Source organism: Trifolium pratense, linkage group LG4 (genome assembly GCF_020283565.1).
Source record: "Trifolium pratense cultivar HEN17-A07 linkage group LG4, ARS_RC_1.1, whole genome shotgun sequence".
NCBI classification, from domain to species: domain Eukaryota; kingdom Viridiplantae; phylum Streptophyta; class Magnoliopsida; order Fabales; family Fabaceae; genus Trifolium; species Trifolium pratense.
In genome coordinates, this window is record NC_060062.1 from 12,805,226 (window position 1) to 12,858,890 (window position 53,665).

The 53,665-nt window shown below is 35.0% G+C and overlaps 3 protein-coding genes across 4 annotated transcripts; 2 read left to right on the plus strand and 1 right to left on the minus strand.

Annotated features, from left to right (window-relative positions):
• The first annotated feature begins 2,671 nt into the window (after positions 1-2,671).
• Positions 2,672-12,355, plus strand: LOC123921400 ((R,S)-reticuline 7-O-methyltransferase-like). Its single transcript, XM_045973918.1, has 5 exons — positions 2,672-2,871; positions 3,000-3,953; positions 4,212-6,315; positions 10,458-11,222; positions 11,753-12,355. The coding sequence occupies exons 3-5, from the start codon at positions 6,271-6,273 to the stop codon at positions 12,050-12,052; spliced, it is 1,110 nt and encodes a 369-aa protein (XP_045829874.1). The 5' UTR covers positions 2,672-2,871; positions 3,000-3,953; positions 4,212-6,270; the 3' UTR covers positions 12,053-12,355.
• A 10,641-nt stretch (positions 12,356-22,996) lies between these two features.
• On the plus strand, positions 22,997-27,459 carry LOC123924054 (ELMO domain-containing protein A). 2 transcript variants are annotated; one of them, XM_045976819.1, is made up of 10 exons: positions 22,997-23,525; positions 24,179-24,281; positions 24,519-24,622; positions 24,865-24,933; positions 25,079-25,194; positions 25,566-25,620; positions 25,767-25,887; positions 26,401-26,451; positions 26,529-26,623; positions 26,788-27,459. In XM_045976819.1, exons 3-10 carry the CDS (start codon positions 24,527-24,529, stop codon positions 26,887-26,889), a joined length of 705 nt encoding a protein of 234 aa, XP_045832775.1. In that variant the 5' UTR covers positions 22,997-23,525; positions 24,179-24,281; positions 24,519-24,526; the 3' UTR covers positions 26,890-27,459. The 2 variants fall into 2 exon arrangements, with proteins under 2 accessions (XP_045832775.1, XP_045832774.1); XM_045976818.1 differs by lacking the exon at positions 22,997-23,525 and adding an exon at positions 23,542-23,675.
• Positions 27,460-30,783: 3,324 nt separating this feature from the next.
• Positions 30,784-35,358, minus strand: LOC123923737. The gene is made up of 6 exons (XM_045976460.1): positions 34,413-35,358; positions 34,108-34,319; positions 33,378-33,588; positions 32,483-32,568; positions 32,182-32,273; positions 30,784-31,518 (listed from the first exon to the last, which is right to left on the minus strand). Exons 1-6 carry the CDS (start codon positions 34,506-34,508, stop codon positions 31,277-31,279), a joined length of 939 nt encoding a protein of 312 aa, XP_045832416.1. The 5' UTR covers positions 34,509-35,358; the 3' UTR covers positions 30,784-31,276.
• Positions 35,359-53,665: the final 18,307 nt, after the last annotated feature.

Sequence of the window (53,665 nt, forward strand, 5' to 3'; positions counted from 1 at the left end):
AGACTGCACATCAGATTTTAGTTTCATGGGATATAGCCATATATAGCGAGTATAATGATCAACAAACAAACAATAGTAACGAAGACCATCAGTAGATAAAACAGGGGAAGTCCATACATCAGAAAAAATTATTTCTAATGGATAAGTAGATGTAAGAGTAGATTCATGAAAAGGAAGTTTATGACTTTTATTAATTTGGCATGAATTACAATCTGATTGCGGAAATTTATTTGAACCTAAAGAAAAATGATGTTGAATAAATTTGAAGATGGAAGTTGAAGGGTGTCCAAGCTTGTGATGCCAGGAAGCAGAGGATTCCACTTGGACGGTGTGGGCGGAAGGTGAGGTCGTGGGCAATAGATAAAGTCCATTCACACATGAGCCTTTATGGGTTGTTTGGCGTGTCTGCAAGTCCATGACATAAAAAGAGTTTGGTAAGAAAACAACGGCAGAGTTAGTTTGTTTGGTGAGTTGAGAAACAGAAATGATTTGTTGTTTCATGGAGGGAACATAAAGAGCATTAGACAAGGATAAATCATTAATTAAAAGTGTTCCAGAGTGAGAGATGTTTAAACCTGAACCATTCCCCATGAAGAGGGAGTCGGGGCCAGTGTATGGATGGTGAAGTGCCAGATTTGTAAGGTCGTTGGTCACATGATGTGTTGCTCCACTGTCGAGCAGAAAACCAGGCGAGGATGTGCCAGCAGTAGCGGTGTGGGCCTGGGCCTGGCCAGTGGTGCTCGGAGAAGAACGAGGAGGTGCGGGGACGCTGGGGTGTTGGGTCCGAAAGAGTTGGCAGTCAGCGAGGACGTGTCCCTTGGTGTTGCACCATTGACATCGACCAAGGAATGGTTTGCGATCACCTGGGCGTTGGTTGGTCGGTGCAGGTGCCTGACTTGGTCGAGGCTTGTTGTTGGTCGACCTTGCCTGAGCGTGCAGCGCAGTAACAGGAGCAGGTGATTGGCGTTGAGCAGCAGCAAGAGAGAGTTCCTGGATGAGGAGCTTTTCGAGGAGATCATCAAAGGTGATTGGAGTGTCCCTTGCGTTGACCCCATCAATGACTGCTCGGTAACCGTCATCAAGGCCGCGCAAGACATGGTCGGTCATGTCCTCGACAGAGACAGCAGAGCCGAGAGAGGCGAGGAGATCAGCAGTTTGCTTCAGAGAGTGCATGTAGGTCGTGATGGATTGAGTACCTTTCGAGGCCATCCGAAGACGTTCCTTGAGTTGTTTAAGGTGACTGCGGGAGGCTTTGGCATAGGTGTTCTTGAGAAGCTCCCAGAGGTCGTGCGAGGTCTTCGTCTGGGACACCAAGGAGGCCACCTCGTCGGAAAGAGTGGTGAGGATGGCACCATAGATGAGGCGATCCTGGCGACGCCATGTTTGAAAAGCAGGGTTTGGTGATGTTACCGGAGGCGTTGCGGTGGTGGTGATCGTTGCTGTCGGCGCAGGGAACGATCCATCAGTGTATTTGAGTAGATCAAAACCATCAAGGAAGGCTTCTACCTGGAGTTTCCAATTGAGATAATTGGTAGGGAGAAGCTTGGTGACACCGCTGAGGGTGATACACGCAAAGGGTTTGGAGGGTTCATAGGGGTTAGCTATGGAGCGAGAGCCATCGGAAGCCATGGGAGGCAAAGTGTGACGGCAAACGGAGAAAAAACGGCGTTTTCTGGTTTAACAGGGTAGGGCTGGAACGTTACCAACTGATACCATATAAAGGAATGAATAAAGTTGTATATTGCATTACTTTTGAGAGTTTACAAGAGGTGTATATATACACAAGTATAGTAACCTAATTGGAGTAAATTAAGGAACAAATATCTCCAATAATTAAGGAACAAATATCTCCAATAATTAAGGTGATTGACTCTATAGACTTTATACAAATCCTAAAATAATAATGATAATAATTAAATACTAATTATGCTTGATACATTTTACTTTACATTAGGAGCGAATATCAAACACGACATAGATACTGATACATCAAATTAAATAATATTTGATGAAAAAATAACATAATTTAATAGAATTATATATATATATATATATATATCGGTGTCTGACATCAAGACACCAATGCATATCTGATACTGAAACACGTCTAATTTGATAAATATATTGGTAACATTCCTTTTGAAGGTAAAGATAATTTAAAATGAATGAGTGAAAAAGCCCCGACAGAGGTACATTTCATCGATCCAATCGCAAAAAAAGTCCAACAAGAGAAGATGGGGTAGTAGTAGATACTTATCCTGGACGCAAAAACTACTACACTTGACAACGCATGCTTGCGTGGATCCTAAAATGAAAGTCTCTAATTCTATGCAACTTGACAACTACCCAACTTACATTACAGCTGTCTACTGCTGGTTTCATCTATTCATTTTTCAACACATTCTATGCTGATAGGGGTTTAGTGCAGTCAGGAATTCACTGACTGCACTGCAGTCAGTCACATCTAGACCGTCTGATCAAGATCAGATGGTCCAGATTTTAAGATCAGATTTTAATTAAAATCTGATCTTAAAGTATGAACCGTCTGATCTTGATCAGACGGTCCAGATTTACTGACTGCATGCAGTCAACTTCACTGAATCCAAATCCCATTCTATGCTCCTAGTCCCAATTCAAATATAGGACCCTTTATTTCTAGAGAGAAAATATATAATCACACTTTAGTGCCATTTCATGCATTATGTGCCTCCAAAACTAGCATGGATGAATATATATACTATACTAACATCAAATGTGTGTCAAAATATGAAGAAGACTCATGGCACTTTCTGTGCTCCTTCCTAACAACTATGCATGGAAGAAATGAGAAGATATGTTCGATGTGAAGCGCCTAATCAATAACTTATGAAGGTAAAAGAAATTAACAAGCTCTAGCTTCAATTTTTTTCTCTTACTTTCTATATATTCTTTGAATTCTACTTTTATTGCATTTTACATACATGAATCTATACTGGACTATATATGATTATATATTGCAGTTTTATGGAGTAGTTCTCTGCTCAATTGGTCATGCTATTGTTGAATTAAGAAATGAAGGAGTGGAGTGAAGGGAATTTAACAACGGTACATGAACTTTACTGGATACTTTTGTTTTTCTTTGCCTACGGTTTCTAGGAGAATGAATTATGATAATCTAAAGTTTAGTGAATCTAAGAGAAATGTTGAACAGTGTTCCGAGCCACTAGTTAAGCATGTTAACATAGAAATTTCATCTTAAAATTTGTACCTTCGATACTTTAAAAATATAAAAAGTTATATTTTCAACATTTTAAGTTTTAATTTTTTTTTATAGTATGCTTAACAAATATTTCTGGCCACTGTTTAGCATTATCGTAAATCTAAAAATTAATTATTTCTTAATTCCTTGTAGTTAATCGTCTATTATAATTTTCTCTTCAATATTATTAATTTTTTGGTTTCTTAAAAGTGTTATTTTGTCCATGGGAAAAGTGTTAATCTGTCCTTGTAGTTCATTCTATGATATTATTTTCCTTGGCATGTTTAGTTCATAATATGACGTTAATAGTGTATACTAGAAACACTTAAAAACTTAAATTGGTGAAAAAATGGAGATTAAAATACAAAATCTGTTTCTAGTAGTCATAATATGTAGCAAGACTTTTCGAGTTGCGAGAGAGGTCCATTTAATATATGTTTGATATTAAGATGAGTATGCAAGAATTATGGTGGGTCACTGATTCCGATGTATGTAGTGTAATACTAAACATAAGTTTAGTGTTCGACAATGACCTAAATATAATATAGGATTACATCCGGGGGAACTGAACCTATGAAAAAAATGTAATAGGACTTGAGGATATCAATCATCTTATTTTTTAAGCCATGAAAGATATTGTCTTTATATATAAAGATATTTTATTTTCCATTTATGAAGTTTCTCAATAGATTCTAATCCCAAAGAAAGAGAATAGGTGTAAAGCCAGATGTAAGGAAAATTTTTCATCCCACCTACCCACTTTTTCATCCACCCCCGGCAAATTCTATTTTTGCCCTTGGTCAAAAAATTCGGAACGCATTTTCCGAATTTTTTTTGCCTTTAAAAACAACTTCGAAATGTGTTTTCCGAATTTTTTCCAAATTTAAACTAAAAAAATTCGGAAAACGCGTTCCGAATTTTTTGATCAAGGGCAAAAATGGAATTTATAGAGGGTGGGTGAAAAAATGGGTAGGTGGGATAAGAAATTTTCAGATGTAAGAGCAAATGAGTGAAAAATATAGGATCCAAAACCATACGAAGATTCTAAAGCCCTGTTAGTAACAGGCCCTGTGTCAAATCAAACCTGTTGTTTCAAATGGATTTTTTTTATGTATAAGAAATGGGCTGGGCCATGATAATTTTAATGGGCTTTGCATGTCCAATCTATGAACTGACTTCAGGTACATTTTGATAGGATTCCAACTTTTCGCACCCCCTGAATATACTCGATAACCCCATGAAATTACCAAACTAACCCTCTCACTTTCTAGGATGCGAGCACTTTTTCGCACTCTAAGTAGCGAGTATCAATATTTTTGCATTCTAGGAAGCGAACTCAGCTGCAGTTTGCATTCTAGAAAGCGAACTCTTTCCCCCCGATTTTTGCTATTTACACACTCTCTTTTCTAAGTAGTGAGAGGGGTAAAATGGGATTTTCAGGGGGTGACCATAACTGTCGGGGGCGCCAGAAGTAACTTTCTTTTGATAGAAGTTGTAGACTTTTAGTCCAAATATTTACACATCGTAGGGAGTCTATGGGAGTTCGAGAGAAATATCGGGTCAAATACTTTAGGATCACAAGAGAGACGTCATATCTTTATCCAAAATCTTGTTTCGGGTTAATGAGTCACATTTCTTATAAATATAACATTCTTCTCATTCATAGTCGATGTGAGATTTAACCACTCACACTTGATAGCCAACAATCTCCCACAAAGTGAGTTCTCACATCGTATAATTGATCAAATACTAGGATTGATTCCCACTCCACACCAAGCCGAACCATGATCTAATACCACTTGTTGGGGAGTCCGAGGAAGCTTACGAGAAACATCGGGTCAAATATTTTAGGACCACAAGATAGGGTGACCTCACATCTCCCCTCAAAACCTTAAAGCTTTAGGTTAATTAATCATCTCTTATAGATGCAACACATGCACATTAGATAATATGCTTTGTTCCTTGTATTGCAATCCATACCACTCTTCTTTGAGAACAAAAAAACCTACTATCGACGAATTAAATTATCCTCATCTTGCCAATTTATGTGTTGGGCCGGTCTATACTCTATACTAGCTTCCATTGAACCCTTGTTAGTGAACGACTGGAAGGTGAAATAAGTTCTCCGAATTAATTGAGTCTTAAGTCGAATATCAAGTTTTATTGAAAATAAATTAGAGGAAATGGAATAATTAACACTGCACATTTCTACCAAAAAAAGAAAAACACTGCACACAAGATTTGATTCCTTCTTCCATTGGAGCATGAATGAATATTGTTAATAGCATAGCATAGCATAGCATAGCATAGCTTAGCTTAGCTTGGTCACAATTCACTACTATTTTTTACATACCGACATACCAATCACTATTTTGTATTGCAATTATTGTAGTCCTATGGTACACATGTGCAACGTGTCAATCTTCAAACGGTGAAGAAAATTGAGATGTGACCACAAGTTTTGTCATTACATATATATGTTGTATAGTTAGTTATGCACTATGCTAATGATCTTCTTGTTTACTTCAACAAATCATAAAGTTACCTAAAATTAACTATAATTACTTATGAAAATGAACTTGTCGACACCAATATTGTTTATTAATGGAGTAACATTAAATTAAGCCACTTTCTAAAATCTTAAAATAATGAAATGAAATCATGTTGAATATTCATGAAAAATGTACTAAATGGTAGTGCAGTACCAAACTGTAGCTATAAAGCAAAACATATTCTTTAATGGTTTTTCATATACACCACACACTGATCAATCACATTATGATATTATTTCAATAATGCAATAGTGGAATCAATGGAAAATGTAAATTGTCAATCTCAACCACACATTACTTGCCACGTTATTAAACTTTATCAATCAGTCACGTTTTCACCTTACCATATCTTCTTTATTTAACCACTGAATTTTCTACTTGCAAACCAATTCAGCACACACTGAACTCACTCATTGAAACCAAAACAAAGGTTTTCTTCACTTGAGGAAATCTCATTCTTTGTATACAATTCCTAAGAACATGGAGACTGTTCTTTCCAAACACTCCCCACCTTCAGCCTTCAAGGTGCGTAGATATATAGATATAGATACATATATAATTAATGATTAACACTTAAATAATTAATGTTATTAAATCGGACTTGATACTAAGTTTATTGCATCTATGTTTGCCTTACTTAGTCCTGTTGAAATTAATTTTCATATATTTATCATTTTATTATTTTATATTAGCTATCTCAACTAAAGAGGCTGCCAAATAACTATATAGCTCCTAAATTTTGTTATTTCAATTGCTTAGTAAACTAATTATAAAGTACCAAATGAAAACAATTATTATTTTGGTTTCAAGAGTTCCTAATAGTTGATTGTGCCTATTAAGCTGGTTTTGGTTTGAGCTAAGGTTAAATAAATGGGAGGTCCAAAATTCAAATATAGTAAAGGAGAAAAAAATGTTAATCTAACAACTAATTATAAACTTTGTCCGTTTGATAAAAACAATATTAGTCAAAAGAATTCACAAATTGACTAACAGTAATACTCACATTTCAAGCCAGTTTTGTTGGATTTGGTATAGATACGTGATATTCGAGGCCAAAAATATGTTTGGGTGTGTTTGACTAAATATATTGTCAAATTTGTCCTTATAAGGCTTAGGATGTTCAAATGAATTAGTCTCCATGACTACTATATGAAACTTTAAAAAGTCAAGAGACATATTTATACATTCATTGTTGCCAAAGTAACTTTTTATTGAGGAAACAAGTTATTGTTCTAATTTCGGAAATGAATTCCCTGCAGTCACTATTTGGCTTCATGTGAATCTTATACATTCATTTTTAAAACTGGACCTATCAAAATTTAATATAAAGGCATGCAAGACATGACTGTATGTACTTTTTGACTGCATAGAATCCTGGTCCTCTAATTTGCGATTGATTTTTAGGAATAATGCAATGTACTTGGGCAGTTTTAAATTTAATTTTTTTATTTAATGGCATCTTACAAGAACTTTGTTATTTAAGTGATGTTCCAGTTTGGCTTTTGTGGCCATTGGACCAATACTAACCCTACCTTTCCATGTTCAGTTTGGATTGGACTAAGGAGTTTGGGAAACTATTGAGGAAATGGAATAATTTTTTTTCCATCCATGGCTGTAATTAATGCATTCAATTAGTGTTTAATTATTTTGATGATTATGTACACTTCATGCAAGGGTTTACTTAGTGTTGATATTTAGATGATTTATGTATTTAACTAGAACTGTTGACATCTTCATGTAAATTTCATGTGTAAGGTACTCAACACATTACTAATGGCTCCACTTATGTGGTTTGGACTTTTGAGACACTAACGGGATTATATGGACATCACTATAAACATATCTCACATTTTTCTGTTCATTGATTTATGAAACTCCATGATTCAAGAAATGGTCAACTTTTTTCAAAAAAAAAAAAAGAGGTCAAATTGATGTGTGAAACTCCATGATTCAAGAAATGGTCAACTTTTTTTTTTTTAAAAAAAAAAGAGGTCAAATTGATGTGTGAAACTTCATGATTCAAGAAATGGTCAACTTTTTCAAAAAGAAAAAAAATGGTCAACTCTATGCATAAATGTCAATCCACAAGTGTTATTTACATTGTTAAGGTTGGGATGAAACTGCAATCGAACTACTCTAACAATTAAACCAGTCTTAGTTTATAATTTTCAATCAAACTATTATTACATGCGTCTCAAAGTATAAGATCTCTTTGACAAAAACACAATTATTAATAATGTATATTTTTGTCAAAAAAAAAGGTATATTCTTTTTTCAAAATTTCTCTTTAATTATTAGAGGTATTTTTATGAAAATTTAATTAATGGACTTTAAACTTTGAAAATTGTCTTATCAAAGGAGGCAACACAATTTTGGATAAAGGTAGTGCTATTTTCTTTAATTTTCACAAACATGGCAAAATGGAGCAGCGTGAGATTTTCACTTAGATTTTTTTTGTTTGTAGAGTAGTTTAGTACATAGTAGATAGGAGTAAAATTTTACCATTGAAATAAAGGTAAATTCTAATATGGACCACTTTATCAAGTGGTCTATGGTGGACCAGTCATGAATAACATTATAACGAATACGAATTTTACAAAATTTACTGTTGGATTCAAAGTTTATATCATATAGATCATCCATAGAAAAATTTAGAAAAATTGAAAATCATTTGATATGTTATTGAGACACATCAAGATTAACGGTTTATTAAATAACATAAATCTTGATGGGTTTCAATAACATATCAAATGATTTTCAAAAAATTTAAAAAATTTATGGTTGATCTATACGATATAAACTTTCAATCCAACAGTGAATTTCGTAAAATTCATATTCGGTAGATCACTTGTCCACGGTGGACCACTTGTGAAGGTGGTCCACCGTAGCATTAACCTTGAAATAAATGGTGTTCGAAATTCGAATCCAAATTTTTATATATAAAATATAATGTTTATATATATCAACTAAATTTATTTTTACAAACCATACCAACTAAATTAAACTTACAAGATCACTTATTAGATTTTTAAACATTTTTTATTTACTTATTGAATTATTTACTTTTTATGACATTATTCATAACATATTCAACCAACAGATGCAGTGTTAAATTGGCTTCGTGTTATTAATTTCGATTCTTACTCATGAATAAATATGGGCACATTCAAAATGAAGTGTGTGCCAAAAGATTGCTAGTTTAGTGTGTACATTCATATTTCAACCAATTCCAATAAACCAAAGACCTCACAAACCATATTTTACTGAAAAAAATGTGTTTATTTGAACAATAATTTTAGGACAACTTTGAGACAACTTTCATTTCTTTTATTTTTATTGGACAAAAACATCAAAGGGAGAAAGAGAATAAGAAAATAATATGATTATAAGAGAGAAAGTTGTCAAAAATTAATTGTTCAAATAATATTACTCTTTATTGAATCTCTTTACACATCCTTTTGTAAAAAATGATAGCATCATATTAGACTCCAAGTTATCTCTTTGAAACCAAATCAAATGGAATCCAGGAGTATATATATATAATTTTTTTATGGTATAAATCGGATATCTTGATTAGACTAATTTGTATTATCTCATCTGAGTCCTCTTAGATATAAATGAAAATGAAATTGATGCTAACTATATGTATAATTTTGTAGAGATATGACTAAAACTGTATGCATAATAGTTTTGTAGAGATGAAAACATGCCGCTTTTATTATAACGATGAAAAAGAAAAATTGTTAATTTTTTAGGGAGCAAAAACTTATTAAACCTTTTCTAGATGGACTAAAAAAATTAGGAAGGAGCAAAAGCAATTTTTTTATGGAAGAACTACAATAAAAAAATATTTTTTATGGGGACCAAAAGAAAATAAATATTCCGATAATTTATTTAAGGATGACATGGAGTGAGTAGCTTTACCGATATCCGCGAAAAAAATAAACTGATATTTTAAGCACCCGTTACTTAATGAAAATGGAAAATGGAAAATGGAAAATGGAAAATGGAAAATGGATGTGGTTTTAATTTTATTGTTGCCCGCAAGTTTCCGTATCCATTAATAAAATAACAAGTTGCCCATGGAAAAAATTATTTGGTTAGAGTTTTGTAACATTTGATGAAAACTATTTCTATTATTATTGTTTTAATGAATTTGGAACAATTATTATGTGGTAATAAAAAGAAGGAAATGAATGCGATGAACTTTGTTTTGGTCAGGGAAAAAATGTATGGACATTATTATGTTTTAATAAAAGAAGAAAATAAGTGTGAAGAATCATTAGTTTTAAATTGATAGTGAAATGTACGAATATTAATATTAATGTATTAGTATTTTTTATGTCTTTAAAAGACCAGAAGAAGTCTTAGGTAATTATATAATCTTTCAAAAATCAATTTTTTATAAAAAAAAATTATCCATAAATGACCGTAAATATTCATGGATATCATATCATATTTATCTAATAGGACGGATGCAAATATCATACTATTTGTGTTCATGGATACCTATTTACATCGTTTAGACTCATAATGGGTTGAGCTGGAAAAAAGAAGTTAATTACAATATTAGAAACAAATATTATATTTACATTTTTTAAATTCATATTTAATTTATTTTTTTAGTCCATCCCATTAATTAATCAAATTTTGTATATACTGATCAGGGTGTTAGCAAGGAAGAGGAAGAATCATTGCTTGGACAAATTGAAATATGGAAATACATGACACAATTCACAGACTCTTTTGCTCTAAAAGCTGTTGTTGAGCTACGCATAGCGGACATAATAGACCGCTATGGTAAGCCACTATCCTTAACTCAAATCGTGCAAAATCTTGACGATGCCCCTTCCCCTGATTCGGCTCTTCTCTTAAGAGTATTGAGAGTGATGGTTCGTCGAAAGATTTTCAGCGCAGAAAAATCTGAAACCGGAGAGATTCTCTACGGTTTAACACGCGCATCAAAATGGATTCTACAAGACACAAAATTGACATTGGCACCAATGTTGTTGCTAGAGAATCACCCTTTTCATTTGAACCCTGCTAACTATATAAGTGAAATTGTAAGAGAAGGAACCAAAAATGGCACTGCTTTCTTTAGGTGTCATGGTCATGAACAATTTGAAATGACAGGTTTGGATGCAAAATACAATGATTTGTTTAATCAAGGTATGGTTTGCACTGCTAGGATTGTGTCTAGAGCTGTTATTGCTGGATACAAAGATGGGTTTAATCAAATTCAATCTTTGGTTGATGTTGGTGGTGGTATTGGAGGATCTCTTTCTGAGATTGTTAGAGCTTATCCTCACATTCAAGCTATTAACTTTGATTTGCCTCATGTTGTTTCAACTGCACCTAACTTTGATGGTATCACTCATGTTGGAGGAGACATGTTTGTTTCTGTTCCTAGTGCTGATGCTATCTACATGAAGGTATAGCTCTCCACATATATAATGTTTCTTTTAAGGTTTAATTGCATGCTTAGTCTCTTACGTTTATTTTAAATTTTAAATTGATCCTCTATGTTTAAAAAGTTTCAAGTTGGTTGCTTAGGTTACTGATGTCGTATATGTTTGTCATTTCTGTCAAACTTTGAGTTAATTCTCCCTAAGTTATCCATGTGTGTGACTATGTTGGCCACATGGATGATTTCAACGGAAATTTGACTAAAATGACTAACTAATAGTAATTTTAGTAACGTAAGGGACCAAATTAAAAACAAAATGGACCAAACATGCAATTTAACACTCTTTTAAATGGGTCTTTAAAATTGGTCTGGACTTCGGTATCCTAGAATTCAGTATAGTACCGACATCAAATTGTTTGGTATCGAATAATTTTCCTTCAAAATTTCATATATACTCTTCCATATGTTTTCAACCTTATAGTTTGTAGCTAAAAAATTAGCCGATCAAAATCGAAGTGTTTACTAAAATTAACGGTTGAATTGACTGAATGACAGTGGATTCTTCATGACTGGAGTGACGACCATTGCATAAAGATATTGAAGAATTGTAGGAAAGCAATACCAGAGAAAACTGGAAAAGTGATCATTGTAGATCATGTATTGGACCCAGAAGGAAGTGAACCATTTACTGACACTGGCATAGCATTTGACATGATGTTGCTTGCACACAATGCTGGTGGTAAAGAAAGGACTGAAGAGAACTGGAAATACCTATTCAAGGAGACAGGATTCCCTCGTTACAACATCATCAAAATCAATGCTCTTCCATCAATCATTGAAGCATTCCCAATCTAAATTCATGAATCATAATGAATGTGTTTGGTTTATGATAATGATGATTTCATATGTGTTGTGTTTTGTGGCTTTAGTTGGAGTTTTGTTAGTAAAGGCAAATACTCCTTTGTGTAACATAATTTGAATAAAAAGGCTGCTATGCTCACCACCTAGAGCTAGCTATGATTCATGCAAATATGGGACACTTTTGGTTCCATTTGCAAGGTCAGATAGCAAGAGTGTTGTGTTGTGTGAGTGTTGAAAATCTATTGTTCACTTGTTATTCAGTTTGATCAATTATTAATGTGCAACATTTTCTTATAACTTTTTTTTTTTTTTCGCTACCAGTTTAATTTGGTTCGGGGGACAGTTCTAGCATCAAGTAGTTCCAGCCCCCTCCTGATCGCAGTTGCGGGGGATAACTTTTTCTTTCATTGATTTTTTTTAAATCCCCAATAATAATCATAGAATAAAGGGGAAATAGTCATTTTAGTCTTTGAATGTACAACTCGCTGTCATTCTGGTCCCTAACTGAAGAAAAAATACAAAATAGTCTCTGACTCTACAATCCGTTAGTCACTTTAGTCTCTGACGTTTAAAATGACGGTTAACCTTACAAAAAAAAACTGATGTGACATTTTTTGGGAACACATGGCACGTTGACTAGGCATTAGTTGGACATGTGGTATGATGATATGGCAAGGGACCAAAACGACAATACGAGGGACGAAAATAACAATATTTTTTTCTTCTTCATTTCTTCATCTTTTCTTCCTTTCATCCTTCTTCATCTTCTTCACATTTTCATCTTCATACATTCATCAATAAAACACAGAATTTTAAATCCAACTTTATTAAAAAAATCATCAATAAAAAAATTACAAAATCTTCAAACAAAATCCCTAAATCTCAAAAAATTTAAAGCGACTTTGTCCCCAAAAAATGTCACATCAGTTTTTTTGTAAAGTTAACGGTTATTTTTAACGTCAGGGACTAAAGTGACTAACAAATTGTAGAGTCAGAGACTATTTTGTATTTTTTCTTTAGTCGGAGACCAGAATGACAGCGAGTTGCACATTGAGAAGCTAAAATGACTTTTGATGACGGATCGTCACACTCTCTAATCCATGCCTATTTTAGCAACATTAAATGCATTTTAGTAGGTTTTAAGCAATAAATGTAAGAGAAATCTAATCATAAGCTTGATTACTTGTTTTGCAAGAAAACAGGAAGAATTGCAGGAAATTGCTGATTTTCACTACGCTGGGGGCGTAGCCCATCACGCGCCGCGTGATGGAGATCACAGGGAGCCAAGTTTTCACTTTGATCACGCGCGGCGTGATACCTGACCACGCGCGGCGTGAAGCTTTGTTGAGGAACTGGATTGCTCTCTGACTTGATCACGCGCCGCGTGATACCGTTATCACGTGCGGCGTAGTTGATGGATTTGCAACCACGCGCGGCGTGATAGATCTGGCGCGCGGCGTGGTTGCGTTCATTATATAAGGATTCTGCATAATTATGTTGAGGGGTTGGAAAATTCTGCAATATTCATCTATTCTCTGATTTTGGAAGCATCAAGATCCAGATCAAGGACTTCAAAGGATAGCTCCAAGCACCTCAATAGCATGGATTCTCAAGCCATGAAGTTGAAGCGAGGACGCGAACAAAGCAACATGAGGAGCTAAGCTTCTTTTGGAGGTAGGATCTAGGATAGTCTAGGATGTAGATGAATTATTTGTAATCTGCTATATGTAAGAATCTACTCTGTTCATAGTGTTGATTTAATGCAATTCGATTCTTAATGCTTTATAATCCTTCATTAGTGTTGTAATGATTTCGAGTTAAGTCACGTGCGAGAGTATTGATTTAATTTCTGAACTGAATTGCATTGAGCACTCGAGTGTTTCCGGTCGAGAGATTGAGACATAGAGTGTAGCGAACGATTGACGCGCTTTCATATCATTCGTTGTAGGTAGCTTCCGCCCGAGAGATCGGGGGAGTATCGACATCGAATAGAGTGGATTTTGACAAGAGATTGCGATTCACTAATTTGTCGATCTAGTTGTGAACACTTGAGTAGATTCCTATGATATAGTAGATTGCATGTGGTTTAGCTATAGACTAGGTGATTCCGATGATTCTACCTCGCTTTTCCATTATATCAAAGCGCATTTTCTAACAATTCATCACTCAACATACCCCCAATTTATGTGTATTTCTTGCATAATGTTTATGAACACTATTAGACTAGTTTAATCACACAATCCCTGTGGATCGATATTTTTATTACTACGTGGTAATTCGTTCACTTGCGAAAATTATCCATCAAGTTTTTGGCGCCGTTGCCGGGGAATGTGATTGATTCAACAAGGCAATAGTGTTCATATTTTCTGTGTTTTCCTTATTTTTCTGTTTTATATTTTTCTACCGGAGCGTTCTACTTGTGTGTTTCCTTGTGCATGCGGAGGACAGGTCCCATTGAGCTGCAGTTCGATCCAGAAATTGAAAAGACAGCTCGCGCAATTCGGAAGGCAACAAGGGAAGCTCAAGCTTCAAGAGGAAAAGCTTTGCTAGGTGGTACACCGGACTGTCAAGGACAGAGTTCAGCTACAATGGAAGAAGAGCAGGATCCACCGGTCCACGTTCCACCGATTCCTCAACCACAAAGACGTACTCTTGGTGATTATGGGCGGAGAGATAATGACGCCCTAGCCAATCAGGGTTTTCAACCGGCAAACCCGGTTTCTTTTGACATTAAGAAAACTGTCGTATCCGCACTCAAAGAGAACCCCTACTCCGGATCGGAATCCCAATGTCCCAACCTACATTTATCACATTTCTATGAGGCTTGCGATTATACCGACCCACCGGGGGTAAGTGAATCGGATAAGAAACTTAGGTTGTTCAAGCACTCTCTCACCGGCCGTGCTAAGGATTGGTTGGACACAATACCTGCCGGAACTATTGAGACATGGAGACAACTTGAGCGGAAGTTCTTAGACCGCTACTTCCCTATTCATAAGTTTTTGGAAAGAAGGGCTGAAATTAGCAACTTCGAGCAAGCAGATGGGGAGACGCTCTATGATGCTTGGGAAAGGTTCAAAGTTTGTCTTAAAAGGTGCCCGAATCATGGTTTCGACGGCCACAATCAGATGCAAATGTTCACCCAAGGCTTGAGGGCGCAAACGCGCATGATACTTGACGCATCAGCCGGTGGTTCGCTGAAAAATCGGGACGAGGCTGAAGCAAGAGAGTTGGTGGAAAGTATGGCTCAAAACGAGTATAGAGCTACTAATGATAGAGGAGCCAAAAAGAGAGGCGGAGTGTTGGAATTGGATACTCAAACAGCCCTATTAGCACAGCAAAAGCTAATGACTAGCCAAATGGAAGCAATGATGAAGCTGTTGTCCAATCCGCAAGTTCAAACTTCTCCAATAGGTAAAATTGACAATGTGCGTTGTGATTTTTGTTTGCAGGACCACCCAAATGGCGGATGTTTCCCGGAGGGTTCAGAGGAGGCTCGCTACTTAGCCAACTTCCGGAAGCCGTACAACAACAATAACAACGGGTCCGGGTGGGGGAGTAATATGCAAGGTCAAGGTGCACCGCAACAGCAGCAAAGGCCTCCATCAAGGATGGAAGAGACTCTAAATCAGTTCATGCTCATGACCCAAAGCAACTTTGAAGCGATGAAATCGAGTCAAGCAACCTCTAACAAGAATCATGAAGCTTCTATAAAGAATCTTGAGGTGCAAATGGGTCAACTCTCAAGACAGTTTTCAATGTTGCAAAACCAAGGAGGTTTCGGTGGAAACACTCATGATAATCCGAAAAATGAAACTTGCAATGGAATCACTTTGAGGAGTAGAGAGATACCGGAAAGGCCAACTGTGGAGAAGCCTTTGAAAAAGAAGGTCATTGAGGGAGAGGTTGAAAATAAGCAAGAGGTTGTAGTTGAAAATGAGAGACATGAGGGAGAAGTGGAAAATGAAAATATGTCTAAGGAAGTGGAGATTAGTGAGGATGAGGAAGAAGAAGTTGAAAAACAGAGGGAGATAAAAGAAAAAGAGAGCAAGAAGGTTGAGAAAGGTAAGGGAGTTGATGAATCGCCATATGCTAGGATGCCTTATCCTAGGAGAAAGAAAGTTAAGAATCTTGAGCGAGAGAAGGAGTTCAAGAAGTTCATGAAGGTTTTGAACAACCTTGAGATGGCTATACCATTAGTTGAGGCATTGGAGCAAATGCCAAGTTATGCAAAGTTTTTGAAGGAGCTGCTTACAAAGAAAAGAAAACCACTAGATGATGAAATGGTAAGTATGACGGAAGAGTGCAGCGCCCTCATCCAACGGAAGCTACCTCAGAAAAAGAAAGATCCGGGGAGCTTTACAATTACATGCTCTATTGGAAATCTCACTATTGAAAAGGCTTTGTGTGATTTGGGTGCTAGCATTAATCTGATGCCGTTATCAATGATGAAGAAGATACCGGGAGCGGTAGCAAAGCCGACAAAGATGAGTCTCTCTTTGGCGGATAGATCGATTGTGCATCCGGAAGGTATTCTCCATGATGTGTTGGTTAGAGTTGCTGAATTTGTGTTTCCCGCAGATTTTGTGGTTTTGGACATAGAAGAAACTAGGGAGTGGGAACCTTTGCTACTTGGTAGACCCTTCTTAGCAACTAGCCGAGCCTTAATCGATGTGGAGATGGGTGAACTCATGCTAAGGACCGATGATCAGCAGGTTACATTCAATGTCTTTGATAAGATGACATGTGATGATGGAGACCCACAATGCTTTAAAATCCAGGTTTATGATCATATTGTTAAAGATGCCCTTAAGTTACCTTGGAATGCACACTACTTGCCACATGGTGGCACTACTTTTCCTTAACCCTTAGGGGCATGGAACGTCAAGCATCGGGACGTTAAACAAGCGCTGGTTGGGAGGCAACCCAACGGGTTCTAATGATTTAGTTTGCTGTGTTTTTGAAGTATGTAGGTAGGTATGCAGCAGAAGCAAGGACTGAAGCAAAACAGGGCAAAACAGAGCTTAACTACGCCGGGGGCGCAGCACAATCACGCGCGGCGTGCTCTTTCAGTACAGAGGAAGGAGTTTTCAGAATATACTACGCGCGGCGTGGGGGCGCATCACGCGCTGCGTGAAACCTGGAGAAAGATGGACTCTCTAACTAGCGATTACGCGCCGCGTGATGTGCATTACGCGCGGCGTGGCCTTTATGAAAGAAGTTCTTGACCGTTACAAGTTTCACTACGCGCGGCGTAGCAAGGGTCACGCGCGGCGTGGCTACACAGGAAAGCGTGTAAAATTTGAATTTCTTCATCTTCCCAACCACTCCATCAGTCTCATCATCAATCCACACGCCCTCTCACGCGAAAAACTCCATTGTTAACCCATTTTCATCCTTCAAACCTCTCCAATTTCATTTCTAATCACCTTCAATCATCCCATTCCTTCACATTCACATACCACCATATCAACCACTCCAATTCCACTTCCAATTCCTCATTTCACCACTTTCCCAAATCAACCCATTTCAACCTCTACACTCTCAACATGTTGACACGGTTAACAGGGAAAGGGAAGAAGAAGAGTGACGCCAATCCGGCACAAGAGCCACCAAAGAAAGCAAGAACCAAGATGAGTGCAAGCAAGGGCCAATCTTCTCGGTCCGCTGAAGCATCTCCTCCTCGCCGGAGCAATGTGACTCAACCACAGGTCCACCCCCACTTCATCAGTGCAGTTCATGAGAAAAGGTACACAAAAATCCAAACCTTCACTATTAATCAAGAAAAAGGTTTTGGAGAGGACTTGTTAAAGGGTGTTGCTGAGATAGGAAATGAGATTAAGTCTAGAAAATGGGGGAAGTTTAATAAGTTGATGATTAAAGATGAAGCTAATCCTAGTAATCAGATGTGGGTTAGGGAATTTCTCGCGAATGCTTACTTACCTGACCAGTCGTCGGTTCCGGAGTTTTATTCGACAGTTAGGGGAATAAGAGTGTACTATTCCGCAGCTCACATTAATACATTATTGGGTTGTCGTGTGAGAGGTGCTTGTGAGTTGGTATCCGAGAAGGAACGAATTACTAATGGTGGCCTTGAGGTGAGAGAAGAGTTAAAGGCGATTGTTTGTAGGCCTGGAGCTAGATGGCTGTCACACTCGCCCACGTCTCTTCCTACTAGGTTGAGTTTGACAAGTTTTAACCCTATTCACCGTGCTTGGGGTGAGTTTTGGCTGAAGAATGTGAGAGTGGTTGGTAATAACTCTGAAATCCAGCTTGACAATGTGGCTGCTGTTCGACTGTTAGCTGAGGGTCGTTATGTCGATCTTGGTCATTGGTTACAAAAGGATTTACATGAAATGGCAAATAATAATAATCCGACTTTTACTTTGGGGCATTGCAACCTAATTGCTGCGTTGTGTAGGGCAAGCAATGTCCCAATGTGTGTGCAAGAAGGTGACTTACATCCTATCCGTCCACTATCATTATCTTACTTCATCAAAAAGTTTGAGAGAGGTCATATCGTGCCCCGGGGAGAGGGGAATGCTGCAAGGGAAGAAGCTTTGAGGGAAGAGGAAGAGATTAATCGGTTTGAAGAGGGTAACCATCCGGATCAACAAGGGGATCCGGTGCATGAGTCTCAAGATATACCAGCTCAGGCTCCTCCTCTTTATTCTCATGATATTAATCAGCTTGCTTCTATGTTACATCAGATGGAGATCTCTCAATACTCCGGGCTTCCTAATCTTTATTTTGATACATCCTCTTCCATGTACACCGAGGCGATGACTTATCGATCTACTTTCCCTCCTCCTACTTTTGGGACTTTGTATCCAGTTGATGCTGATTGGGAGGCACATCAAGCGAGGGAGCTGACATCTTTTCAGGCCAGACAAGTTTACAATTCTGGTTTGAGAACTTCTGAGTTGGCTGAGATCGAGAGGCGCCGCCGGGTTGAGCAGGATGAGGCAGCTGCTATGGAGAGGGAGATGCTGGATGTGGATGGTCTGAATCTGAACTTAAATAGCCCGTTCACAAATTACTTCACTGGCCAGCCGGATGACACCCTTTGACGTCTTTGGTTATGATTTTCTGCTGCTGCTACTCTACTACTCTATCTTTACTTTTACTTTCGTCTACTTACTTTTGTTGGTTTGTAATAATAATTTGATGTTGCTTGGATTTGGCTGGATTGTACTATTTTAAACTTTGAATTTGAACTTTGTCTTGTTTGATTGTGGAATGGTTTTTACTTTTAGAGTTTGTTTCAATACGTTGGCATGTTCCTTCTAGTTACTTGAGTATCAATTGCTTGATTGTTTCCGTGTGTGATGTGTGAAACTTGCAGTGCAATAGCTTGTTGCACTCATGTGATCAAGAGGCAAAGGAAGGGAACGCACACTTTTTGACCGGTTCTTTGATTCGACCCAACCGAGAGGTATTGAGCCAAACACTCCTTTTTCTTCTATGTGTGATATCCACTCATGTATTGTCTCTCGATTTTGCTTGTCGTCTTTTTATTTGATTGGTACTTTTGTAGCACACACGAGGCATGTTCCTTGGTCCCTTTGAGCCTTTCTATCCACCCTTACATCTAATTATCCTTTGCCTAACTAATTTGAGCTGAAAAAGAAAATGTTATTTTGCACAACCTTAAGAATTTTTGATGAAAAAAAAAAAGGAATGACTTTCTTGGAGGTTAGGCACCTAATTAGTGGTTGATGCGCATTGCTCACCACTACGTTTGGGGTTGCTCTTTGGAATTAGCAAACAATAAAGTTTGGGGTGATGGTACTAGAGAACTTGCAAAAGTTTGATTTGAAAATTAAGAAAAAAATTTCAAAAGTTACAAGGCTTTATGTGGAAGAAAAGAAAAGAAAGATTAAAAAAAAAAAAAAAGAAAATGAATGTTGAAAAAGGGAAAAGAAATGCAAAAAGAAGTGATAGCCTTGAGTTACAAAAAGAATTGCAAACTTGTGTGTTGAAATGAAAATGTTCTCTAGTCCACTATGTTTCAAAAGAATAAGGGTTTGGTTTATGAAAATTTTCTTTGACTAATAGGGGGATCTAACTCCAAGTTTTTCTACTACTTATCCAAAATGTCACCATCCACCCTAGCCAAGCCACGTTATAACCCTAAAAGACCTCCAATGTGTGTGCGCAAAGTGAACCGAATGAATTCTTAGACTACTTGCAAAATTATTGTTGACTTGCATTGATGTGTTGATTTGAGTGAATTACCAAAACTGAAGAGTGTATGTGAGTAGTGTGATGGGATCATAGAGCCTTGGTCGAAAAGTGTGAACTACTTGAAAATGTCTTGCGGGAACGATTGTGCAATTGAGCATTGTTTGCAGGTGGATCATTGATCATCAGGTGATTCTCACGTATGTATGATTCGAGTGAATTTAAGGAAAATGCCAAGGTCTTGACACAAAAGCTTGAGGTAAAAGTTGTTTCCTTGAGGACAAGGAAAGGTTTAAGTTTGGGGTTGTGATGACGGATCGTCACACTCTCTAATCCATGCCTATTTTAGCAACATTAAATGCATTTTAGTAGGTTTTAAGCAATAAATGTAAGAGAAATCTAATCATAAGCTTGATTACTTGTTTTGCAAGAAAACAGGAAGAATTGCAGGAAATTGCTGATTTTCACTACGCTGGGGGCGTAGCCCATCACGCGCCGCGTGATGGAGATCATAGGGAGCCAAGTTTTCACTTTGATCACGCGCGGCGTGATACCTGACCACGCGCGGCGTGAAGCTTTGTTCAGGAATTGGATTGCTCTCTGACTTGATCACGCGCCGCGTGATACCGTTATCACGCGCGGCGTAGTTGATGGATTTGCAACCACGCGCGGCGTGATAGATCTGGCGCGCGGCGTGGTTGCGTTCATTATATAAGGATTCTGCATAATTCTGTTGAGGGGTTGGAAAATTCTGCAATATTCATCTATTCTCTGATTTTGGAAGCATCAAGATCCAGATCAAGGACTTCAAAGGATAGCTCCAAGCACCTCAATAGCATGGATTCTCAAGCCATGAAGTTGAAGCGAGGACGCGAACAAAGCAACATGAGGAGCTAAGCTTCTTTTGGAGGTAGGATCTAGGATAGTCTAGGATGTAGATGAATTATTTGTAATCTGCTATATGTAAGAATCTACTCTGTTCATAGTGTTGATTTAATGCAATTCGATTCTTAATGCTTTATAATCCTTCATTAGTGTTGTAATGATTTCGAGTTAAGTCACGTGCGAGAGTATTGATTTAATTTCTGAACTGAATTGCATTGAGCACTCGAGTGTTTCCGGTCGAGAGATTGAGACATAGAGTGTAGCGAACGATTGACGCGCTTTCATATCATTCGTTGTAGGTAGCTTCCGCCCGAGAGATCGGGGGAGTATCGACAACGAATAGAGTGGATTTTGACAAGAGATTGCGATTCACTAATTTGTCGATCTAGTTGTGAACACTTGAGTAGATTCCTATGATATAGTAGATTGCATGTGGTTTAGCTATAGACTAGGTGATTCCGATGATTCTACCTCGCTTTTCCATTATATCAAAGCGCATTTTCTAACAATTCATCACTCAACATACCCCCAATTTATGTGTATTTCTTGCATAATGTTTATGAACACTATTAGACTAGTTTAATCACACAATCCCTGTGGATCGATATTTTTATTACTACGTGGTAATTCGTTCACTTGCGAAAATTATCGATCAACTTTTTCCGCTAGAATAAATAATAGTAGAGCCAAAAAAGCCATTGTACCAAAACAAACAAAAAATTCCAGAGAAGGCAAATAAATGGGGCAGCACCCACCCACCCGAGAACTACGGTATAGGCTAGCATTGGGGAAAATGTATGGCTTCCAAATGCACTTAAACATCAGACACACAAACCAAAACCATCACACAACAATCAATCATCTTTCTTCCCTCTCTTCCTCATTGCAAAACAAAACTCAATCTTAAACAAAATGCCATTAAAATATATTTCTTCATCTTCTTTCTGGCCCCACCACCACTTCCCTCTACTGTCCGGCCAGCCAGCAAGTTGCTCCTTTCCAGACAATATTATTGACATACTTCCAAGTACAAACGTCACCACCACTACTCACCTGTCATCATCTTATATGTCCTAACATATCAGGTATTTATCATTATCATATAATATACTCCTCATAATAAAATATAAGAAAAATTCACCTTATAATTTTGACGTATTACAATTTCAATGATCAATTTGTCTATTCACTCTATACTGGAGTCAAGGTTTTAAATAGCGGTCGCATTTAGGATTTTGCGATTTTGGAATTTTATGAATGTTGTGTTATGAATTGTGGTTGTCGTGGTGTAATAACTTAAATTAGAGATTAGAGATAGATATGAAGCTCTAAACTAGAGAAAGAGCTAAAAGAATATAACCACCGTGTAATTAATGTTCAGTTTTGTACTAAAAATGTGATTTTTATCCGTTTCAATTGAAAAAAAAAAAACAGAATTATCTGTCTATTTGCATTTTGTCGCGGCTCTAATGGAGTTTTGTCGCGGCTTTCTATACCTTTTTGTTGCGGCCGTTTTCTTGATATCAGACTGTTTTTTAAAACCTTGATCATAGTTGTGAACCACGGTCCGCAATCACAGTTGCATTTATTTGCATTTTACTGCAATGCAATGCAAAGGTTTATAACATAACCACAACCCGCCACAATTTAAAACTGTTAAGAAGTCCTACATCGGTTGCGAGATGACCTGAATATGTTTTTATAAAGTAGAGACAATTCTCTCCTTACAAGCCGGTTTTGTAAGGACGAGTTAGACCCAACTCCCAATTCTAACAAAAACCATGCTTCACCTGCTTTTTGCTTGATAAATTGGGTAGTATATGGCTTATGAGCTTAAACATAGTTGTGCTCTCGAGACTCATATTAAAACTTAGGACCTTTAATTAAACTAGAAGAAATTATGCTCATTTGATATGAGCACTCTAGAGTCACCATTGCATTAACTTTACCTGTTTTCTATCTCCACATTTGATTGGACAAAAGGATATCATATTTGTCTTGCATGTAAAGTTGGTGGGCAAGATAAAGCAAAAAACAATGCTAAGCAGAGCAGGAACACCAACTCCACTTCTCACCCAACTTGTCATTTCATCTTTTGCATCATTATAACTTTTTTACACCATAAAGTTGCAAAAAAGAAAAGAAAAGATGCCTTTGATTGATTATTTGATTATTCTGTTATATATTTGTCTTCTATTTCAAGTTGCTATTATGTCTTATATTATATATTATATAACATTTCAGGTTAATTTGGCCATAATTATATATTGGCAGTACTTTGATTCCTTTATCTCTCTCTAGTAATTTCTATAGAGAAAATCAGCTCAAAAACACAGTAGAAATGATGAAGTGGTTGAATTTGTTGCAAGGAATGAATTGAGTGCAATCATTGCCATAGGTGACCCCATTTCCTTCAAAAATGTCTTTGTTTTTTCTTTCTGATTTCTGTTAAAAAGGATGAAATGAAAGACCCTTCGTCTCTGATTGCATCCTCATGAGATTAAGAAAGCGAAAACGATTTTTTCCTTCTTGCTCCTCTCTTCACAAAGTAAATTCAACGTTTTTTTGTCAAATAAACTCAATGTGTCTGAAAATTCTCCTTAATAGTATAGGAGTCTCACATGAAATTACCAAATAATCATATCCTAGTTTTAAATAGTGGTCACGGTAACGGTTACTGTCACATCATGATCCTTGATATTGCAGATAATCGCAGTCAGATGTGATCTCAATCACAGTTGGCTTGCGGATTCTGCAACATCAAAAACTGTTATGTCACAGATCAGATTGCGATGACTGGCCTTTATTTAAAACTCTGATCATATCCTTTAGAAAATGTCCGGCGTTTTCTAGGCGTTTTTTATGTTCCATTTAGTTCATTCTTCTTTCACTCTAGTTGTTTCACATTCTCAATGTATAGCATGTTATAATTTTGAACTAACTAATGCATGAAATTGAAATCTGTCTCTAGTTTCGGAAGATTGACAATTTTTTAATATTTTATTTATGCTACAGTCTTTGCCTAAGAATGCTTTCAAAATTGAACTGCAGGTTGATGAGGATGAGATTTATTGGAGACACAGAAAGGAAGATGGAAAGTTGGAATGGTCACACAATTCCACTCACTTAATATCTCAGTTAACTCAATGTTTTTGTGAGTACATTCTCTCTTGATATTTACCCTACTCGACTTAGATTATGACGCTCTTGACTTATCGCAAAAATAAGTTTAAAGAAATGCAACTTTTGCATTCCATTTCATATATTAGCAAACATATCATGGATAATCTGTAGAGTGTATTAGAAGAACATATTTCTGTTCTGAATTTTAATGTGCCAAAGTCTTTAACGATACCAACTGCAGTTTGATCATGTATTGTGTTGTGTGTAGCTACTGCTATGGTTGGATCACGATCATGGATAGGAGGACTCTTTCACCGCGTAAATATTAGACAAAATGATAAGTTTGTTGACTATCCTCTGACTCCTCTTGAGGTAAAGGGAAATGATTTATGTTATAAATTTATAATTAAGTTTGAAGTAAAATGATTTATGTTTAGATGTTTTTATGAGCTAAAACCAGTTTTCTTCTGTAACTGAACATTTAAATTTTTGCTAAGTGAGCTTAATTTGGTTCATGTTTCTTGATAGGAATTAGAATTTGCAGTTTTCTGTCTTAGTAAGTTCCTTACTTCATTAAACTCAATAAGCTTAACTTGTTTTCATGTTTCGGTCAGGAAGAAAGACTACAACGGCTTCAAGAAAGGCTGCAAGTTCCTTACGATGAAACTAACCCCGATCATCAAGTACTTCTGCTTTTCATGAAGCCATCTTTATCTATTTTCTATTTCAAAACACATGCTAATGGTTTCTGTAGTTTAGGTATACATGTGAGTTGAGTTGTTATATTCATGCTATGTTTGGCTGAAATGTATCATTAACATTCAACAGGAATCATTGAAAGCTTTGTGGAAATGTTCCTTTCCTAATGTTTGTCTGAAAGGCTTGATATCTGACCAATGGAAAGAGATGGGATGGCAAGGTGCTAATCCGTCGACTGACTTTAGGTATACAAAACGTTGTGAAATCTGTGCGAATGTAGTGCTATTGATATTGATTATTACAGTAGCATTAGCAGAAACTTTCCGACTATTTCCCTGATATTTAAGGATTTGGATCATCTCCTACCGTACATAATGCAACAAATTTTCTTTCGTGTGTAAGAGTGTACTAGATGCGGTGGAATGTTATTCCAGTTAAAAAAGAATATTTGTTGCATCGCTGCATTGTGAGAGAGGATCCAAGTCTCATATTTGATGATTTTTTAATTTACGAATGCATAATTAAACCAAACTGTTTTATTAGGCTTAAACTTGATATTCATATTACAAACTTATTAGACAACTTATTAGATATTCACTTAAACTGATTTCTTCAGGGGATGTGGCATCATTTCCCTTGAAAATCTGCTGTTTTTCGCGAGGAAATATCCGGTATGCATTTGTTTTTTTCTATTCTGCACACACGATAGAACAGGATAAATCTGCCTTTATTTACTCTCTCATTTTATTTCTCTTGATATTTATGCTGGCAGAAAAGATGAGTTATTATTACTAATTTTATAGAAATTCAAATGAAGGCATCTTTTCACAAGCTGATGTTGAAGAAAGACGGAGTGCGAGCTACATGGGAATATCCATTTGCTGTTGCTGGCATTAATATATCTTTTATGTTGATACAGATGTTGGATTTATGCTCAGGTGTGTATACAATATGATGCTTATAAAACATAATGATTAATGATATAATTTATGTTAAAGAGTCTCACATTAGATGAGAGATGGCCTGATGATATGTTTATAAGTGAGGGCAATCCTCAACTTACAAGCTGGTTTCGTAGGGTTGAGTTAGGCCCAACCCAAAATTCTAAGATGATATCAGAGTCTTCTCTAAAGATCGGTTGGGCCACCTGCTATATTAGGTTTCTGCTATCGGGCCATCCACCATTTATATATATATATATATATATATTCACGCACCAAGCCCAACAGTGTTGGGCGTGAGGGTTTGTTAAGAGTCCCACATCAATGGCCTAAAAATATGTTTACAAGATAGCTAGAAAAATGTTCAGTTGACATTGCTTCCTTTTAAAAAAGTTTTATCTACGGAACATTTGGTTGAGATGACCATTTGGAATTGAAATTTTTTCCCTTTAACAGAAAGTGATAAAAGCAAATTACATTTCCTAATTACTTTTTCACTGAATGTTTTAGAAGGAAAGCCTCGATGTCTTCCTGGCATGAACTTTGTCAAGTTTTTAGGAGGTAATATCTTAATCTATCCTTCTTTTTTATGTTTTAGCCTTTCAAATGCTTATAAGTTTTGTTGCATGACACTGCAGAAGATGAAGATGCATTTGATATTTTATTCTGTATAGCTTTTGAGATGATGGATGCACAATGGCTGGCTATGCATGCTTCCTACATGAATTTTAACGTATTTTTGCTTTCCTTCTTCCAACATGATCTTCTATCGTAAACCATTTCTATTGACACACCATTCAAATCCAAATTCTTCTAAACAATATAGCATATAGTTTTTCATTATTAGTCCTATAATGCACTGCAACTTATTGACTTACAATTATTCTATGCCATCAGGAGGTGCTACAAACAACGCGGATGCAATTGGAAAGAGAGCTATCGTTAGAAGACCTAAACAGAATACAAGACTTGCCGGCTTACAATCTGTTGTACAAATAGCTTTAATCTTTTGCGTCTGTCCATACACAACAAATTCCAAGTGGTACGATCTTGTAAGCACTGCAGACAATCCGGTTACAATGTCTATCCTCGTTGCACTAAGGGACTCGCTCTTCTTCTCAGCGGGTTTGTATGAGTCACCTTTGAAGCTGCTTATAGCTGACATTTGGTAAATGAGCTTCTGAAATTGAAAGAGAATTTTGAGATACAAGCGCGTGTTGCAATGGTAGTTTGACAATTGACGTATTTCTAATCCTGGAGAACAATTGATGATTTGATGAAAAGTGAGAACCATGTCTAATCTGAGTTCAAAAGAAAATTGTACAGTCTTGAAGATATAATATTGGTGAGATTAGAAGGAGCAAATGCAATACAAAAGTTAATTCACTTGTGTACACCTCGTTTGTTTCGCTATGTCGTTTTGAGTTTATGCTAACACAAACACTTATAGCTGCATAATGTCACCGTTCTGCATTTACTGTAAAAAAATAATACAAGACATTATTTGAGTTAGTTTTATTATAACATGTAATTAACATGTTCTGGTATGGAACACATAGATTATTACTAGGATAGTTTTGATTCCTTCCTTGATGCTCCATGATGGGTGTACTTGCCAAAAAATGGATATGCCGGTACGGTTTTTCGTTGGAAGTTCCAACGGAAAACCGTTGCATATATGTCTTTTAGGCGATTTAGCAACAGATATAAAAGTAATGTTTATGCCACAATCATCTAACCATTGCCTATGAATATTTAAAAGCAATAGTGCAAAATGTGGTTTGTAAGTGTGTAGTCTTTGCCTTTAATGATTTAAAATAGGAATGGCAAAACAGGCCGACAGTCCCGCCACCAACCCGTAAAAAACGGTATGGGGCGGACCAACTAAAGGTAGCGGGTTGAATATTTCACCCCGCCTCGTTTTATGACGGGCCGGCTCATTCACCCTTGGTTTAGCTTGATGAGATATTTACATTTGTGCGTTTAAGAAAACATTAAAGGATAAATTATTCTCTCATATTTGTTATCATCAAAATATCAAAGTTAGACTTGGCGTAAGAACCAACTTGGTTCCAACAATATATTTTGCTTTCCACATAGCTAGTAGAGAGGAAATCCTCTCCTGTACAATTTATCTCCAAAGACATCTTAGCCACTCATTTCATTTTTGCAGTGTATTGTTCAAATTACTAAAAAAACAGGATGGTGGAGATCTAAATTTAACTGCCTCCAGTGAAAAGTTCAGTGTAGAGAATCCTGTCTCCACAACACAATAGTAGTAATAATATCCAATTATGGTCGTACTCGCTTAGACTTAGGGATTGACTCGTAGGGTTGAAAACTTACTTATACTTTTGAGTAAAGCTCACTTCATACCTTAAGAAGAAGAATGATTGAATGAAAGAGTTGAAAAAGAATAGAAATATAATTGAAAGATGATTTTACAGAAAGAATTCAAATTTTAACAGCAATAAAAATGTTGGAGTAAACCATTAATATCAGTTTTTGACTCTGGAAGACACTCTCAATAGATCCCTTACTTTATGAGTATTTTAAAAAGGTCTCTCACTTTGTTAAATTTTACTTATATTAGTCCTTCAAAAAATATGTTAGGAACTAAATTGATAATAAGTGGATAAACTTAAGGACTAAATTGATAGTAAGTTGTAAAATATGATAACTTAATTGATAGTAATTGTTTAAACATAGGGACCAATTAATTTGACGGTTTAATAAAGTCATAGATCTATTTGAGAATGTTTTACAAAGTCGGGGACTAATTTGGTGGTTTACTCCAATAATAAGAGTTATGATCATTTGAGATGAAGACTCTCACGTGACATATTTGTCCAGCCATCCAAACCCTTTTAGAGATGATTTGAGAGATGCACATTTCTCATTGTGCTTGTAGGGAAGCTAACTAATGTGTGAATGTTTTGGCCAATATATAAGCTGCATAGTGGATTGTAATATTGAGTATTTTCATGTTTGTTTGAGTCGGATTAGACACTTATTAACATGTGATAATTTGGGGCATAATATCTCTTGTCTGATTAATTTGCAATCTTCTCTTTTTTTGGGCTTTAAGCCCTCGTTAATATCAACAACAAAAAATGAAAGGCCGAGATTACACTGAATTCTCTTAAGTACGGGAGTGAGTCATATCTCAATTATTTGAGTATTTGATGATATGAGTTATCTATGAGGGCAAACTTCTTATGACATAAAGAGTTTATTTGAATTGACTTATTTTTGAACTTATGCAAGTAAATATTATAAGTTTATTAAAATAGTTTATAAAATAATAGCTTATAAAAACATAATTTGTGTTAATGAGATCTTTTATGATTATTATTTACTAGCTTCACTCACTTTGATATTCTAAATGCCACAATTTAAGTGATATATGAGTTTATTTTTTTCACCAAGTAGTATGTGATTATTGTTTAAAAAAGTAATTAATACACTATATGATTATTTAATATTAATTTTCGAAGAAAATACGTGGGTAAAGTATTTTTTTTCATGGAAAATGCTAAACAGTGCCCCCGGGGCACTAGTTAAGGATACAAATATAGAAGTTTTATCTCGTAAATTGTGCATTCAATGTTTTAATGATGTAAAAAGTTATTCTCTCTAATCATTAACTTTATCATTTGTTTCATTTTTTAGTATGCTTAACTAGTGCCCCAGGGGCACTGTTTAGCATGACCCTTTTTTCATTTATAATGGAACAAAGGATTCAACCTAATATACCACCCCAAAGTCCCAAACCTTGTACCTAAATTAATTTAGTGGCTTACGCGTATAAAGTATTACATGTGCAATTTTTTCAGATCAAAAGTGCTATCTGATTATGGATAGAATTTATGAAATGAAATGTAGAGTACCAAAATAAGTCAAAGTGCCAAACAGCCATGTGATACCATTGGATGCATTGACTTTTGAGGACGAGAAACCATGTGTTAGTGATTGAAAAGCTAATGGGATTGTTGGTGGTTGGCACTTCACAACTTCTTCTATTATCGAGTTGCATTTTTCAAATTGATGGCTTTTCCAACATTAATGCTTTGGTTGATTGAAACAACATGAAAAGAAAATTGAAAAAGCAATTATAAAGAAAAAGAAAAGATAAATAGAATTGATGGTGATCGAAGTGGTGATTGGAGGTGGTTGCATAGTTGTGGTTAGATAGATGATCAAAAGTTGATAAGAGTGTGTGATGAACTCCGGTGTTTAATGAACTCCAATAGCGAAGTCCTAATGAGAATATTTAGGGTGCTCACCTTGGCAAAAAGGATGATACATCGCAAAAAGAGATTAGAAGCACCGACGTGCTTACACTAGTCCACGTATCAATGAACTCATTTTAATTTGATACGAGCTTCAACATAGTTAGCTATCCAAGTACCGTAACAAATTGGCCTTATTCAGTAACAATCGCTAACCATTTTCTATTTGCCTATGAGTTGTCGCAACTAAACCAATTTCATGAGTTTATTTTAAATTTTAAGTTTGATTCGTGTACACCAGATTAAACTTTAAGTAATGGATGCACAAGTAATTCTAAAACGTGTAAGAATACACTAAATTTTAAGTTTGATTCGTGCCCACCAGTTTATACAAATTGGATGTAATGGAGATAACTTTCGGGATGCACGAACCGAACCTAAAACGTGTCGTGTTTACACATTTTAAAATTATATATGCAACTATCGTCATAGTCATTATCATTTTGTTCAAGTTATTGCATTATTCCCCAATACAAGATCTCACACTATGTGTGTAACTGTGGCAGTCTTGTAGTTTTGTGAAGAAATTATAAAATGATCAACATACAAAGTACAACAATGATTTACAAGGTATTATAGAATGCTATACAAACAAAGCCAATTGCAAGGTGGCATTTTAAAAAATGCCACATCTCAAACCCATCCATTAACTTCTATGATTGTCAATATACAACAAAGTACAACCAAGTTTGAAGTTCCAAGTAGTCTCAACATAGTAATACTCTGACCTCTCATCTACCTCTTTACACTCACTCATGAAGCTACTCAAATTAGACAATTCATTAGTTAACCTCTCACATGGGCTTGTCCTAAAACTCTCCTATCTATGAAGAACAGACACAGACACTGAATACGACACAGATACTGACACGTTAATATTGATAATAATTTAAGAAAATAACATAATTCGATATAATCATAAGTGTCGGTATCATATTAGTGTTGAACACAGACACATGTCTGATACTGAGACACGACTAATTCAAGACATACTCAAAAAAAAAAATATGCAATTAATGGTCCAAGCAAAGGCAAGAGGATTTAAGATGTCAATTTCTAAAGTACTAGTACTAAATAGTGGTGCATTAATCCTTTTAGCCATGCCTAATGCCCTTGAAGTAATTAAAGTCATGATGGTGGACCTTAAGTTGCTTCAACCATGAATCTGCCACACTACATAATGAAACTAGCTTTTCTTGGTCCCTACCATATTTTCCAGAGACCCACAAATTCCCTTGCATTTTGTAGGTGGCCAAACCAAATGGTGCCAAAGAGATGCCTTCACCTTCCTTCCTCTTCTCTTGTGTTCCTTCCTTTTCATCATCAAGGTCCATATCTACACAATTTTGGGCAAATGTTAGGTCCATTTATTGCATATTCTTTCTTAATTTGGTTTTTTCTTTTCTTTTATCCAAAAAGTGCAAAAAGCTAAAACGCATGGTAAGTTTACATAATTGTAGGAGTGAAACATTTATGGATCTAGACACATTCACACAATCAAGAGATCTCGGCCGTTGATTTCATCAAATTGACTTCAAAATATATTCTCTCCTGTGTTATATATAAGTAAAATTTTACATTTTAAATTCATTCAATAACTAATGTATTTGGTCTATAATATAAATTAGACACATTATCAAAACCGGGAGGAGTACTATTTTTCTCCTGAAATAATTGTCAAATTTAACTATTTTACACTAACGACATTATTCTTATTCACTATTGGTGTATTGTTAGCATTTTTTATAATAACTTGGACGCGTATTACTTAGAGTGTACAATTAAAAAACTAATTTAAGTACTTTAACCGGTTTGAGCTAAAGGCCAAACAATTTAACAAGTTAAAGGTTGAGGTGAAAAATACTAACATTAACAACTATTTATTAATTTTGACTGTTTAAGAAAATAATTAAATTAAAACTGCATTGAAAATTGGGTAATGACACTCTAATTTGCTTGACAACATCTATAATATAGAGGATTTAAGTATAAGTAATACCTTGAAATGAAGATGAAAGTGTGTGGTAAGTAAGGAAACATGTTGAAAGATCTTTAATTGTTCTTCCCATTGGAATATGATATATTGGGTACCTGAAAATATTAACCGTGAATATTGACCAATTGGTCACAATAAATAATGCTCAAATTAACTAGAAATGCCAAACATGAAAATTAAGTACATGTTTGGATCAATTCTAAATGTGCTAATTTTACCATTTGTAACTATACTAATTATAGAAAAATAAGAAATAATAAAAAAGAATTAGTTGAAGTTATAACTTGGAAAAGTAATTAATTACCATGCAACTGCCATCCAACTTGCTGGTGAAAGATCAACACTTTTAAGTGACATCAATCCTGGGTATCTTTCTGCTAACTCATTAATCTGAAATGGAAGTACCAATTTGTCAACAATAGAATATTCTTCCTACTTTTATTCACATCAACAATTGTACTAAAATTACCTTTTTACAAACTCCTAATTTATCCTAAATCAGTGGTTGACATTTGTTTTGGTCAAGTAATAAGTCGATGGTCTAGGGTTTGAACTTCGGTTCTACATATAAAATGCGATATTTCTGCCAACTAAGCTAAGTTTACAGGGACTAATGGTTGACATGTTCACATATATTATTATTACTTTAAACAAATATCTAAAATATTGAAGACCAATTTTAAGAGATTTACTTTTTGTTTAAATACAATTTTGAACATATATTCTATCATGTTATTTTCTATAGAAATTGAAGACAAAAACTGTAATAAAAAATAGAAGTACAAAAAGTTATGAATTTGAGAATGAAGTATAAAACTGTATTTTAGTTTTTTATTTAATGGAAATTACTAAAATCCAAACAATTAAAAGACAGGACAATATCAAATCAAACAGCAAAAGATTTTGGAATGAGATAAGAACATAAGACTAGCTACAAAGTGCCAATATATTAGGCATAGGAAAATGAGTTTTCTGGATTCACATTGAAAAGTCACAAGTCACAACACTTCTTTTTATATAAACCTCTAAAAAGAATTTCATATTGCTATGCCTAAATCTATGAGTTCTCATCTTCTTAGAAACATGAAAATAAAAATATGGATAAAGATGAAATTTTTTTCTAAGCTTTAAGATTAAAGAAATGGTCCAAAAGAATAAACTTACCTATGTACCCAAAAAAAAAAAAAGAATAAACTTACCTTATCCATTAGAGGAACTCTTCCATATGGAGTTGATTTTTCAAAATATTGTAAATAAAGATGACCCAATCTGTTGTTGAAATGCCAGAGATTATCTTGATCAAATGCTTCCTCTTCTGATGAAGTCCATAGCTTATCACACTCGCTATCATCGCTATAAGAATCACTGAACGAATCCCTTGTCTCACTATCACCGGACTCGGTCTCTTCCCTAAAACACAAATTAAAAATTAACGATACTAATATTTGTCGCTTTAAAATATTAAAAATAAAATAGAGATCGAAAACAAATCACTCCAAGGTAAAATTAGTTGATCACCGGTATCATAAAAGTTTAACTTTTTGAACCACTAGATTATGGCAATCAATAGGTGCATTTGGTCACAAAACATTAATATGTAAAGAACAAAAAAAAAATGGTTGAGTTATGACTTATGGTCACCAAGGTTTTTAAAACCTGTCTCCCACTCAATAATGGGCACAACATGGTGATTTTTATGTCATGGCGACTAAAACACCACTTTAACCGAGACTGTTAATAGTATCTGATTTCAATTCTCTTGTCTTTTAACAAACTTTCAGTCCACAAGATTTTTTATGTCACATATCTCAAAACAAAACTTTCACATTGTCAATAGGATGTTCTAAGATTATTTAAAAAATAAAAAATAAAAAATTCACATTGATGATATCCTTACATGGATTTAAAATTAAAAAACAAGTAAAATACCTGAAATTATTGCTAGTGAATATTTGAATTGCAGATAGATAAGGAACATAGTATTGCACAAGTGTGTCCTCATTTTTCAAGTTGATTGGAACTCCAACTCCATAAGCACTCCATTCATTGAAACAATTCCAAAGATCACTCAAACGAAAATATTCAACTGATTCTCTATCACAGGACGGATGCCATAACCGATTAAGCTTTCGAATCTCGCACTGTCAAACAAAGAAAAACAAGTTCAAAATCAAACAATCTAGTAAACCAAAATGAAACAAAGCAAAAAATAGATTGAAGAAAGAAAAAGTAACCTCTTTCAGAAACTTTGATGATACCACAGGTGTTGTACGGTGAAGAAAGCAATCAAGGTTAGACTTAGATTGCATTGACCCAATATTAAATTCCATCGTTTCAGATGAAACAAAAAAAAAAAACTGAGAAAAGTTTTTATTTTTAATTCAGTTTCTATCTCAACCTTGAAGAAAATGAGAACCCAAATAAGAGAAAAAGAGAGAGAAAATAATGGATTGAAAAAAAAATTATTCAAAAAAAAGTCAAAAACTTGTAATATTTTTTTTTCTTGGAATAAAAACTTGTAATTTTAGAATTTACTAATACCCATTTTTTCCACCGAAAAAGTCTCAATCTATCTGTTTTTTTTTTTTTTTTTTTTATTTCTTAGACAACAATGTTATGAATTCAACACAAAATTTCCTTTTTTCCTATAAACACACAAATTGTTCCGTAACAAATGGAAACTTTCTCTTTCAAATTACTCTGTTTTTATTTTGTTTCAAACGTTTAAGAAAGGTTAATAACGCGTTCACGCTTTAACCTTAAAACCTTATAAAACAAACAAAGACACATGTTAAAAAACAACATTTTTTGTTTTATTTTTTGTGTTTAGAACTGAAAAAGATGTTTTTGTTTTATGAGTGATGGTGTTTTCTGAATAAAAACTGAAAAGAAATTGTCTTTCCCGGGAAATGAGTAAAAAAAAGGAACAAGTGTGTGTGTGAAAGTGATAGAGAAGATCTAAAGAGGGAAAAAATGAGTTGTTGTTTCTAGAAACAGAGGAATTGTTCTTGATGAAGTGAAGACAGAGTATGGGTGAACAATAAAGCAATAAGCCAATAACTATTACCGCGTCAATGCATTGCACAAACTATACTCCAATATCTTAATTTTCTTCTACCAAATTTTTTTTGTTTTATTTTGCAACCAGAATTTCTTGTTTTTTTTTTCAAGTTATCTGGTGGCTAGAAAAACAGTCTCTCTGACCTTATTTATAAGTAAATTTTCAAATTTTAAATTCATCAGATAACTAATGTATCTGACCTTAATTATGGATCAGATACATTAGTTATCTAATGAATCTAGAAAGTAGAAATTTGTATATAATTAAGGCCGGAGGGAGTATATGACAAAATAATATTCGCTTTGGTCCTTAATATAAAAAGAAGTTTATTTTTTAGATACATTGAAATATTAATGTATCTAGCCTATATCATAGACTAGATACATTAATATTTCAATGTATCTAGAAAATGAACTTCCTCTTCTATTAAGAACCGGAGTATAAGATAAAGTTTTAGTAAATGAAACACATGATCAAGTAGGATAATAATTAAAAGTTCACATTTATGCTCTATTTGGTTGGAAGGAAGGAAAGTACGGAGGAATGAAAACACGGAAATCGATGAATGAACTTAAATTAAATTTTAGTCCAAATTCATTTATCGGTTTTCATGTTTTCCTTTCTTCCCATTTTCTTTCCTTCCAACCAAACAGATCCTTTGATGTGTTTGGTTTGAAGGAAAGAAATAGGGAGGAAAGAAAATCACGAAAATCAATGAATGAATTTGAACTAAAGTTAGTCCAAATTCATTTATCGGTATTTGTGTTTTCCTTCATTCCCACTTTCTTTCCTTCGAACCAAACAGACTCTTGTTGTGTTTGGTTTGAGAGAAAGAAATAAGGAGGAAAAAAAATCATAGAAATCAATGAATGAATTTACTTTAGTCCAAATTCATTCATTGGTTTCCGTGATTTTTTTCCTCCCTCTTTCTTTCTCTCAAACCAAACACACCAATGAATAACTTGAATGCCTTAGGTTTGAATTTTAGCTTTTATATGTATAATGTGATGTCTCTACCAATTGTGTTAAGCCCACAAGAACTGAACTTGTATAAATTTAGGCTCTGTTCAGTAAAAACTAACAGATAGCTAATAAGCTAGTTTATAGCGGATGAGCTTATAGTGGTTAGCTTATAAACTAGCTTTTACCTTATAACGAATAAGCTAGCTGATTGAATTTGTAATGTTTGGTAAAATTAGCGGTTGAACTAGCTTATAAGTATGAAATGACATAAAATATATATGTTTAATTAATATTTAATTTTTTTCAAGTCAGATTATAGGGGTAAAATTCAAAGAAAATATGATAAGTTATAAGCTCATAAGCTACTTAAAATAGCGTTTGAAAAATAAGCTATAAGCTAATAAAATAAGATATAAGCATTTTTTTAAAAAATGTTACCAAACAGAGCTTTTAACTTATAAGCTATAAACTATAAGTTAGCTTATTGATCTTCCCAAACAAAATCTTAGTAGATACGCATAACTTGGACAGATCAATATAATATAAAATGTTATAATCTTGATATTAACATGAACATAGGTCATTAGAGATGAAAAAAAAATATAAATTTTGGGAGAACAGAAATGTCCTAGTTTTATCGTAAATAAAAAAAAAAATCCTAGTTTAATTTTTATAAACTAAAATCAAAATTCACTACATTTTTAAGGATAAAAAACTGATTTATGTCCGTTAAAAGATATTAAAAAATAACCATGGTACAAAAAAGTTTAAATGCTTTCTATTTTGTCTTTACGGTTAACTAGAAGTTGGTATGATATGTTTCATTGTCTTACATGACTCACTAGGTTAGGTTCATGTCTCACCAATTTTTTATTTTTTTTGGTTTATGAGGATTGAACCTAGAACCTCATAAATACTACTCAAATCTCTCATCACTAGATCAAACCTAGTGGCTTATGTCCCTCCAATTTTTGTATATATATATATATATATATATATATATATATATATATATATGGGGGCTGCTAACTTAGACCCAGTTGGGTCTAAATTAGCAAGGTGCACCTTTTGAGTTGGACAAAAATACCCTTTCTTTTTTTTTAAAAAAAAAAAAAAAAAACATATTGGCGCTGATCCAGTGTCGCGCGCCTACCGCAGGACCACCGTTACAGACCGTTGATTTCCATCAGACGGCCAAGAGATGATCTCATCATGGCTGTCGGATCAATCAGACAGTCCAGATCATCCATCTCCATGATAAGCCAGCGCGTGCACCACACTAGATCTGCGCCTGGAGAGAGAAAATTTCATTTTAAAAAAGCAGGACACGTGTCAACTGCTGGGTGGTTGGCGTGTTTTTTTTTTCATTTAATACTTTAAACTCAATTATTTCGTTGTAAATTAATTTTTAATTTTTTTATTTTTATACCAAAATTCATAATTTTTTTTTGTCTACAAATAGAGACTTGGTTCGTTTGATTTGGACACAAAAAAAAAAACTCAATTTTTCACTACCTTTAATTATCTTTATATAATACTGTGAAACCATTTAGCTGGTAGAATGGTTTCACAGTATAACTCTCTGAAACCATTTTACTGGTAGAATGGTTTCAGTGAGTAATTTCTTAATTGTTTGCTTCTGAAACCATTCTGAAACCATTTAGCTGGTACAATGGTTTCAGAGCGTTGTACTTTGAAACCATTTCACTGATAGAATGGTTTCAGGGGAGTTGATTTTTAATTGTTTGCTTCTGAAACCATTTTACTGCTAGAATGGTTTCACAGTATAACTCTCTGAAACCATTCTTCCAGCTAAATGGTTTCAGAAGCAAACAATAGTTTTTAATTACCGTTTTATCTCATTTAATTAACGAAAAATAGTTTCAGGTCTCAAAAAATTTCATAAAATATACCAAAAGTTCCAGAATATTATCTAATATTTTATTAGAAACAAATAAAAAAACAATTGGTTTCAGAGTACAAATCTATGAAATTATTATTATTATTTGTTAAATGGTTTTAAATAATCAGCGGAATTTGTGAAAATAATTTCATGACTTGAACTAGGGAGAGTGAGGTACACAAGAGGGTTCTAAATAATTCATAGTACTTTACATAAAATTTTGGAATTTTTTTATGGAATTATAATATTTTTAATTACCTTTTTACTCATTTAATTAACTAAAAATAGTTTCGGGTCTCCAAAAATTTCATACAATATACCAAAATTTCCATAATATTATCTACTATTTTATTATGAAACAATAAAAAAAAAATAGAGCCTCCCTTAGGCCGCACGCGCCCCCACGCGCCGCCGGTGAGAGTGGGCGTGGGCGACGCGCACTGTTCATCGTCCCTCCCACCCGTTTTATGCAGAAACGGGTCGTGCGACCCGGTTTTTGACCCGGTTCGATCTCCCTCAATACTCAACGAAACTCGACGTTCCTTATATGGATTTTGATCGTTTTTCAATTTTACAAAGGTTTCCGGTATTAGTTTTTGAAATCGGCGTTCGATTCGCACGTAAAATGAGGTCGAAATTTGGAAGAAATTTAAAAAATGTAATAGTTGTTCTATTGTTTCAAAAAAAAAAATAAAGGTATTTTTATGATGCAAATTACATACATGCCCCAGTTGCTCTATTGTTTCAAAAAAAAAAAAAATGGGTATTTTTGTCCAACTCAAAAGGTGCACCTTGCTAACTTAGACCTAACTAGGGTCTAAGTTAGAAAACCCCTATATATATATATATATATATATATATATATATATATATATATATTTATTAATATAATAAAGAGATATATGCAACGGATGTCCCTCCAATTTTCAGTCAAAAGTCAACATGAGACTAATAAATAAGAAAGAGAGTAAATTTGGAGATCCAAAAAAGACAATTGAAACTTAAAGAATCTAAAGTCAAGCAATGAGACTAATAAATAAAAAAGAGAGTAAATTTGGAGAACCAAAAAAGACAACTGAAATTTAAGGGTTTAAAGTCGAGCAATTTTCAGTCAAAAGAAGTTAACATGAGACTAATAAATAAGAAAGAGTAAATTTGAAGGAACCAAAAAGGTCAACTGAAACTTAAGGGTCTAAAGTCAAGCAATTGTGAAACTTAGAAAGTTAAAATCAAGTAATAAAATATTAGGGAATCAAAATCAAACAATTGTAAAACTTGATTGATTAAAACTACATTTAACCCTATAAAAATGTGTAACCCAAAATCACCTCTCCGATTCTCAAAAGGAGAGTCACTTGTAATTTAAAATTTGTCCAAAAAATAAGTAAAATCTAATTAAAATTATTTCTTTCACGAATTGATGAACTCAAATTCTCCTAAACAATTGATTCTTATAATTGGGGGAACTCACTTAACGTACTACTTGTACTCAATAACTTAGTCTGATTTTAATTTTGAAACATTATTACCCTTTTATAATATGATGCCTTTAATTTTGAAATGCAATTATATATAATGGGACTAACGTTTTTATAAATGTGTCACTCTATAGGACTGAGAAAATAGATCTTTCGTACTCGAAGTGAATTGTTCTCCTGTCTTGAAAATTATGTGGTTCGGTTCCTCAATATCTTGGCCATTATATGCACTTTAATTGCCTCCACCTATTCCAGCAACCTCCAGCTAGCACATCTGGATTATCTGGGCTGCACTATATAATTCGCATTGTTCCATAACCTAATGTAATAATGAAGGCTTTGGCTAAAATGAAAGAGTGAGACAAGTGGTGCATGATGGTGCACCATTTGTTAATATCTCGATAACGAAAACAAATTTTATAAAATCTATCGTTGGATTGAAAGTTTATATTTATATAAATTTTTAGAAAAATTGAACATCATTTGATATGTTATTGAGACTCATCAAGATTAACGGTTTATGAATTTTTATTGAATACCGTTAATTTTCCTAAATTTGAGACAACTAACAACAATAATAACTGTGTTAAATTCAAATCCAAATTATAGAACTACTCCATAGTCTCTACAAAAAAAAAAAAAACTACTCCATAGTCCCCCCCAAGTTGTTCTTTTAGTCTCAAATTGAATATTTCAATCTTGTAATGTGTTTTTCTTGGTTTTGGTTTGGTTTAACTACACATTTGGTCCTTTACGTTTATTTTAGGTTTCAATTTGGTCCCTTACGTTTAAAAAGTATCAATTTGGTCCCTTACGTTTATTTTAAGTTTCAAGTTAGTCCTTTCCGTTAGTTTTGCTTATAAAAAAAAACCAACTATATATATAGGATATCTATGATTAGATAATTTTCTTTGTATTTAATCCAATATAAATTCATCATCTATCAGCTTACATATCACTTATCCATTACTTAACTTTCTTTCAAACACATCTTACTCTATTAAAATTTTAAACCGTTATTGCTATTCCAAAATTTACCATGTAAATTAAATTCTTAAAACTATCACAAAAAAAAAAGAAAGTAAATTCTTAAAACTTCATACGATTGGCATGTGAATCAACTATTTGGAAATTTTAATAATGTTATGAAAGGTGTTTTACCTATACCACTTTCTCATGCTAGAAGGAGCCTTATAGCATTCCCTTTATTACAAAGATGCAGTAAACATAAAGGGAGATAATTCAATGCAAAGATATTTTTACATTAAGTTTTTTTTAGAAACGAATCGAAGCGACAATGATTAAATCTCAAATCACAACAAACTTTTGTTACATCTAGTCCTCCTCTTAAGTACTAGCTAGTTAACAATAAATTGTTCTTCACCGTTAAGACAGAGACATAGTCTATAGTTAACAATAAACTTTTGTTACATCTATTCCTCCTCTTATGTCATGTTTCATCCATACAAGTTTATTGGAAAACACATAGCCTAACTAATTCATCAATTGTCATATATGCAATTTGAGATTAAATTTGACTTGAACTTTCTTTCACCAACTTTTTTGCTTAATAGAACTTCAACTTATGAGCTTATTCCATATGCATATGAGTTCACCCAACAACATGTTCTTCCACACTAGAAGATTTCATCCTTGAAATTTTATTGAATGGCACAAGTTTAACAAATTAATCCATTGCCATATGGATGCAATTTGAGACATCTTTGTCTTTTTCTGCTTAGTAGAACTTCAACTTCTGAACATATATGAAATTCTGGTATCACTAGAATGATGTTGCCTAAGATGTCCCAACAACTACTTTGTGTATAATATTGTTTTCTATTGTTGGCACATCTTATGTAACATATAAAAACTGACAGAAAATAAATAAATGACACAAGTAATTGTTAACCCAGTTCAGCCAACTGCCTACTCTGGGGGATACCAATCCAGGAAGGAAATCCACTAATAGCTCTAGTTACTAAGACCTCCAGCAAACCCTAGGATTTACGCCTTACACTAAGACCTCCAGCAAACCCTGGTTTACGCCTTATAACCTCGACACTACTTATGCAACTTCTGCCTAGGAACTCCTAGACATGAGATCCCATCTCACTTCCACTTACACAACACAACCTGTGTTGATTATACAATGTTGGGAATGATGTGGCGACAACTTGTCAAGACAACACTTCACTTTTGCTTAAAAGCTTCAAGTGAATCACACACGGTAAACTCCGTACTTCAAAGCTTAGGAGCAACCTTAAACTAATAAACTTACTTCTTAACTCGTGTTATAGAATCCACAAGCAAGAATTACAATCAAATAATAAAACACTCAACAAAGACTCAACAAAGACTCAATATGTGTAACTAATATTTTTCAATAAGATATCTATTCTTGAGCTTGGTCTTCGTATATATAATGATTTAGCACGCTCCTCTTTCTTCATTATTCGTAGGACGCTCCTTGTAACTCATAAAAGGTGATCTGATTCTCTTTTGATCTTCATCAAGTTTGTATATAAACTTTCCAAAAGTGTTTAAGGACTTTATAGGATAATTGTGATCATACCGTTGTACCATTAAGTCTGTCTTATCTTTAAAACTCCTGATCAGATCAAATCTCCATTGAGCGTGCTCTTTAAGTGGATTTCCATATATAGCAGATGCTCTCATAAATGCGCGAGATTTCCTTGAATAAATATGATGTTGTAACATGTTTTCCAACATCTTGTTAGTATATTTGTTTTAGCAAAATTAAGCCAATTCAAATATCCAACAATCTCCCCCTTTGGCAATTTTTGGCTAAAACAATTTCAGGCCATTACCTTTGAGAGATATAAAGAGCGCAATCCTTCAAATCACCATGGTCACACAAAAGAAGGAATGTTAGAGCATCAGTTAAACAAAATTTCACATAGGTGAAAATATATGCATCAGAGGCAGCAGCAGCGGAGTTATCATCAATTAGCCTCGAGCAAAATAAAACGTGGTATCAGAGCAAAACATATATCATATGTCATATGTCATCAAAGATGTGGTGACATATGGGAGCACATCTTCTAGCACCTGTTCATCCAATCAGGGCAGCATATCCATTCAGTAGCAAACTCCCCCTGACTTCATCAGCTTGTGCATCATCTCAGGGTAATATTTTACTCCCCCTGAATACTTGCTTACTGCTACTTAAAAACATCTGAATACTTGCTTACTGCTACTTAAAAACATGTCACAACAAAAGACACAACAACATGTAGCAGAAACAAACAAACAATACTACTCCCCCTTTTTAGCCACAAAATGTGCCAAAACAGGAAAGTTAAGTATCCAAAGTGCAGTATTAAAAGTACAGACCATGCACTCAGAAGGTGCTAAAATCCAGGGCACAAACCACCCACAAAACCAAATAACAAAGTTCAGTAAAACATTAGAAAGATTACAAAATTATTCATCATCACTACTGTCAGAGGCTTCATCCTCATCTGTAGCAGTAGCATAACCTTCTTCCTCATCATCATTTTCTTTATCACCTGTAGCAGCCACATTTGCACTTGCTTTGACAGGCATCTCATCAGCCTCCAATCCTTCAATCATCTTCAAGAGCACTTTCTTTCTTTCCTCAAACTCAGCTTGCTGTTTATCTATCTCTTGACATTGAATTTTCAAACCAGCAATAATCTCCCTTTTTGTCATAACACCAGCTCCAGCAGCAGATGTTCCAACATGTTCAGCAACATTATGATTACCAAAAGCTTATGATGAAAGGTAAAGCCAGATTCCCTCTTCTTAGGTGTATCAGTCACAACCTTAATTTCTGGATATTGGGCCAAGATAATTCCACATAACAAAGATGGAAATGCTATTGGCATCTTCACAGCTGTTGATCTAATATGCTTAATGGTTTGATCAAAAATAAAGGTCCCATAGTCATAGTCAACCTTGGTTCCTACAGCATATATAAATCTACCCAGGTTGGTTGCAACATTGGTTGCATGCTTAGTTGGTACCCAATTGGTTGACCCTATCCTATTGAGGATGGCATATTTGACATTCAATTTACTCGTGGGTATCAGCTTCTTTGTAGGCCAGACCTTAACCTTACCACCAGTTATCTCAGCACTCACAACATCATTAGTAACTTCTAATTCAGCCTTAGGTTCTACAGACCTACCTAAGTAATTATTTATCACAACAGGAGAAAAATTGACACATTTACCTCTGACAAAAACTTTGTGGTAGTCCTTGCTCAGTGGGTTATCACATTCTTCAGGGATGTTCACCAGAAATTCTTTCACCAGCAGCTCATAGCAGGGACTGAAGTCACAGACTGTCTTCATCAGACCAGCTTCTTTGATGTAGTCAAAGATGTCTTGACATTTTAGAGCATCTTTGTTCAGTTCCCTTTCAACAGCTAATCTTCTTTGGTAAATATAGTCCCATCTCAGTGCAAATGCAGCACGATGGAAAGATATGTTATCACAGGGGGCTTCTTCAACACCTTGAGGAGCCTTCTTCACAGTAGCTTTCTTAGGATTGGCAGATGAGATGTTAGCAACATCTTCAGCAACATCATAGTCTGAGTCACTAGATGACTCCTTCTTTCTCTTCAGTGTTTCCTTCTTCTTACTCGGAGGGGAGAGAACTTTGCTCCAACCTTTGACTGGTCCAACACCTTTTGTTTTCACTCTTGGTGCAGGAGTCTTGGTTGCAGTGGCCACAGCCTTCCCTGTACAGCTTCTCAATCTCTTTGTTATACCACCAGTTGATTTTTCAGCAGTCTTGGTGGTGACATAATCATCAACATCAACAACATCTTTCTCTTTCTCAGCTTCTGCAGGCTTGTCAGCTTCAACCTCTTGCTCATCTGTAGGGATGGACTGGTTGCTCTCTTCAGATTGAGTTTCCTCTTCATCAGCAGAAACTCCTTCATTAGCAATTTCAGTCTCTTCATCTGAGGTTTCAGATGTTGTGATAGTTGTCTCAACATCTTTTTCAGCAGCAACTTTCACAGGTTCTTTCTCAACAGTTTCAGCATCTTCATTCTCATTCAAGGATGTCTCAACATCTTGCATGACAACCTCTTCAGTAACAACAGGGATTGATTTTTCAGCCATCATCTCAGCAATTGTTGGTGATTCATTAGCAGTTTCCGTTTCAACCTCTGTAGGAGTGTCTTCCATCTCAGTATCAACAGGTATAGAGTTAAGATCTCTCTTTTCAGCTTCAGACCCCAATTTTTCTAGACTAGGGTTTTCACCGGTTGACACGATTGTTTCAACAACATCAGACACAGTTTTGGGGTTTACTTCAGTTGCTTTCTCAGATGTGTTAACATTCGAATCAAAAACCAAATCAGACATAGACAGAGAAAACTTTGATTTGTAATCCCTTCTTTTCCTTTTAGAACTTTCTTTACTAGATTTATTACCCAACGGAGAGATAGCATCACTTACTTTGACGATTTCTTCCTTTTTCTCAACAGATTTTTCTTTTCCTTTCTTCTCAGCGACATTTGTTTGAGCTTTGGATTTGGAAGCACGAACAGTCGTAACAGGGACGGCGTCCTTGATGATCTTCGAGGAATCGATCTTCGCCTTTGATCGAGTAGAACGACCAGACTTTGTAGTTTGGGAAGATTCAGACATGTTTGGATGAAGGTTTTTGAAGTTTGAGAAGTTGAATGGATGAGGATTGTAGTGAGAAGCAGTTGAATAGGGTTCACGATCAAAAATTAGGATTTGGGAGAAAGTGTATTGATTGCGTGTAAAGACATATTTAAGGGAAGTGTGTAATGATTTCCCTAAATTAGCGTGCATTGATTGATGGGAGAGAAAACGGTTTCCTTTTGCACGCCTCAACTGCTGTAACTGCTATGCATCTTCATGCAGGCAAATTCCCAATTTGCCCCTTAAAAATTCAAACTGATTAGCATCAAGCGCCTTTGTAAAAATGTCAGCTAGCTGTTCACTTGTACCAATGTGCTTGAGTTCCACACAATTTTCTTCAACAAGGTCTCTGATAAAATGATGCCTGATGTCTATGTGTTTGGTTCTTGAGTGTTGAACTGGATTCTTTGATATATTGATTGCACTCAAGTTGTCACAATATAATGTCATGACATCTTGGTCGACATTATATTCTTTCAGCATCTGTTTCATCCACATCAGCTGGGAACAACTGCTTCCTGCAGCTATATATTCAGCCTCTGCAGTAGACAGAGACACACAATTCTGCTTCTTGCTGAACCATGAGATTAAGTTGTCACCCAAAAAGAAGCATCCTCCTGAGGTACTCTTCCTATCATCAGCACTTCCAGCCCAATCTGCATCACAGTACCCTATCAAAGTTGAGTTCTTGGTCTGGGAATACAGAATCCCATAATCACTAGTACCCTTTATATACTTTAGAATCCTTTTGACTTGCACAAGATGGCTCATCTTTGGCTTGGCTTGATATCTTGCACAAACACCAACAGCAAAGGTGATGTCTGGTCTACTAGCTGTAAGATACAAGAGACTGCCAATCATGCTCCTGTATAGGCTTTGGTCAACATCTATGCCATTCTCATCTTTGGTTAGCTTCAGGTGAGTAGCAGCTGGAGTTCTCTTATGTGCTGCAGTGTCCATTCCAAACTTCTTGATCATATTTTTCGCATACTTGCTTTGAGAAACAAATATGGTGTCTTCCATTTGTTTAACTTGCAGACCAAGGAAATATGTCAGCTCACCTACCAAACTCATTTCAAACTCTGATTGCATTTGTTGTACAAAATGTTGCACCATCTTTTCAGACATTCCACCAAATACTATGTCATCAACATAAATCTGGGCAATCATCAGCTTCTCTTCTTGTTCTTTAACAAACAAGGTTTTGTCATGGCCTCCTTTTCTGTATCCTTGACTAACAAGGAAATTTGTCAGCCTTTCGTACCAAGCCCTTGGAGCCTGTTTCAGTCCATAAAGAGCCTTCTTCAGCTTGTACACATGATCAGGATTAGCAGGATCTACAAAACCTTTTGGCTGCTCCACATAAACCTCTTCATGTAGGTACCCATTAAGGAAGGCACTCTTGACATCCATTTGGTACAGCTTAAATTTGAAGATGCATGCTATACCAAGAAGTAGTCTAATAGATTCCAGCCTTGCAACTGGCGCAAATGTTTCATCAAAGTCAAGTCCTTCAACCTGAGTGTACCCTTGAGCCACTAACCTTGCCTTGTTTCTTGTTACAACACCATTTTCATCTGACTTGTTCTTGAACACCCATTTTGTGCCTATAACATTAACACCATTGGGTCTAGGAACAAGGTCCCACACATCACTTCTCCTAAACTGAGTTAATTCATCTTGCATGGCTTCTATCCAGAACTCATCAGTGAGAGCCTCTTTTACATTTTTGGGCTCAATTTTTGAAACAAAACATGAATTAGTAACCACTTCATTAGTCCTTCTTGTAGCAATTCCTTGGTTAGGATTTCCTATGATGAGATCCTTGGGATGGTTCTTCTGGATTCTTATTGAAGGAACTTTACTTACAGGACGAGGTGTAGAAATGGTTGATTCATCATCTGAATCTGATTCTTTTTCTGCTACAGCTTCTTCAGATGTTGGCAAAGTTGTTGCAACATCATCTTCAGTATCAGATGTTTTAGCAGGTGTTAAATCATCTATCACAACATTGATAGATTCTACTATTACCTTAGTTCTCTGGTTGTAAACTCTGTAAGCCCTGCTGTTTGTTGAGTATCCAAGAAACAATCCTTCTTCACTTTTAGGATCCATTTTTCTTCTGTGCTCTCTATCAGATAGGATATAACACTTACTTCCAAACACATGGAAGTGTTTGACAGTTGGTTTTCTGCCTTTCCACAGTTCATACAGTGTAGTAGAAGTTCCAGTTCTGAGTGTGACACGATTGTGAATATAACAAGCAGTATGCATAGCCTCAGCCCAGAATTGATATGGAAGATGTTTTGCATGCAACATCACTCTGGCTGACTCTTGTATTGTCCTGTTCTTCCTCTCAACAACACCATTTTGTTGAGGTGTGATTGGAGCTGAGAATTCATGCTTGATTCCTTCAGTGATGCAGAATTCAAGAAAGCTTGCATTCTCAAACTCTTTACCATGGTCACTACGTATCCTAACAATAGCAGAGTTCTTTTCTCTTTGGAGTTGAAGACAAAGTTCTTTGAATGCATCAAAACTTTCAGATTTGTCTTTTAGAAATTCAATCCATGTGAACCTTGAAAAATCATCTACCATGACAAATGCATACCTTTTTCCTCCAAGACTCTCTACTTGCATTGGCCCCATCAGGTCTATGTGCAGTAATTCTAGAACCCTTGTTGTGGTCAGATGTTGCAACTTTGGATGCGACATCTTTGTCTGCTTCCCTATTTGACATTCTCCACATATACTTCCTTCTTCTATTTTGAGCTTTGGAAGTCCTCTGATAGCCTCTTTAGCTATTGCCTTCTTCATGCCTTTAAGGTGCAGGTGGCCAAGCTTTTGGTGCCACAACTTTACCTCATCTTCTTTACTAATAAGACATGTTGGTACCTCTTCTTCTTTAGGAATCCAGAGATAGCAGTTGTCTCTTGACCTTACTCCTTTCATCAACAGCTCTCCTTGCTCGTTTGTAACTAGGCATTCAGCTTTTGTGAAGTTTACTTTCATGCCTTGATCACAAAGTTGGCTTATGCTGATTAGATTTGCTTTCAGCCCTTTTACAAGCAGCACATTATCTAGCTTTGGTAAGCCATGGTTTGCAAGTTTACCAACTCCCTTGATCTCTCCTTTGGCTCCATCTCCAAAGGTTACAAAACTGGTAGCATATGACTTCAGGTCTTCAAGATAGTGTTCAACACCTGTCATGTGTCTAGAACAGCCACTATCAAAGTACCAGGTTTCTCTTGAAGAAGCTCTCAAGGATGTATGAGCTATTAGGCCTGTGGTCTTCTTCTTTTCTCTCCATTCCTGTCTTGTTGTAACATTAGGAAAGACAGGAGTATAGAATTCTTGATGAACTCTCCTTGGATATCCGTGCAGCCTATAGCAAAAAGGCCTAATGTGTCCTTTCCTACCACAATGATGGCATATCCAGTTATAGAACCTGGGCATAGGATGTTCCATCAGATGTCGCGACAATCCTCCTGACACAAATGTGCTACTGATTGGAGTATGTATAGTAGCATTGTTGAACTTCATCTGCTGCTTTACTCTTTCATGTTCAAAACCAATGGGCTTAGGTTTCCCATAGTTTTGTCTCTGTAACATTTCCTCAAAAGCATCAGTACCTTTGGTCATCATTTTAGCCACTTTTGTGACTTGATCTAAATCTGCATTTAATTTGGTTACTTCTACATTCTGTTCAGCAACTTTACACAGGAGGTTAGACTTCTCCATTTCCAGCTGTTGAATTTGACTACTCTGATCTTCAACCTTAGCATTGAGATTATCAATGTTTATGAGTAAGTCATTTTTCTCAGCTTGTAGTTTACCATTGATCTTCTTTTGTTTCTCTAATGCTTTGCAAACTTCTATACTTCTAGTATGAAGATCTTTATAAGTAGCAGCTAGTTCCTCATAGGTTACCTCCTCATCACATGACTCTGAATCAGATTCACAGACTCCTGTTAAAGCATTAACATATTTGGCAGATTCTTCCTCCTCTGAATCTGTATCAGACCATGAAACAACAAGACTTTTCTTTTGCCTTTTTAGAAAGGTTGGACATTCAGGTCTGATATGGCCAAAACCTTCACATTCGTGGCATTTCACTCCTCTTTCATCTTCATTTGCCTTTTTCTGAAAGCTGGACTGTTTGTTGTTGTTGAGTCGACCATTTGGCTTGTGCCTTTGATCCACTTTCTTCATCAACTTGTTGAACTGTCTTCCAAGCATAGCCATAGACTCAGCTAAGCTTTCTTCACCTTCAGATTCAATTTGTAAATCATCAGCAGCACTTTTCGAAGCAAAGGCTAGATTCTTATCTTTCTTTTCATTTCTCCTGTTTAGACCAATTTCATAGGTCTGAAGAGATCCTATGAGTTCATCTAAATTTAGACTTGAAAGGTCATGAGCCTCCTCAATAGCTGTTACTTTCATATCAAATCTTTTAGGCAAAGATCTGAGTATTTTTCCAACTAGCTCCTCATCTGAGATAGGTTTTCCAAGTGCATCAAACGAATTTGCAAAGTCAAGCACATTCATCTGAAAGTCATGAATGGTTTCTTCCTCCTTCATTCTGAGATTCTCAAAATTTGTTTTGAGCATCTGAAGTTTAGATAGCTTAACTTTTGATGTTCCTTCATGAGCTTTTCTCAGAATTTCCCAGGCATGCTTAGCAGTAATACATCTCTTAACAAGCCTGAACATATTTGCATCCACACCATTAAAAATTGCATACAAGGCTTTGGAGTTGCCAAGTGCCAGATCATCCTCATCTTTAGTCCATTCATCATTTGGCTTCTTGACATCAGTTTTATTGCCATCTTTGTCAAGAACCATTGGTGGTTCCCATCCGCGTAACACAGCCTTCCATGTCCTGCTGTCAATTGATTTTATGAAAGCCTCCATTTTAGCTTTCCAATAATCATAGTTCTCAGGACCTGTCAGTAAGGGGGGTTTAGACACTGACCCTCCTTCTTTATCCATTGTACCAGAAAGTACTCTCCCTGGAGCTCACCCAAAATAACAGAACAGGGTGCCTGCTCTGATGCCAATTGAAATTCTGGTATCACTAGAATGATGTTGCCTAAGATGTCCCAACAACTACTTTGTGTATAATATTGTTTTCTATTGTTGGCACATCTTATGTAACATATAAAAACTGACAGAAAATAAATAAATGACACAAGTAATTGTTAACCCAGTTCAGCCAACTGCCTACTCTGGGGGATACCAATCCAGGAAGGAAATCCACTAATAGCTCTAGTTACTAAGACCTCCAGCAAACCCTAGGATTTACGCCTTACACTAAGACCTCCAGCAAACCCTGGTTTACGCCTTATAACCTCGACACTACTTATGCAACTTCTGCCTAGGAACTCCTAGACATGAGATCCCATCTCACTTCCACTTACACAACACAACCTGTGTTGATTATACAATGTTGGGAATGATGTGGCGACAACTTGTCAAGACAACACTTCACTTTTGCTTAAAAGCTTCAAGTGAATCACACACGGTAAACTCCGTACTTCAAAGCTTAGGAGCAACCTTAAACTAATAAACTTACTTCTTAACTCGTGTTATAGAATCCACAAGCAAGAATTACAATCAAATAATAAAACACTCAACAAAGACTCAACAAAGACTCAATATGTGTAACTAATATTTTTCAATAAGATATCTATTCTTGAGCTTGGTCTTCGTATATATAATGATTTAGCACGCTCCTCTTTCTTCATTATTCGTAGGACGCTCCTTGTAACTCATAAAAGGTGATCTGATTCTCTTTTGATCTTCATCAAGTTTGTATATAAACTTTCCAAAAGTGTTTAAGGACTTTATAGGATAATTGTGATCATACCGTTGTACCATTAAGTCTGTCTTATCTTTAAAACTCCTGATCAGATCAAATCTCCATTGAGCGTGCTCTTTAAGTGGATTTCCATATATAGCAGATGCTCTCATAAATGCGCGAGATTTCCTTGAATAAATATGATGTTGTAACATGTTTTCCAACATCTTGTTAGTATATTTGTTTTAGCAAAATTAAGCCAATTCAAATATCCAACAATATATATCTCTTTCCTTGTGTACTTGCCATAAGGTTGGACAATTTTTCCATCTGAAAAACATGATATTTTAATATACTAAGATAAGATAATTACCCTAGAATGAAAAATATGATATTGATTCACAAATAAGTAACATTTAATTTGAAATATTAATCTTATAAGTAGACCTTTTATCAAATATTTTAAAAATCGAACAGCCGTTCTAACTAGTGATCTCTAGGTTGTGGTTTCGTCAGTTCAATCATTGTTGAATCACATAGGAAAAAACTAAATAAAAAATTATTAAAAAAATAACATTTTTTTACGTTTTTTACATATTTAAAAATTACAAAAGATAAGAACTAATTGAGCCAATTGTGGCTAAACCCTAATTTAAACTATTTCAACAAAATTGCAATACAAACATTTTTTTTAAGCAAGAGGAAATATAATAAAAAACAGAGGACCAAAAATCAGCTCCACACCCAAACGGCCAAAAAACCTTCTGAAACCACCAACATCCATCGTGACCCAAGCCAAAGACGAAGAGAAGCGACGACGGATGAGAGAATAAATGTCGGAAAACGTGACGTGCCGGAATACAAACATGTTAATTAGTTTGGTCATGTTTGAATTGGGTCACATTTTCCGGCACGTGTTCCCTCCTCTGTCGTCGCTTCTCTTCGTCATTGGCTTTGGTCACGGTGGATGTTGGTGGTTTCGGAAGGTTTCTTGGCCATTAACATGACCAAACTAATTAACACGTGAACTAATTAATCGATTAATGGTTCAACTCATTGAATTAAATGAATAATAAAATATGCTATAGATATTTAAATAAAATTAAAATATAATCAATGAAAGAAGTTCACTAACCTCTCGCTTAAATTGGTCATTTTTCATTCTAACCTTTTTCATGAAAAAGAAACACCTTCATGAAAAATTTATTGTTTTGAAACCAAAACATGACATATAAATTCCTATGAACATCACCGTTAAGACAGAGACCTTTAACAAGAGTAGTCAAGATTATGGTATTTAGTTGATAACCCATCTTGAGAACGTTTGCCGCTAAAGAAAAGGAAAAGTTAATTTCACCTAGGTGGTAAAACCAATTCATCAATGTATTAAAAGTAAATAAGGTAAAGGTAATTCTTTTGAATTCCAATTTGCAAGAATTGGATTTGGCATAGGGGTTATGATTCTTAATCTTAACAAGGGAACCTAAAACCTTGATTAATTTAATGATGGATGGCATATGGTGCATATGGAGCAGGTGATGAAATAAGGAATTTGGATCATCAACATCATCGTGCATGATGGAGAGAAAGGGTAAATGCTACCAAGTTTTCCATTCACCCACAATGCACCACTGAGAAAACAATGCTCTTATCCTTTGATTTATATTAAATCGAGATATCTTATTAAAATAATATATTAAAACAACTACCATAAATAAATTTATTTTTAATCAAGAAATATTTTTATCAGAATATATTAAAATAACTCCCATATATAAATTTATATTAAATCAAGAAATATACTTATAATAGTATATTAAAACAACTACCATACAAAGATTTTTAGTCAAAAAAAAAACTACCATACAAAGATTTATAGTAAATAAGAAAATTATTATAATAATATATTAAAACAGCTACCATACATAAATTTATATTAAATCAAGAAATTTATCTATTATAATAATATATTAAAAGAGCTCCCATATATAGATTTATATTAAATTAAGAAATATACATATAATAATATATTAAAACAGCTACCATACAAAGATTTATATTATTAAAACATGTAATCTGGAAGATTTATATTAAATTAAAACATATAAACTAGACAATAAAATGGTTCCGATACATGCTTATATTCAAAATCGGAAATTTGAAAGGAAGAAAAATACGAAAATCAATGAATGAATCTAGACTAAATCATAATCTATGTTCATTCATTAGTTTCCTTCCTTATTTTCTTTCTCTCATTCCTTTCCTGAAACAAAACACACCAGATAATAGTTGTCGGCCATTTTTTTTTTTTAAAAAAAAAAACAGGCATTATAAAAGTTCCTTAAAAAAAACGAGCACAAATTTGAATTTTAGGTCATGCATGATTTTCGTTACTTTTATTTTGAACTTTTTTTGTTCAAAAAAATTCATATTTAAATAATATTATGTTAAAAAGTCTAAATTTTAGTATATAGACTTTATATGATATTTTAAACATGCCTATAAAAAATCTTTCAAAAATTTAAGAGTTTAATGATAATTAAATAAATTTAGTTTTAGTGGGGACTAAAACTATGTGCAATGAGTCTCTGTGAGCTTATCTCGGTTGGTTGG

Excerpts from the sequence above, each read along its gene's own strand:
- LOC123923737 (XM_045976460.1), bottom strand. The coding sequence starts at position 34,508 with ATGGAATTTAATATTGGGTCAATGCAATCTAAGTCTAACCTTGATTGC. Across the intron at positions 33,589-34,107 it reads TTCACTAGCAATAATTTCAG|GGAAGAGACCGAGTCCGGTG; the intron begins GTATTTTACTTG and ends TTTGTGTTTTAG. Across the intron at positions 32,274-32,482 it reads AGTTGGATGGCAGTTGCATG|GTACCCAATATATCATATTC; the intron begins GTAATTAATTAC and ends TAATATTTTCAG.
- LOC123924054 (XM_045976818.1), top strand. The coding sequence starts at position 23,622 with ATGAGATTAAGAAAGCGAAAACGATTTTTTCCTTCTTGCTCCTCTCTT. Across the intron at positions 24,934-25,078 it reads AAACTAACCCCGATCATCAA|GAATCATTGAAAGCTTTGTG; the intron begins GTACTTCTGCTT and ends AACATTCAACAG. Across the intron at positions 25,195-25,565 it reads AATCCGTCGACTGACTTTAG|GGGATGTGGCATCATTTCCC; the intron begins GTATACAAAACG and ends TGATTTCTTCAG.
- LOC123921400 (XM_045973918.1), top strand. The coding sequence starts at position 6,271 with ATGGAGACTGTTCTTTCCAAACACTCCCCACCTTCAGCCTTCAAG. Across the intron at positions 6,316-10,457 it reads CCCCACCTTCAGCCTTCAAG|GGTGTTAGCAAGGAAGAGGA; the intron begins GTGCGTAGATAT and ends TATACTGATCAG. Across the intron at positions 11,223-11,752 it reads CTGATGCTATCTACATGAAG|TGGATTCTTCATGACTGGAG; the intron begins GTATAGCTCTCC and ends ACTGAATGACAG.